Below are 71999 nucleotides of genomic sequence, written 5' to 3'. Positions count from 1 at the left end.
ATAAAATTGACAGACCACTGGCAAGACTTATCCAAAAGAATAGAGAAAGGACCCACATTAATAAAATTATGAATGAAAAAGGAGAGGTCACAACGAACGCCAATGAAATTGGAAGAATTATTAGAAACTTCTATCAACAGCTATATGCCAATAAATTAAGCAATCTGGAAGAGATGGAGGCCTTCCTGGAAACCTATAAACTACCAAGACTGAAACAGGAAGAAATAGATTTCTTAAATAGGCCAATTAACTATGAAGAAATTGAGTCAGTGATAAACAACCTTCCAAATAATAAAACTCCAGGCCCAGACGGTTTTCCTGGGGAATTCTACCAAACATTCAAAGAAGAAATAATACCTATTCTCCTAAAGCTATTTCAAAAAATAGAAACAGAAGGAAAGCTACCAAACTCATTCTATGAGGCTAATATTACCTTGATCCCCAAACCAGGCAAAGACCCCCTCAAAAAGGAGAATTACAGACCGATTTCTCTAATGAATATGGATGCCAAAATCCTCAACAAGATCCTTGCCAACAGAATCCAACTATACATTAAAAGGATTATCCATCATGACCAAGTGGGATTCATTCCTGGGATGTGGGGGTGGTACAACATTCACAAATCTATCAGTGTCTTAGATTTTATCCAGAAACAAAAATTCAGAAATCATATGATTCTCTCAATAGATGCAGAAAAAGCATTTGACAAAATACAGCATCCTTTCCTGATTAAAACCCTTCAGAGTGTAGGAATAGATGGTACATTTCTCAATCTCATAAAAGCCATCTATGAAAAGCCTACTGCAAGCATTATTCTCAATGGGGAAAAGCTGGAAGCCTTTCCCTTAAGATCAGGAACACGACAAGGATGCCCACTCTCGCCACTATTATTCAACATAGTACTAGAAGTCCTTGCAACAGCAATCAGAAGACAAAAAGGGATCAAAGGTATCCAAATCGGCAAAGAAGAAGTCAAACTGTCTCTCTTTGCAGATGACATGATACTCTATATGGAAAACCCAAAGGAATCCACTCCCAAACTATTAGAAGTTATAGAACAATTCAGTAAGGTGGCAGGATACAAAATCAATGCCCAGAAATCAGTTGCATTTCTATACACGAATAACAAGACTGAAGAAAGAGAAATCAGGGAATCCATCCCATTTGCAATAGCACCAAAAACCATACATTACCTTGGAATTAACTTAACCAGAGACGTAAAGGACCTATATTCTAGAAACTATAATCACTCNCCTATATCCTAGAAACTATAGATCACTTTTGAAAGATATTGAGGAAGACATAAAAAGATGGAAAAATATTCCATGCTCATGGATTGGAAGAATTAACATAGTTAAAATGTCCATACTACCCAGAGCAATCTACACTTTCAATGCTATCCCGATCAAAATACCGAGGACATTTTTCAAAGAACTGGAACAAATAGTCCTTAAATTTGTATGGAACCAGAAAAGGCCCCGAATCTCCAAGGAACTGTTGGAAAAGGCAAAACAGAGCTGGGGCATCACAATGCCGGATTTCGAGCTGTACTACAAAGCTGTGATCACAAATACAGCATGGTACTGGCACAAAAACAAACACGTAGACCAATGGAACAGAATAGGGAACCCAGAAATGGACCCTCGGCTCTTTGGGCAACTAATCTTTCATAAAGTAGGAAAAAACATCCAGTGGAAAAAAGNAAAAAACATCCGGTGGAAAAAAGACAGTCTCTTCAATAAATGGTGCTGGGAAAATTGGACAGCTACATGCAAAAGAATGAAACTTGACCACTCTCTCACACCATACACAAAAATAAACTCCAAATGGATGAAAGACCTCAATGTGAGACAGGAATCCATCAAAATTCTAGAGGAGAACATAGGCAACAACTTCTATGACATCGGCCAGAGCAACCTTTTTCACGACACATCTCCAAAGGCAATAGAAACAAAAGATAAAATGAACATGTGGGACGACATCAAGATAAAAAGCTTCTGCACAGCCAAGGAAACAATCAAAAAAACTAAGAGGCAGCCCACAGAATGGGAGAATATATTTGCAAANACAGATAAAGGACTGGTATCCAAGATCTACAAAGAACTTCTGTCTCAAACTCAATACGCGAGAAACAAATAAATCATAAAATGGGCAGAAGATATGAACAGACACCTTTCCAATGAAGACATACAAATGGCCAACAGACACATGAAAAAATGTTCAAAATCATTAGCCATCAGGGAAATTCAAATCAAAACCACACTGAGATACCACCTTACGCCAGTTAGAATGGCAAAAATTAACAAGGCAGGAAACAGCAATTGCTGGAGAGGATGTGGAGAAAGGGGATCCCTCCTATATTGTTGGTGGGAATGGAATTTGGTACAGCCACTCTGGAAAACAGTGTGGAGGTCCCTTAAAAAGTTAAAAATTGAGCTACCCTATGATCCAGCCATTGCACTACTGGGTATTTACCCCAAAGATACAGACGTAGTGAAGAGAAGGGCCATATGCACCCCAATGTTCATAGCAGCATTGTCCACAATAGCNAGGCAAGAAACAACAATTGTTGGAGAGGATGTGGAGAAAGGGGATCCCTCCTACATTGTTGGTGGGAATGCAAGTTGGTACAGCCACTCTGGAAAACAGTGTGGAGGTCCCTTAAAAAGTTAAAAATTGAGCTACCCTATGATCCAGCCATTGCACTACTGGGTGTTTACCCCAAAGATACAGACGTAGGGAAGAGAAGGGCCATATGCACCCCAATGTTCATAGCAGCATTGCTAAATCTAAATCGTGGAAGGAACCGAGATACCCTTCAACAGATGACTGGATTAAGAAGCTGTGGTCCATATATACAATGGAATATTACTCAGCTATCAGAAAGAAAAAATTCTCAACATTTGCTGCAACATGGATGGCACTGGAGGAGATAATGCTAAGTGAAATAAGTCAAGCAGAGAAAGACAATTACCATATGGTTTCTCTCATCTACGGAACATAAGAACTAGGAAGATCGGTAGGGGAAGAAAAGGATAAAGAAAGGGGGGTAATCAGAAGGGGGAATGAAGCATGAGAGACTATGGACTCTGGGAAACACACTGAGGGCTTCAGAGGGGAGGGGGGTGGGGGAATGGGATAGACTGGTGATGGGTAGTAAGGAGTGCATGTATTGCATGGTGCACTGGGTGTTATACGCAACTAATGAATCATCGAACTTTGCATCAGAAACCAGGGATGTACTGTATGGTGACTAACATAATATAGTAAAAAAAAGATTAAAAAAAAGAGTTACTTAAATATTTTGGATACTCGATCCTTATCAGATATATAATTTGCAAATATCTTCTTCCATTCTGTGGGTTGCATTTTTACTTTCTTGATGGTGTCCTTTGAAGCACAAAAGTTTTAATTTTGATGAGCACAATTTGTATTTTTTCCTTGTTTTTTTGTTGCTTGTCATATCCATGAAACCATTGCCTAATCCAAAGCCATGAAGATTTACACTTATGTAAATCTTAAACTTTTATAGTTTAGCTCTTACATTTAGGTCTATGATATAGTTTGTTTAAATTTTGAAGATAGAGTAAGGTAGGGGTCCAATTTCATTCCTTTGTATGTGCTTATCCATTGCTAAAAAGACTATACTTTCCCCTTTCAATTGTCTTGGCCCCTAAAGTTGATTTTTTTTTTTTTTAAGATAAGAACCAAAAAGGGGCGCCTGGGTGGCTCAGTTGGTTGAGCGTCAGCCTTCAGCTTGGGTCATCACATACCTTAATCCAGAGGTCAGAAAGTTTCCAGTAACACCCACAAGTCAGGAAACCACTGCCAAAGTCACAAATTCCTTGTATCTGCTTAAAAGCAGTGGAATGCAGAGTCTTGTCAACCCTCGAGAAAGCTCACATCTGCTTAAGCCTGCACACCACAGGCTTAAGGAAAAACATCTTGGCAGAGGAAGAACATCTTTCGCTCTCCTGAGGTTTCCCAAAGCATGGTGAGTGTATTTTATTAGCAAAATATAGATTAAACACAGGACCCTGGAGGCAAGGGAATCTGGAAAATATGGTTTCAAGACCCGTATAATAGAAGGTGGTGGGAATGAATGCTGGTCATCACTGAGTAATAAATATACAGCTTATCAACCAGTCATGGACAAATACTGCATGATTCCACTTTTTAAAAAATATTTTATTTACTTGAGAGAAAGAGTGAGAGAGAGAGCACTAGCAGGGGGAGAGTCAGAGGCAAAGGGAGAATCAGGCTTCTGCTGAGTGGAGACCACGACATGGGGCTCGATCCCAGGACCCTGGGATCATGACCTGAGCTGAAGGCAGATGCTTAACCAACTGAGTCTCCAGGTACCCCTGCATGATTCCACTTATATGAGGTTCTAAAGCAGTCAAACCATAGAGACAGAAAGCAGAATGGTGATTGCCAGCGGCTAGAAAGGGGGAAATGAGGAGTTGCTATTGAATGGGTGTAGTTTCAGTTATGCAAGATGAAAACACTTTGGACAGCTGCCGTACAACAATGTGCATATAGCTAACAACACTATACTGCAGTTAAAATTCATGAAGATGGTAAATGTCATGTTTGTTTGTGTTTTTACGTTCTGTCTTATTGAGAAATCTTTCAAAGGGTTATTTTGCCCTCTCTCTATTCTACTACCAAAATAATATCACATAACCCCTGTTGCAGTCTTACGATATTTCTTATTCTTCTATTTATTCCCAAATGTCCAGGGAGATGTGGATCCACCCTATTTTTTTTTTTTTTTGTCATGGAGTGGGCATCAACTAACAGATTTTCCCTCACTTAAAATCTGCTTCAAAGGGGTGAACTCTTTGGACCCTTTTTATAACCTCGCCTGGGACAAAACAAAGGGTAATGATGGCAATTATTTATAATGTTATTTCATTTGAAGCGACTTCATGTGCAACATTAAAAGTAAATTGGCATAATCGTCTCAAGAAGGTGCAAGTATTACATATTTGCAACAATGCAAAGCTTAATTTTCTGAGAAAGTTGCACACATATCTTACTTATAAAGAACAATTAACCGTCATCACTTTTTAAGATTGCTTTTGTTGTGGTAAAATATAGCATAGAAGTGACCATTCTTGAGGGGGATGGGCAAGATTGCGGAGGAGTGGGGGACTCCTTTCAACTGGTCCCCTGAATTTAGCTGGGTATCTACCAAGCCGGTCTGAACACCCGTGAAATCCGCCTGAGATGTAGGATCCTAAGTCGGGACCTATACGGGGGCAGAGGATCATTGGTCAGGAGGTAGGACAGCGTTGTGATGGTGTGGGCAGATACGGGGGGACAAACAGAAGGGGTGGGGAGCCACCAGAAGCTAGCCGCTGGAAAGTAACGTAATACCCAGTGAAGAAGCGTCCTGTACCTGAGGACCAGGGATAGCTTGCAGAGCGGTGGCGGCGGGTCGGGAAGGGACTGATCCCAGCCTCAAACACAATCCAGCAACTTAAGGGGCAAACGCCAGGTCGGGTGCAGCCGCTTGTGAGGACCCGTTCTCTGGGGCCCCGGGGCGGGGGGGGAGCGGGCTGGCCGGCTTCTGCCACCTTGGCCTGCGCCCCCCTAGACGGGGATCCGTCTCGGGTTTTGGAGGCACAGGGGGCAGAGGTAAGCGGCGGGCCTGAGTCGACCGCTGAAAGGATCGCTGGGGGCACGCACCGCCTGTGGGAGGCTGTGGTTTTCAGCTGCGCTTACAGAAGGGCAGTCTGTGTGTTCTGGAGGGTTCAGAGAAGAGCAGACTGTGGCTTCTCTCCTTCGGGGCGGAGGTCTGGGAGTGGACATTTTCCTTCACTCTGACCCTCCGAAAAGGTGAGAAAAGCAGCCAGAGAACAAAAGTCTAAAAAACAGGTTTCCACGGGGCCCAGCCCCTTCATAGGGGCCAGGACAACTCTGCCCCAGCAGGGTTGCCAGAAAAACAGTGCGGCAGGCCCCTCCCCCAGAAGACAAGCTGGAAGAATAAGAGGACAACCCGAAAGTCCCCATAGAACTGTAAAATCCCAATACCAGGTAAAAATAGTATATTGAGCTCCTGGCGTTGCCTCACTGCCTGTGTATTTCTTAGATACAACTTTTTTTTTTTTTATTCTTTCTCATGTTTCTTCTGGTTTTTTAAAAAAACTTATTTCAACTAGATGTTTAGTACAACATATTCCATAGTAACTTTTTAACCTGTACTTTTTCACACCTGTATTTTTGCCTTTTTATTTATATATAGATACAGATATAAGCTTCAATGTAGCCCTTTTTCCCCCTACTCAATACTACCTTTATATATCTATACCAGTTTTAATTTCTCTGTAACTTTGGCAAGTAATGTTCTCTAACAAAGAGAACAAAATATACCCAGCAAGAACTGAAACACCTTACCCCACCCACATTGAGAGATTATAGCCCCCCTTCTTTCACCCCCCCTTTTGTAACTTTATAAATCTTATTCTTGGGGTTCATTTTGGCTGAGTTTTTTTTGGTGGTGGCTTCTGATTGCTCCGCACTTTCCTTGGATGCACCGTGCCTGGATTGTGGTTGATATTTTTGACTCTGTACGTTCCCTCAACTACCCCTCAACAGAATGACTAGGAGGAGGAACTGCCAACAAAGAAAAGAACCAGAGACAATGGCCTCTCCCACAGACCTAATGGATATGGATATAACCAAGATGCCAGAAACAGACTTCAGGATAACAATTATGAAGACAGTAGCTAGACTTAATGACAACATAGAATCCCTAGGGCAGAAATGGGAGCTAATCAGGCCAAACTTAAAAATGACATGAATGAGCTGCAGTCTAAACCAGATACTCTAACAGCTAGGGTAGATGAGGCAGAAGAAAGAATTAGTGATCTAGAAGATAAACTAATAGAAAGGAACAGGAGGAGGCTTGGAACAAACAGCTGAAAATCCATGAAAACAGACTTGGAGCATGAAATGTTCCAATGTCAGAATAATTGGGATTGCTGAGGGGGTGGAGAGAGAGAGAGAATTAGAAGATATATCTGAGCAAACTGTAGCTGAGAACTTCCCTAATTTGGGGAATGAAACAAGCATTCATGTCCTAGAGGCAAAGAGGACCCCTCCCAAGAGCAAGGAGAACAGATAAACGCCCTGGCATGTAATAGTAAAACTTGCAAATCTTAGAACCAAGGAAGCCATCCTAAGGGCAGTTAGGGGGAAGAGATTCCTTATGTACAGAGGGAGAAACATCAGACCTGTCCACAATGATCTGGCAAGGCAGAAAGGGCTGGCAAGTCATATTCAGGGAACTAAATGAGAAGAACATGCAGCCAAGAATACTTTATCCAGCAAGGCTGTCATTCAGAACGGATGGAGAGAGAAAGAGCTTCCAGGACCCACAGAAACTGAAAGAATATGTGACCACCAAGCCAACCCTGCAAGAAATACTAAGGGGGATTCTATAAAAGAAGAAAGACCCCAAGAGTAATATGGACCAGAAATTTACAGAGACAGGGGCGCCTGGGTGGCTCAGTCGTTAAGCGTTTGCCTTCGGCTCAGGGCATGATCCCAGAGTTCTGGGATCGAGCCCCACATCAGGCTCTTCCACTGGGAGCCTGCTTCTTCCTCTCCCACTCCCCCTGCTTGTGTTCCCTCTGTCGCTGGCTGTCTCTCTCTCTGTCAAATAAATAAAATCTTTAAAAAAAAAAAAGAAATTTACAGAGACGATCCATAGAAACAGGGACTGTACAGACAATAGGATGGCAATAAACACGTACCTTTCAGTAGTAACCCTCAACGTGAATGGCCTAAACGCTCCCATGAAATGGCACAGGGTTGCAGATTGGATACAAAGACAGGACCCATCCATATGCTGTCTACAAGAGACTCATTTTGAATGTAAAGACACCTCTAGACTGAAAGTGAGGGGATAGAGAACCATTTTTCATGCCAATGGACCTCAAAAGAAAGGTGGGGTAGAAATTCTTATATCAGAAAAATTAGAATTTAAACCAAAGTCTGTGATAACAGATCCAGAGTGACACTATATCATTCTTAAAGGGTCTATCCAACAAGAAAATCTAACAATTGTAAATATCTATGCCCCAACATGGGAGCAGCCCACTACATAAGCCAGCTGTTAACCAAAATAAAGAATCCGATCGACAATAATACATTAATAGTAGGAGATGTTAACACTCCACTCTCAGCACTGGACAGACCGTCTAAACAGAAGATCAGCAAAGAAAGAACTCTGAATGATACATTGTGCCAGATGGACTTTGTAGATATATACAGAACAGTCCACCTTTGGGGCGCCTGGGTGGCTCAGTCATTAAGCGTCTGCCTTCGGCTCAGGTCCCCTTATCGGTCTCCCTGCTCCGCGGGAAGCCTGCTTCTCCCTCTCACACTCCCCTTGCTTGTGTTCCCTCTCTTGCTGTCTCTTTCGTCAAATAAATAAATAAAATCTTGGGAAAAAAAGGGCAGTCCACCTTAAAACAACAGAATACTCATTCTTCTTGAATGCACATGGACCCTTCTTCAAAACAGACCACATACTGGGTCACAAATCAGGTCTCAGACAATACCAAAAGATTGAGATTATTCCCTGCATGGTATCAGACCACAATGCCTTGAAACTGGAACTCAATCACAAGAAAAAAATTGGAAGGAATTCAAACATTTGGAAGTTAAAGAGCATCCTGCTAAAGAATGAATGGGTCAATCAGGAAATTAAAGAAGAACTTAAACAATTCATGGAAACCAATAAGAACAAAAACACATCAGTTCAAAACCTATGGGATACTGCAAAGGTGGTCCTAAGGGGCAAATACATTGCCATCCAAGCCTCTCTCAAAAAATTAGAAAAACCCCAAAGGCACATGCTAACTCTACACCTAAAGAAGCTAGAGAAAGAACAGCAAATAAAGCCTAAACAAGCAGGAGAAGAGAAATAATAAAGATTAGAGCAGAGATCAATGAAATAGAAACCAAAAGAACAGTAGCACAGAGCAATGAAATTAGAAGCTGTTTCTTTAAAAAAACAAAAACCAAAAAACCAAAACTGGTTCTTTGAAAGAATTAATAAGATCGATAAACTCCTGGCCAAACTTATCCAAAAGAAAAGAGAAAGGACCCAAATTAATAAAATCATGAATGAAAGGGGAGAGATCACGACTAACACTAAGGAAACAGAAACAGTTATTAGAAATTATTACCAATAACCATATACCAACAAATTAAGCAACCTGGAAGAAATGGATGCCTTCCTGGAAACTTTCAAATGACCAAGACTGAAACAGGAAGAAATAGACAATCTGAATAGACCAAGTGCCAGTAAGAAAACTGAAGCAGTAATAAAAAACCTCCCAAAAAACAAGAAGTCCAGGGCCAGATGGCTTCCCAGGCAAATTCTACCAAACATTTAAAGAAGAAATAATACCTATTCTACTGAAGCTGTTCCAAAAAATAGAAACAGAAGGAAAACTTCCAAACTCCTACTATGAGGCCAGCATTACCCTGATCCCAAAGCCAGGCAGAGACCACATCAAAAAGGAGAACTACAGACCAATATCCCTGATGAACATGGATGCCAAAATACTCAACAAGATCCCAGCTAATAGGTCCAACAGTACATTAAAAAGATTATTCACCAGCACCAAGTGGGTTTTATTCCTGGGATGCAAAGGTGGTTCAACATTCTCAAATCAATCAATGTGGTAGAGCACATCAATAAAAGAAAAGACAAGAACCGTATGATCCTCTCAATTGATGCAGAAAAAGCATTTGACAAAATACAACATCCATTCCTGATTAAAACTCTTCAGAGTATAAGGATAGAGAGAATATTCCTCAATATCATAAAAACCATCTATGAAAAGCCCACAGCGAAAATCATTATCAATGGGGAAAAGCTGAGAGCTTTTCCCTTAAGATCAGAAACACGACAGGGATGCCCACTCTCACCACTATTGTTCAACATAGTACTAGAAGTCCTAGCCTCAGCAATCAGACAACAAAAAGAAATAAAAGGTATTCAAATTGGCAAAGAAGAAGTCAAACTTTCCCTCTTTGCAGATGACATGATACTTTATGTGGAAAACCCAAAAGGCTCTACCCCCAAATTACGAGAACTCATATAGCAATTCAGCAATGTGGCAGGATATAAAATCAATACACAGAAATCAGTTGCTTTTCTATACACTAACAATGTGACTGTAGAAAGAGAAATTAAGAAATCAATTCCATTCACAATAGCAGCAAAAGCCATAAGATACCTAGGAATAAACCTAACTAAAGAGGTAAAGATCTATGCTCTAGAAACTGCAGACCACTTATGAAAGAAATTGAGGAAGACACAAAAAGATGGAAAAATATTCCATGCTCATGGATTGGAAGAATAAACATTGTTAAAATGTCTATCCTGCCCAGAGCAATTTACACTTTCAATGCCACCCCTATTGAAATACCATTGGCATTTTTCAAAGAGCTAGAACAAAAAATCCTAAAATTTGTATGGAACCAGAAAAGACCTCGAATTGCCAAGGGAATGACGAAAAAGAAAAACAAAGCTGGGGCATCACGTTACCTGACTTCAAGATATATTACAAAGCTGTGATCACCAAGACACCATGGTACTGGCACAAAAACAAACACATAGACCAATGGAACAGAATAGAGACTCCAGAAATGCACCTTCAACTCTATGATCAACTAATCTTTGACAAAGCAAGAAAAAATATCCAAAGGAAAACAGACAGTCTCTTCAGTAAGTGGTGGTGGGAAAATTGGTCAGCTACATACAGGACAATGAAATTGGACCATTCCCTTACACGGCACACAAAGATAAACTCAAAATGGATGAAAGACCTCAATGTGAGACAGGAATCCATCAAAATCCTAGAGGAGAGCATAGGCAGCAAACTCTACGACATCGGCCACAGCAACATTTTTCATGACACATCTCCAAAAGCAAGAGAAACAAAAGATAAAATGAACTTGTCGGACTTCATCAAGATAAAAAGTTTCTGCACAGCCAAGGAAAGTCAAAAAAACTAAGAGGCAGCCCACGGAATGGGAGAATATATTCGCAAAGGACACTACAGATAAAAGACTGGTATCCAAGATCTACAAAGAACTTCTCAAACTCAATACACAAGAAACAAATAAACAAATCATAAAATGGGCAGAAGATATGAACAGACACTTTTCCAATGAAGACATACAAATGGCTGACACATGAAAAAATGTTCAAAATCATTAGCCATCAGGGAAATTCAAATCAAAACCACACTGAGATACCACCTTACGCCAGTTAGAATGGCAAAGATGATTGACAAGGCAAGAAACAATTGTTGGAGAGGATGTGGAGAAAGGGGATCCCTCCTACATTGTTGGTGGGAATGCAAGTTGGTACAGCCACTCTGGAAAACAGTGTGGAGGTCCCTTAAAAAGTTAAAAATTGAACTACCCTATGACCCAGCCATTGCACTACTGGGTGTTTACCCCAAAGATACAGACGTAGTGAAGAGAAGGGCCATATGCACCCCAATGTTCATAGCAGCATTGTCCACAATAGCTAAATCATGGAAGGAGCCGAGATGCCCTTCAACAGATGACTGGATTAAGAAGGTGTGGTCCACATATACAATGGAATACTACTCAGCTATCAAAAGAACGAATTCTCAACATTTGCTGCAACATGGATGGCACTGGAGGAGATAATGCTAAGTGAAATAAGTCAAGCAGAGAAAGACAATTACCATATGGTTTCTCTCATCTATGGAACATAAGAACTAGGAAGATCGGTAGGAGAAGAAAGGGATAAGGGGGGTAATCAGAAGGGGGGAATGAAGCATGAGAGATTAGGGATCTGAGAAACAAACTGAGGGCTTCAGAGGGGAGGGGGGTGGGGGAAAGGGATACGCTGGTGATGGGTAGTAAGGAGGGGACGTATTGCATGGTGCACTGGGTGTTATACGCAACTAATGAATCATGGAACTTTACATCAAAAACCAGGGATGTACTGTATGGTGACTAACATAATAAAAAAATATTTTTAAAAAATTTTATTTAAAAAAAAATTAAAAAATTTTTTTATTTTTATTTTTTAAAAGATTTTATTTATTTATTTGAGAGAGAGTGTGAGAGAGAGCATGAGAGGGGAAAGGGCCGCTGAGCTGGCAGACTGACATGGGACTCGATCCTGGGACTCCGGAATTATGACCCAAGCTGAAGGCAGTCGCTCAACCAACTGAGCCACCTAGGCACCCTGAAGAAGATACTTCTGATATTAAAAGCCAGCCACAGTATAAATCAAGATAACTAAATTATTAAATAGTAAAGCTCTTACAAAGAGATATGGAAATAGTCTCATTCTATATTATTCTATTTGATGGTTTCCCTGGCTGCAGGCTGCCACAAAGATTTTCCTCTCACAGTATTAGCCATTCCAACGGCTTCTGAAACAAAAGTTTCTGATTTCCCCCAGTGAGTACTGCCTCTAAATACAAACAAGAAAACAACTATAATTGAAAAAGGAATGTTTCATGGTCGTAATTTCTCACTTGTGGAAACATTTTTGAGTTTGACTATTTTATTCCCTCTGATAGGAACTCACAAGTTAACAATTAATATCTGAATTGTTGTGACTACAGTGTATGGTCCTAAACCCAAGGATAGATTCAAATAATCTTCAAGAGACTGGGGGCAAAATATTCAGTACTCAGCATCCAGTAAAAATGACCTGTAAAACTGTCTTCATATCTAGACTTTCTGCAACTGAAAACGAATGGTGAAGAGAGAGATAAGCTCTCAGAAATCAGTTAGAGGCCTACGGGTATCTAAGCTTGGGGTAACTCCTCGAGTTCAGCAAGTGGAACTCGGAGGCTCTTCCTGGTGCACAGCACAGTCACACCTCCCTGTCTGTGTTCCCTCTCACAACCCCCCACTGGCTGGCATACAGTTTAACAGCTACAGTTTTTTAAGAAGGCCTTTTTCAGCAGGAAGAAGATTCATCATATCATTTGTATAAGAGGTGGGAGCACCTAGTTAGGCCCACTGAGGTACTGTGTATAGAAATGTTACATAATTGATTCAGTCCGCTTGGTTACCTCATTTTTCCCCCTGGCAACTTTCCATTCTTCAGGTACTATAGTTTATTTTTTAAAAAAGATTTATTTACCCATTTGAGAGAGAGAGAGAGGAAGAGAGCACACATGCACACCCATGCACACGAGTAGGGGGAAGGACAGCAGGCGATGGAAAGGGAAGGAGAACCTCCAGCAGACTTCCTGCTGAGTACAGAGCCAAAACCAAGAGCTGGACACCTAACCGACTGAGCTACCCAGACACCCCCTAATGTACTAAGTTTAGAAAATCAGAAACAAAAGAAATTAAGGCATGCTAGGAACAAACTCAGTATTAAGAAAAGCCAGCAAAAACACAATTCCAGAAAAATACAGGTCTGGGACTATTTAAAAGAGGGGAAATTATTATGATAATCCTAACTTATCAAGGAAAACCCAAAATGTCTTAATATAGTCTAAGAAAGTACAAAAGTATATGACTCATTTAATACTTTGACCAAAATAAATAAAATAAATGTCAGTTCTTTTTGAAATAAACTTCAGTCATCTGGAATATTTATTTTACAGGATATGTTCTCTTCTCTGGGAATGCCAGAAAATTAGGAGGCCTGTAATAAAATAAGAGCTCCCCAATCTTCACCAAGGGAAAGAATAACACAGGCTTATATGGAAAAAACATGATTTTGAATTTCCCACCAATTTTATAAACCATAAAGCATCCTGAGACGTAAAACATGCATATCACTTGACAGTACTGTTGCATGGCTGCTTGTTAAATCTGATGTGCTGATTTAAAGTTATCTGAAACTTAGGAACGAATCTCGTCACATTAAATATAAATATTCCAGGGTTTACTCTAGAAATCTGGATTATTTTGACAATACCCCCCAAAAATCCTATTAGAGCAAACACTAAGAAACTATGATCAAAACTTTGTAAAGTGTATAATAAGATTATATAATTAGGACAATTTGGGACAAGATTCATGTTTGATAAAAGAGAACAGTACTTTTCTCTGTTCACATTGTACCACACATTTTTTTTTAACCTTTAACTATTTGAAATGTCTGCAAAAGGCAAAATGCTCCAATAACGAATGGTGATACATACACAATAAAACATACAATCATAAAAAAGATCTGAAAATTTAAAAACAGGTACAACCTTGACTTTAGATTACCAACAGTCTTTTTGTATCAGTGAAATCACCTATGGCTTTTTGTAGTGGGTTAGCTAAAACTTCTACTTCCCCAGGTTACCAGTCCTTTCACCACAGCTCAAAAGCACAGGGCTTCACCGTAACATTTATTACTACGGTTTCAATTCTATTTTGGGAGTGAAACTTCTGCAAGTCTAACATTACTGACTAATGCCATACTTATTTTATATCACATTATTAAAACGAGTCATGCACTTCAGGAGCTGAAGTGCATAGTATAATTTCATTTCAAGAACACCCACAAACTAAAATAGATATTTAAAATCTTTATTATTTCATCATCAAAAGTTTTCTTTCCATAGAAGAATGGCAATGCAGGATCAGTGCATATTCTATGGAAAATTCATACCTCAAATAACTAGCCTAGATATCAGAGACAGCACTATGTCGAGCTAGTGTGCAAGATGAAAGACACAATGCTGCCAACGCAATCAGTATACAGAAAGAATATGCAGCTGTTAGAAAAAGAGTCTATGGCTAAGTGAATAAAACAGTAGCAGTGCGCTGCACTGATATTCTAGAACAGAAAATGGGGAAGGGCCAGAGGATGTACTTCCTGCAAAAAAAAAAAAAAAAAAAAAATCAAGTAGCTCACAGGCACTGAGCTCCCAACCGTCTGGCCAGCTACTTCACGCATACCTGTACCTTCCTCTTTAGGTCTCCATCATTGTAACACTGCACGTCGTGTCCAGCCTACTGTCTAAGTGGGAAGGCCACGTGCAGATCTTTCATTCTGCTTCCCATCTCACAGCTGAAGTCACAACTTGGGTTTGACAATAAAACCTGTGGCCTTTACGTTATCTTTAGTAAAAAGCTGGACAAACCCAATATCTGTTCCCATTTTCTTGAGAAATAAACTTTATAAAACAACAAAAGGTAGCTGTCATGATCACTCAGTTTTGTCTGAAGGCAAAATAATTTTCCTGTAAGTATACTGAATAAACACACAAATATCCTCAACGACAGACTGTCAGACCAACTTGAACATTTTCATTAACTAGCTCTAGAAAAAGGTACTGATAATTGTTGAGATGCAAATGACCACTACGATTGGATCATGCCTGGTCACCGGGAATTGTTTGGTCAGGTTTGTGTTTGAAGCTGGTATACAACTGGATTTGGGTATTTTGCATTAATTCACACAATAAATGCCATTTTTAAAAGGAAACAGCGTATCTATCATGATGAAAAAAAAAATCAAAAAAGTTGAGAGGTATACAGGAAACTTGTCTTAAGTATTTTTAAATTACATATGATATAACCTTAGAGAATAAGAACTACAATTACCATGGTCTAAATCTTAAATTGTTAATGCATCGCTTCTTTGCAAGACTAACAAGTCACTTGTGAATCATGTCAAGGCCTTGCGGGGCAGGGGGCGCTCGGCATGTATGGCATAGCGATTACTTTCCAGGTGAGATAAACACCTCTAATTTAAAGTGTTATTAAACTATATTTGAAAAGTTACTTTACTTAATATATACAATGTATAAAATAAGTTAAAAGGAGGAAGTAGGGAAAGGTTTTCTGGTGTAGATGATGCAAACATACAACTTTCCCTCATCAGTAGTAGTTTCACGTATGTCCATTTCAACAATGGTAAAATATGAAAGACTGATAGAAGATCAAACGTTTCACTTATGGATAGAAAGAGGATTCAAAAAGTGGAATTTCAAAGTCGTTTCTTCCCACAATGCAACTCACTCTACTTTAACTATAATAAACATAAATAGAAACCATCTCCAAAATCTGGTTTTACACGCTTACCTTTAACAATAAATTCTTCTAACAACTGAGAAGAAAAGCACTCCTTTGCAGCAATTCCATAAAATAATTTTCAATTCACAAAACACCTGCTTCCTGGCAAAATCAGCAACACTTACGGAGGACACGGGCATTAATACTTGGCCCCTCTGAGGTATAAATGCAGCTATATTTGCGCTGAGTATACAGTCTATAAGGTATGCCAACAGTCTGCATGTCTGCATAAAATTGGGAGTGATGTCATCCTGACTGATTGAAAACTTTTTTGAACTTTTTGCAATGGAGGTTAAATAATTTTAAGACAAAAGATGTCCTTTAGCCCAGTAATAGCCAGCAGAAATCTAATTTCTAACCAATGCAGATGGTTATTACATTTTAAAAATGCTTAACATTGTATACTGATTAAAAAAAATAACTAAACAGGGACACATAAATATTTAAATTCAGCAGGACACCACAAAAAGCATACTAGAGATAAGTGTGAAATCAGTCAGGCTTTTCCAAAAGAGAAAATCCTTTTAATCCTTCAGCAAGTCTCTGTGAAAATAATATGCTTACAATAAAAGTGAGAAGGGAGCACCTAGAATACCCCCAAGAGGCTTGCTGTACCACTCAGCATTCCTGCCCCAGCTCCTGTGTGCGTGGATGGCCAACAAATGACAAGAAGTCCACTTGACAATAGTTCAGCAGTTCCTTTCACCACTGCTGCCAGCTGAAGTCATCATTACTTCCAAAGACCAAGAAAAAGCCCAGTATAGTTGCAAAGATGACTGTGTTTCCTGTGAGAACAAGTGCACAAGCTCCCCACTCAATCTAGGGAAATACAATAAACACGTAGTTAACAGACACATGAAAAACAAAGAGAATGAAAAGCAAATTAAGACTCTAGGTGTAAGCAAATCACAATCTAAAACAAATACGGTTTGTAAAGTAACTTTCACTCTCCTGAACACTTGATGGTCTTTCTATATTCCTGTTTTTAATTTGCTTCCTTTAAAAAGACGGGAAGTCACGAAGATGATAATTATTCCACAGCTAGACTTCTGGACTCTGAGGAGGCAGCACAGACTTCCACAACTTTCTGTTTATAAAGAAATTTGCTCCAACTCTCCTTCAGTGAATCTAAAATTGTAGCTAGAGAGCAAATTAAAGTATCAAAGACGAAAACACACTCATGTATGTTCTTTTAAAGGGGTAGGGGGAATAATTGCCCTCTCCATATGGGAGGGTGAAGGGTGGCCAGCCCTGGCTCTTGACCTCCTCAGAGACAAAGGAGTGAATCTGACTGGTGAGTCTGGGAATAAGACAAGTATAATGAGTCCAACGCCCCCTCTCCTCTTCCACACTTTCCCACCTGCAAAGAACACAAGGTCTCCTCAGGCCTGTGGCCTGTGGTTGGTGGCCTGTGGCTGGTAAACACTGGGTGAGTTGATGCGCCCAGTTCTGAGAGTGAAGTACTGGTGAGTCAACAGCTGTTGCAGATCCCAGCCATGCTCTCCAATATCATTTTTATCAGTTAACAACAACAAAAGTAAGATTATCTCTATCCTCTAGGATCTTACGTCCCTCATCTTTTTTCATGTCACTTAACAAAATCTTATTCCTGAGACAATTTTAACACAGTCTAATGTAAAATCATTAATAGAAGAATATATTCACTTACCAGATGTGCTCTGGCAAATACGATAGGGAGCCCAAAAGCTGAGACAACAATGCCTGTTGTAAGAAATATGGCAAGTTCCTTACAAGCGTTACTCATAGCATCTGTATCATCCACTAATCTTCTCGCTATGCAGTATGGAATAGGTGAAAGGATGTAAAAAAACAGAACAAAGAGAGGCCAGTATTGGCTAGAAAAAAAAAAACAACAAGTTAATGTAGTTTTTGCTATCTATTTCCTACAAAATAATATATGCTTTTTAAAAATAAGGACCAAAGAAATATTGCAAGGTACAAAACATGATAGTTTAAAAATAACCAATAACCTGAACACTCAAAAGAGAAACACTTAGAGTCACAGTATTTCTAAAGTCAATTATGACACACTGATTAAATATTTCTTAAAAGAAAATGCTTTATAAATCAAAGCAGTTGGAATCAAGGTCCAAAATTAAAAATATTTTTTATTTTAGGTTATAAATAAAGAGGCATATGGAAATTAGAAATAGTAACACAGTAATTTTTAAAATTCAAGATTCATGCCCTTGACTCCTAATGAATTACAGACTTCTTAAGAGTAAGGTGGAACATCCCCAAACTCTCGTTAGGCCACCGTGAACTCCCCAAATACTGAAGTCAAAATGTAGAAAATGAACTGAAAGTAATACTGAAAACTTTCAGTCAGAATATAGAAAATAGATGGCTTTCAGTGTACAGTCTAGCTATTGTATTGTGCCAATGTCATTTCCTGGTTGGATACTACAATCAGAGTTATGTAAGACAGGGCCACCGGGGGAAGGAAGCCGGTGTGAAGGGTACAAGGGACCTCTCTGTACTGCTTTTGCGGCTTCTTGATAGTACGTAATCATTTCAACATAAAAAGTTAAAAAACTTCAAAAGCACAAAAAGTGAAAACTCTAAGCTGCCCATATCTCCCCCTGCTTTCTCTTTCCACTCTCCCAATGATCTTCTTGTGGATCCTTCTATATTTCCATACAGATAAATTTTAACAGCATGAATCGTTGCACTTTTCCATTTAACAATGTGTCTTGAACACCTTGAAAATTAGCACTTACAGCTCCTCCTCATTCTTTTTAAGACTACCCACTACTTCCACTGATGGACATACCAGAGTTTAACCATTTCTCCTCTGACAGGCCTTTAGGATGCGTCCAGGTTTTTGTTTGTTTGTTTTTATAAACAAGGCTGCTGTGAATATCTATACTCTCCCCTCACTACACATATCTTGGGAAACATCTGCCAGTAGATTTATGAGACATTCTACATGAAAGGACTAGTTAAGGAATATATACATCTCGAAAGCTACAAGCAAACTGGCCTCCAAGATGACTGCCCAGAGCTATTCCTCCACCCCACTGCACAGGACAGTGCCTGTCTGCCCATAGCTTTTATCTCTGCCAGAGGGTTTCATTTAATTGAGAGGCTGAGTATAATTTCATGTGCTGATTAGTAATTTGCAGTTCCTTTTTCATATTTGTTGTGTATCTTTCTATTTAGTTGTCTGTATTTTTCTTACTAATCTATCCTCTTAATTTTTAAAAGTTTTCTATCCTGTGGAAAGTAATTGCGTGACTTTTTTTTCTGTAGTCAACTGTCTCTTGATTCTGCTTCTGGCACTTTTTGATGAAAAGACATTTAACATTTTCTTGTGTTTAATTTTATCCATAGGCACTCAAAACTGAGTGGTAGTGCAATAGCCAAAAGTGTTTTTTGCACTTTAAAAAAAGGTTTGTCCTTGGTAAATGAATTGAAGCTTTCATTAAAAATTTTTTTAAAGCTTTACAAGTAGAAAAATTTTACCCTTAAATACTCAAAAAGACAAAAACTTTACATACTTGTATATTGGAAGGGCACATCCAAGCATCAAAAACATCAGCCCAATTGCTCCTCCAAAGGACAAACTAATCAAAGCTGCAAAGTAAACAGAGTCAAATACAAATATTAATTAAACTAAATATTATTTTTATTAATATTAGTATTAGCAGTCTGAACATTACCTATGACCCCAGAAGCAAAAAACAAAACACAAAAAACAAATGCATTAAAAGTGAGTTGTCTTCAAGAGTGTAAGTTATCAATAGCCTCAAAATAAGTTTTTTGTGTCCTCTTCAAGGCAAAATAAGGCAACACTGATTTTCAAAGCCCTGACCCATCGTGAGCGGAACACCACATTCCCTCCCTATGGGCTCCATTTCTAATGAGTATCCTAGCCGGCCAGATCAATGCTTTTCCAGTCATCAGTGTTATATTTACTTCACAGATCATTACAGTTTGAAAAGCAGGATGTGGAGAAACTCTGCATTCTCAGCTTTACTGGAATCTTATCCTATGGGAAACTCTCTCATGATCAGCTCCTGCTTCTTGCACATACACCCCCAATGTGCTCAAAACTGGTAAGAAAAGAGGTTGAAGGACATCTGGAGTTAATAATTTTAATCAACTAATTTTGATATAGATCTTTGAATAGTTTACAAAGCTATAGTTGAGTTTCCTCCCCTAATCTTCTACATATTGGGAAATGTGCAGGATAATAGATATAAATCCTTCTTTGGTATCACTATTTTATGATATTATCACAAGTAATTGATGCATTCTACAGGTGAAACATAGTTTCTAAAGTTATACACACACATATACAAAGCATTATATTTTATGAAGTGTTTTCACATATATTAGTGAGTAGAAACAACTTTCTTCAAGAGGCATAGTTAATCAATGGCCTAGAATTAAGCAAAGATATAAATGATTGATTTATTTGAGTTCTATATAACCTGTATTTCTATGACTGCATTGGCTAAGAGAATAACTTAGGTGTTTTTTGTTTTAAATGATGCAGTCCATTAACCTCAAGAGAAATATTAAAATTCAGAAGAGTTGTAGAAGGTCTAAAAGTTATCGAGAGAAAAGCTAACACATACAAACCAAAATTAACAGTAAAGGGGTTAAATGCTGCCCAGTACTACTGATAGACTTCTCTGGATTAAAACCGTCATAATCAAGGACACTCATTCACGTGGTAGGTTGGCAAATTTGGTTTTCACTCAGATCACTGATGTAGGTCATGTCAACCCTAAAAACATTTATTTAGTCCTTAATGCCATTATATTTTCAGTTACAGAAAAAAGAAAGAAAAAGAATTTCACTTTTATTTTATAGCAGATAACTTCAAGTTTACAATGGAATGCAATGTAAACTGTAAGGAAAATACTGAGTTTACCATCTGTTTTGTTCATAGGCCTTCAAAATCTGGCCCTGCTTATTACTCTCCTGACACACTCTCACCAGCCTATTACCCCTTGCTCTCTGCACTTCAGTTACACCGGCCTTTCCTTTCCTGGAAATCGGCAGGCTCCCTCTCCCACATGGCCCTTGTACATGCTGTCCCTTCTACCTTTTTCACTCATTCATTTCATTCAAGAAATATTTATTCAAGAAATATTTACTGGGAACCAAATACATAACAGGTGTTAGAGATATGTTAATAAACCAGACAAGGCCCTTCCACATGGATGAAGTTTGCATTCTTGTTCCATTCCCTTCCTCTTTGTTCCAAGTGAATTCCATGTCCTTCAGATCTCAGCTCAATCATTTCTTCCTCATTGAAGTTTTTTCAAACCTCCTGCTAGACCAATTCCCCCTTTTACATTAATTCATTCACCAAATATCTATTGAGCACTTAATACACATCACACACTGTTCTTGATACTGGAGATAAACCAATGGAAAAAAAAATCAAAGCTCTTGCTCTCATGAGGCTTATAGTCTAGCAGGAGAACAAAATGATAAAAAACAACAACAACAAAACACAAAGTTGGCAAATGAATGCTAAGTATTATGAAAAAAATCAGGTAGAGTAAGAGGATGGGAGTGTTATTCTAGACAGAGTGGCCTGGGAAGGCATTTCTGATGAAGTGACTGAGCAGAGATTTATATAAAATGAAGGAGTGAATCATGTGGATACCTGAGGGGAGCATTCCAGACAGACAGCCATGCATGTGCAGAGCGCCCCCCCGCCCCCGCACTGTATACATCCCCTTTGCTCAGTTATCACAGCTGTTAATTTTATAATGATTTGTAACTGCTTTTCTTTTTTTTTTTTTTTAAGATTTTATTTATTTATTTCAGAGAGAGGGAGAGAGACTGTGTACAAAGGGGGGTAGGAGCAGAGGGAGAGGGACACGCAGACTCTGTGCTGAGCCCAATGTAGGGCTCAATTCCATGACCCTGAGATCAGGACCTGAAGTGAAATCAAGAGTCAGATGATTAGCCGACTGAGCCACCCAGGGGCCCCTCTATCTGTTTTTCCTTATGAGCTGTCTGGTCCACCACAGCAAGGAAAGTTTTTCTGTTGTTGATGCTCACACCCCAGCTCTTAACACTGAATAATAAATATTTGTAGAATGAGTAAAAAGAACCCAAGGGGAACAAAGAAAGGGACAGAAGGGAAAGGAGGGGAAGATCATGCCAAAGTAGCAGAGTAAAAACAGCACATAAATGAAAGTGAGGAGACAATGGGTCTCTAGCCCCTACTAGCCACTTAACTAGCTGTCTACATAATCATATCTGAGTGTCACTTCTTTCTTCTATAAAATGAGAAATGGATTAGAACTAAAAGGCAGGGGCGCCTGGGTGGCACAGCGGTTAAGCGTCTGCCTTCGGCTCAGGGCGTGATCCCGGCGTTGTGGGATCGAGCCCCACGTCAGGCTCCTCTGCTATGAGCCTGCTTCTTCCTCTCCCACTCCCCCTGCTTGTGCTCCCTCTCTTGCTGGCCGTCTCTATCTCTGTCAAATAAATAAAATCTTTAAAAAAAAAAAAAAAGAACTAAAAGGCAAATAATTCTCTTAACACTAAAGATACTTGTTATAAGACATGCTGAAGAAGTAAAAAGCCATTTCCACTTAAAAATTTTTTTAATGTAACTGCATAATTAACATACAGTGTTACATTAGTTTCAGGGAACCATCTCCACTTTTTGAATATAGTTGCAAAACAGCTAAATTCACCACTATAAATACATTATAGTAACAACTTATTTATTCAGAAGCCATTTATCCAGAACATAGTTTAGAATCCTGAAGGAAACAAGGGTCACTAAAGAGCAAAACAGATGTCACAAAGCCCATACACTAAAGCTACCATTCTTTATAAACAGACCCTTAGGCTCTTATTCAGTCGTTATTTATTCATTTTTGTGATACAACTGCTGTACGTGAATTTCAGTAGAATAAAAAAAAAAATCAGAGTCACCTATGTTCATTTATACATATTTTTTCAATAGCAATTCATGTAGCCAGAAAAAAAATTGAGAACTTTCCCTATCCAGAAATGATCATTGTTACCTGTAACTTGTAACATAAAATTTTGTTAAGTTTGAAGACCTTGCTTCCCACATTGAAACAAATGAGAAATAGGGAGGTAGAACTGCACATAAGCAAGATATGCCCTCTGACAAGAAAAAGGAGACTGAAAAAAACCTTAAATCAGACAGAAAAATCTCAAAAAGCATACCCGTTTGTGGTAATCTTGGCCAAAAGGCAAGTAGCTTTAGGGCTCAATGGTCTCTGCGGGTAACTCTTTCATGACAGAGAACATGTTCTTATGTTCTTATCCAAAAAGAAAGTCTAAATTCTTTGAGTACACTCTTAGAAAGTTAATAAAAGAAGATCTCTTTTTTAAAAGATTAAAAATAAAAACAAAGTAAGATTTAAGTATCAAAAAATAATTTTATGTAACATCTCACCGCTAATCATACTGGATTAACCTCAATGGGGTTAAATATATTGCTCAAAAGTGTTCTCTAAACTTGTAAAGTTTCTCCAGTCTTATGAAATCAGCAACTAGGCTGATTTATATACACATTTCATCATTTGTGTATAAATGGTTGTCCCAGATGACACATGAACAAGGCAAGAATTTATACCATAACTGAATGATGAAACATTTGGAGGGCAAAACTTAGATGAGTCTGGTTTCTACTCCCAAAGCCTCTAGGGTAGGGATGGAACAGCCCAATTACCTAAACTTTGTACAGACAGGGAACTGATTCTGTGACTACAAAGAACTTAACGTGGCAGGGATCAGTTTCCTAACCTGGGAGTTATCAGAAAAATCTAATATATAAGGAAATAATAGGCAAATGGCTTAAAAATTAAGTAATGGTCTCCAATTATAGCAACAGGCCAACCAAAGAAAATGTCCTGATAAACAGTCTGATAAGAATCAGAAAATTTTATTGAAACCAAAAGTGTAAGTACAATTCCATCTGAGATACTTTCACCTGGTTAATATTTTCCTAAATTTGGAGAAGGAAATTAGTTTTTTTTTAAGAGGGAGATTTCCGTTGATGACACTGAAGAAATGGGGAAGGACTGGGAAACTGGCAACATCCTTAAAAACCACAGCATTCTACCCTGACTTTCCATAAAGGATTTAAGAAGTCTATCACAGTTCAAAAAACAATTGGAAATGATCTTTGTTCCTTATCTAATAACAAAGTTTTACAACAGAAACGAAATGTTTTCAGACATTAAACCAGAAACATTAAAAATGTGACTCTGGAAAAGAAGCTCAATAAAAGTTGTCCTAAGGGAAATAAATTACACAAGAAACCCCACTGCTATCAAAGTTCTTCACCTCAGTTTGCCTGTCCCTTCTACAAAGCCGCAGGTCAGGAAATCAATGCAATTCGTGGTCAAAAAGTTGAAAACGCTGTCAACGGTGTTTCCTTCTAATCACACTAACAAAACTACCACGCAATTTGAAAAAAACGCAACCTTCCTTATTTCTAAAGAAAAGAGGTGAATAAACGAGTAATTTTTCATTTAAGTTTTAACCCTATTTTATTTCTTTAAACCCAACTAAAAGCCTCAACGTGCAACTGTGGAGAACAGGAGCACTCGGGGTCGCTTACAGGGTCTCACCCTATCCGACAAACGCCTCAAATCAAAACTCATCAGTTTTTGAAGCCTGTAAAGCTTCGAGGACAGGTCCTAAGGGTGGATGTGATGGCCAAGGTTTCAGAAAGAACCGTCCCTAAGTCCTTCCAGGGCGCTCCGGAGGGACTCGGTTCTGCTCAGCACCCGAAGATCGCACTTGTGGGTTTAAGAGGGAAATGACACTGATTTTCCGTAACTGGCATCTCTAGGGGCCACGAGCCCCTCAAAACCACTCTCCGCTCGCCTCTCTCTCGGATGCAAACTCCTGCAAAATGTGTGTGATGGCCCGAGGCGCTGCGAGACTCTCGCAGACCTAGGACCACTTCATTCTTTGAACGGGGGCCGATAGGTGGGAGAGAGGCTGCGGAGATCAGTAGAAAGTAGGGGCTGACGGAGAAGCCGCCGACCCCGCCGGCCCTTCCCGGAGGGCGCCGCGCCCAGCTCCGCTCCCAGGCAGCGAGGGCGGAGGCGGGGGTCGAGGGGCGGGCGGCGGCCGCCAGCTCAGGGACCTCCGGGGCGCGCGCCAGGGCCCGGGAGGCGGCGTGCGGGGGGCCGTGAAGGACCCCCTCCCCCTCTCTCGGGCGGCCACCCAGCCCTCCGGCGCCCGGCGCCCCAGGCCCACCTTTGATGCCGGCCATGGCGGTGACGTCGCTCCTGGCTCCGGGACCCGAGGCGGCGGCGGCGGCGGCGGCCGGGAGACCGGAGAAGCACGGCAGCGGCGGCCAGACAACACCCGGAAGTGCGCGACGCAGCACTTCCGCCGGCGACTCGCGCTCGCGCGGGGGTACGGGGGTCGCGCTGGGCTGGGGGCGGTGGAGCCGACCCCTTTCTTCCCTGCGGTGGTGCCTGCGCAGGCTTGGCGTTCCCGCCTGGGTTGCGTTCCCGCCTGGGTTCCGTTCCCATTTTCCCCTCAGGCTCGGGGAAGCTCCACTCCCAACCCCCCTTCGCGGATCCTGCAACCTTCCACATTCATGGAGGATAAGGGAGCGCGAGTAGCCGCCGTCCTTTGGGAGGCATGCTGTGATGTCTTTGGAGGATGGTATTACGTTCTTTAAAGCGCACCCTTTGCTCTCTCCTCCCCAGCCTTGTAGTAGAACTCAGGCCAGTTAGGTCGTTGGCACTTGGATCCTTGGTTTCCGACACAACTAGGGTTCTGGTGAGCCCCACCTCCAGAGATAAGGAGCAGCGGGACCTAGTAAATACAAATACACATTTTAATACAGATCCGACCTCTTGGGAGTCTGTGAAAAATCAATGTTTATTTGTTGTTTTTTGTTTTTAGTAGTAGCAGGGCTAGGGAAATAGAAAGGAGAAAGCAGAGGTACGAATACATTTAAGTCATCCTTCAAAGGTATTCAACATTTACTATGTTTGGGGAACAGGGCTAGGAGCTGAGGTGAGCAAGACTAGGTGCGGTTTCTGCCCTGAAGGAGCTTGCAGTTTGGTAAGACACAGGCACACATACACACAAATGTAAAATTGTAGCATTGCTAGGAAGATGGGTAGATAGTCCTCGACAGCCTTTGATTTAGATCAAGAGATCTCCCTGAGGGAGGGACACTGGAGGGATGACCGGGTGTGTAACTAGAAAACAAAAAGGAAAAACCGTTATGGGGAAGAGACATTGTGTTGGGGGTGGAGGAGGGGGAAGCGGTTGGCTGGTGAGCTTGGGAGGCAAACGGCCCCAGGAACTTGGTCCGTTGGAGAGAGGAGAGAAGGTGAGTGGGATCCTGGTTAGGTTAGGACGGCAGAGTCCTATGTTAGATTTTTTCCCCTCCTGAGCAATGAGAATCTTTCGAAGGGTTTTAAAAAGATAGAGGTGGAGGTGCTGGACGTAAGATTTGAAATCTTTTCAGTCACTAGACTAAGATAATCTGGCATGTAAAACTTTGTTGAGTGAATGGTTAGAAGAGATGTTTCCAAAATGCTTTAAAATGAGAGGTACTGAGAGCTAAAGGTATTGTCCTACCCTGCTTTTCTCCACTACTGTCAGGGTTGAATTATAATTTTTTAAAAAACAGATCACTTGAGGCTTAATGCCCCCCAATAAATCCACAGATATTTTGTAGAGGAGTAGAATTTTTTTCTATTCAAGTTAGTGCAAAAAATCCTGGCGTCTTCTGAATCATGAAGAGTTTCCATTTAAGGACTGTAGTAGTGAAAACACAAGGCGCACTTGAACATATGCTATAGAAATGTTGCTGTTTAAGAGTCTGTGAACCACCAGCTCCTTTCTCTAAACTGAAGCAGGTGTATATATTCTCCTCCCCAACCATCTTGAAAGGAGTAGGTGAATTTCTTGGAGAAGTAAATGGTTCTATGATTCCAAATAGTCACCACTAACATCTTTCTTGTTTTGTTCCATAGTATTCATCTTTGAAAGCAAGATGGTTGAGAGAACACAATAGAGATAGCTGATCAGTGGTGGTGGTATTGGTGGTGGTGAAAGTGATAGGTTCTTATCTCATAGACTCATAGCTTGGCTTCTGAGGGAAAGATCACATTTTAGGAAGACTTTTGGGGCTTCCACAAGTCCTGAGTTAAGTGCTTGTGCCCTAATTTCCTCTTGTGAATACAAATGGGTTGAGCATTGCTCATATTCATATTTGAAACATTAACATGCAACTGGGATTGTTTTTCAGGTTAGAAGGATCTATGTTCTTTTGTTTCCATGGTCACAGAATCCTATGAGGTTATGCTCCTTTGACTTTTCCATGAGATCCACAGTGTTACTAGCAAGAAAACACTCACCACCCTGAGTACTAATTTTGGTCTACAGGTGTTGTCTGGAGGCACTTGAGACCTTAAAAACAGTGTTTCCAAATGTATTTCAACTACCTACGACAGAATTCTTTGGGATGCTTCCTAAAAATACAAATTCCTGGGTCCCACTCCAGACCCAGAAGTTCTGAATCAGAACCTTTGTGAGCAGAGCCCAGGAATCTGAAATTTTATCAAGCACCCTGAAGACTTCCTATGCAAACGAAAGCTTGAAAATTATTGTCTGAAAAAGGTAGAATGTCAGGAATTTCCTTCATTAGTTTACTAAGTGACTCCTAAACATTGTTAAATCCTTTAAACGTTCTCTATTCTTACAAAATAGTTAATTAGTGTTACCTTACATAGCTTCAAAACTTATTCAGATAGCTTCTTACCCTCCAAAGTTAACTCGCAAAGATGGGGATGGGGGTGAGGAAGAAAGCTGTTGTTTATTGAGCAGCTGGTATGTTTTGGTGCTTTAAACATCTGTTTTCATCCTCTCCACAACTCTAAGTTTGGAATTACTAACTCTTACAGATCTAGTCAGAGAAACTTCAGGGAAGCTTTTAGTTTTAGTTTAAAAAAAAGTTATTATGGAAAGATTAAATATATAAAAAGGAGTCATGAATTCCCATGTACTGTCAACTGCCTTCAAAACTTAACACATGTTCAATGTTGTTTTGTCTATACTTCCCATCATCCTCTTTCCCCTACCTCCCATATTATTTTTCTCCAAATTATTTTGAAGGAAATTCAAGACATAATTTCATCTCTAATATTTTAGTGTGTTTCTAAAAGAGCCATTAAAAATAACATAACCATAGTACATTTAGGAAACCTAAAAAATAATTCTTTAACATAAAAAATTTAGTCAGCATTCAAATTTCCAATTGTCTCATAAATGTCATGTATTTTCCAGCTTATTTGAATCAGGAACCAAATCACGTCCACACATTCCTACTGATGTGTCTCAAAGGCGATTAAAGAAGCTGTGTCTTATTATTTAGATCTCAGCTTAAATGGTAGCTTCTCAGAACCCTTCCTGGATTTACCATTTACTACAGCACTTCACTTTATATTATGCTGTTTTCTTCTTATTTTTTGAAAATTGAAGTATAGGGGCACCTGGGTGGCTCAGTCAGTTAAGCGACCCACTCTTGGTTTTGGCTCAGGTCATGATCTCAGGGTCCTTGGATAGAGCCCTGCGTGGGCTCTCCCTCTGCTTCTCCCCACCCCCCCACCACCATCGCAGGCTCTCTTTCTCATAAGTAAATGAAATCTTTAAAAATTGAAACATAATTAACATACAGTGTTGTATTAGTTTCAGACATATAACATATTGATTCAACAATTCTATACATTAGTCAGTGCTCACCATGATAAGTGTAGTGACTCCCTGCCACCAAACATTATTACAATATTATTGACTATATTCCCTATGCTGTACTTTTCATCTCTGTGACATATTTATTTTATAGCTGGAAACCTCTTAATCCCTTTTATTTCACCCATCCCCCGTCACCTCCCCTCTGGCAACCATCAGTGTGTTCTCTGTATTTAAGAATCTGGTTGTGTGTGTGTGTGTGTGTGTGTGTATTACTCTGTTTTGTTCTTGAATGTGCTTATTATTTATCTGAACTATATTATTTGTTGGCTGTCTCTCCCACCAGGATGTAAGTTAGTATAGCCTTCAGTGTTTTATTCACCACTAAAACTGTACATGCCAAATGATGTGATCTCAAATAATAGCAATTCTCTTGTTAAGGTAATTAATGACCTCTACATTGCAAAATCCAAAGGTGGCTTTTGGATTCAACCTTTCAACAACAGTGGACACAGCTGACCATTCTTTCTCTCAACTACCATACAACTTCCTTCCTGGCTTTTCTCATACCTCGCCAGAGGTTACTTTTCAGACTCTTTCTAGGATCTTCTTCTGCCAGAATTCAAAATATAGTGTTCTCTTAGTTTAGTCATGGGCCTCCTTCTATGCCAATATCTAAATTCTCTTCCTATGCATTGTACCTTTTTTTGTGGCATTAAATACCACCTTCATTTTGATAACATAACTACCAAGTTTACCTTAGCTTTGAAATGTAGACTTGTATATCCAAGTGTCTATTCGACATGTCTATCTGGAGGCTTAAGAGTCACAGCAAACTTAACACGTTGAGAACAGAATTTTCTATTATCTTTCTTCCAGTCTTGCTTGGTCATTCCAAGCCCCCACTGCTCAGCTTCCTCTTGTTCTGCTCTTCCCCTAATTTACTTTGGTTTAATTATATTGGACTTGTTTGCCTCTCCCACCCCCTGAATTTTGTTTTATTCACTACTGTATCCCCGGTGCCTAGAACAGTGCCTGGCGGGTACTGTTAGGTACTGGTGGGTGCTCAATATATAAAGTTGTTGGCTGAATTGATGAATGACTGCTCCCAGAAACACATGGCTAGGGTATGTGCAGCCACTGTTCCCCAAGCTGTGAAGGATCTTCCCCTGACTTTTGTATGGCTTGTTCTTTCTCATTCAGGTCTTAAAGTTCAAAACCAGTTCCTTGGCAAGGAAATGCCTCCCCAAAGTTGCCTCCCAGTCTCTTTTGTTACATCCTGTTTTACTTTCATCAATGCATTTATCACTGCCTATTATCTTTGTTTACTGATTATTTAATGTTGCTTTTCTTATCCCACTTCAGTGTAAGGTCCACAAGTACTGGGAATTTGTCTGTATCTTCCATGTCTAAAACAGTGCCTGGCACGTATCAGGCATTCAACCTGCATTTGTTGAACGAATGAATGAGAGGAATCCTGGGCCGTCAGACCTCAAAGATAATGCTCCTGCACTCTTAGAACTGTTTTCTCTGACTGGTTCTTTAGGAGGTAGTTTCTTCTGATATTTTGTAAGTTTTTACTGCCTCCACGTACAAGGAGATATGTAAAGGTTCTGAACTTCTGAATCCAGACAACATATTATTCCCTTGCTACCTTTCAGCCGAATCTTAGCAAACAACAGTGGAACACGAATAATGTGACAGGCTCTATGTTAGGTGCTGACGACACATAGTTTTATAACAAACAGTAACTTCCCTCAGGAAGGTTATGGAGGTTTCAGAAATACATAACCTAACTACGTTTCTTAGATTTTACGTTGGTTTCAATCTCTCTCGCCCTTGCACCTTCGCTCGGAATCTTTATGAGCCCCAGACCAAATGCAACAGGGTTGCGTCATTTCGGTCCCACCCCCAGCACCCGGCGCCCCGCTCAAGGATCCGTCCCCAGCGGAAGCGTCCTGCCCTTGGCTCCACCCCCAGCCGCTCTAAGCCCCAGGGGCGGGGCTTGCAGCGTCCACTAGTGTTCTCCCGTGCTTCGCAGGGGCATTGACGTAACGCTCGCGCTCGGACCTCCTCTGCAGCTCTGCGGACAGACTTCTCTTGGCCACGGCTCGAGCTCCTGGCGTTGCGGTGTTGCGGCGCGCGGACCGACTTCCGCAACAGGGTTCCGGCCCTCTGGCGCCTGGCAGCCGCCGGCTCCCTTCACCCAGAGCCATGGCCGCCCCGGGTGGGTCGGAAGCTGCTGGACGCTGCCCCCTTCTCAGCTTCCTTTTGCTTCTGCTGATCGCGGGCCCTGCCCTTGGCTGGAAAGACCCTGGTGAGTGCTGTCGTCGTCCGGCCCTTTCAGCTAGCGCTCAGAGGCCCAGCGGGCGACAGTTCCGTTCGCCTCCGCTTGGGCCTTTAGCCCTGATTTCTCATTTCCATCTTCTTCCTTATTCACCTGCACCCTACCTGTCCCTTTTGATCTTCCCAGACGTCCTACGGGACAAGTGGGGACTGTTAGGGAGTCGGTGGGGCGGGACGATTCTGTATTCTTACGGTCCCCTTTCTCCCTTCCCTGGACTCCCAGAATTTGCCTTTTCCTTTCTCGGACTACAATCCTCATCCCTAAGAATAGCTGGAAAGCTCGACTCTCACCTGCTCCTCTTGCTTTGTTGTCATGACTGTCTGATGTCATCTTCGCTGCCTGTTGTCATGGCTGCCTGTTGCTGTGGCTGACAGTTGCCACAGCACCTGCAGTCTGTGAGTCACCCTTAGTGGATAGGGATGTAAACCCTTCAGGTAGGTTAGCAGAGTCGTGGACTGTACTACTTATCTGAGTAGAACCCATGCTTCTTATTCTGACCACTACAGTGAAGTTCATCTCATTACGTCAGCTTTTCTCGTCGTTTTTCACCGTACGCTAGAATTTAGAAAACATTTTATTATTTTTTTGTGTGTGATGGTACATAATAAGTGACTTCTGGAGAAAAGATTTTATTGCTATCTTATTAGAACTTTCTAAAGAATTTTTATGGGAAAATAACGTTCCGTATAATTAATATATGTATATATACACAAACATACAGGTTTCCATTTATTGATGCATGTTGTTAAATTGGAATGACAGAAAAAATGACTTTTAAATAGTTAAAATATTTTTTGTTTGGAGAATGAAGATGTTAAGGCATGAAAAGTATCAATATTGCATTTGTGACTTGGGTGATAGGAAATGCCCATGTTTCTTAAGCAACAGATTTACTGTAATATTTTATTCCTAAATGCTGAAATGAGGGAGAAGGTGCTGTTTGCAAATACTTGACTCTGAGTAACTCATTTGGTGTGGATGTTTTATTAGTAATAAAAGCCAGGTTGGATTTAAATGTCCATTTATTTATGTATTCCTAGAAGGTTGTATATAAAGAGGATGCTTTGATCAGATTTGTAGTTTATTTTTTTATTTTTATTTTTTAATGATTTTTTTATTATATTATGTTAGTCACCATACAGTACATCCCCGGTTTCCGATGTAAAGTTCGATGATTCATTAGTTGCGTATAACACCCAGTGCACCATGCAATACGTGCCCTACTTACCACCCATCACCAATCTACCCCATTTCCCCCACCCCCTCCCTTCTGAAGCCCTCAGTTTGTTTCTCAGAGTCCACAGTCTCTCATGCTTCATTCCCCCTTCTGATTACCCCCCCTTTCTTTATCCTTTTCTTCCCCTACCGATCTTCCTAGTTCTTATGTTCCATAGATGAGAGAAATCATATGATAATTGTCTTTCTCTGCTTGACTTATTTCACTTAGCATTATCTCCTCCAGTGCCGTCCATGTTGCAGCAAATGTTGAGAATTCGTTCTTTCTGATAGCTGAGTAATATTCCATTGTATATATGGACCACAGCTTCTTAATCCAGTCATCTGTTGAAGGGCATCTCGGCTCCTTCCATGATTTGGCTATTGTGGACAATGCAGCTATGAACATTGGGGTGCATATGGCCCTTCTCTTTACTACGTCTGTATCTTTGGGGTAAACACCCAGTAGTGCAATGGCTGGGTCATAGGGTAGTTCAATTTTTAACTTTTTAAGGGACCTCCACACTGTTTTCCAGAGTGGCTGTACCAACTTGCATTCCCACCAACAATGTAGGAGGGATCCCCTTTCTCCACATCCTCTCCAACAATTGTTGTTTCTTGCCTTGTCTATCTTTGCCATTCTAACTGGCGTAAGGTGGTATCTCAGTGTGGTTTTGATTTGAATTTCCCTGATGGCTAATGATTTTGAACATTTTTTCATGTGTCTGTTAGCCATTTGTATGTCTTCATTGGAAAAGTGTCTGTTCATATCTTCTGCCCATTTTATGATTTGTTTATTTGTTTCTCGTGTATTGAGTTTGAGAAGTTCTTTGTAGATCTTGGATACCAGTCCTTTATCTGTGGTGTCCTTTGCAAATATATTCTCCCATTCCGTGGGCTGTCTCTTAGTTTTTTTGACTGTTTCCTTGGCTGTGCAGAAGCTCTTTATCCTGATAAAGTCCCATAAGTTCATTTTATCTTTTATTTCTCTTGCCTTTGGAGATGTGTCGTGAAAAAGGTTGCTCTGGCCGATGTCATAGAAGTTGTTGCCTATGTTCTCCTCTAGAATTTTGATGGATTCCTGTCTCACATTGAGGTCTTTCATCCATTTGGAGTTTATTTTTGTGTATGGTGTGAGAGAGTGGTCAAGTTTCATTCTTTTGCATGTAGCTGTCCAATTTTCCCAGCACCATTTATTGAAGAGACTGTCTTTTTTCCACCGGATGTTTTTTCCTGCTTTATCAAAGATTAGTTGCCCAAAGAGCCGAGGGTCCATTTCTGGGTTCTCTATTCTGTTCCATTGGTCGATGTGTCTGTTTTTGTGCCAGTACCATGCTGTCTTTGTGATCACAGCTTTGTAGTACAGCTCGAAATCCGGCATTGTGATGCCCCCAGCTTTGTTTTTCCTTTTCAACAGTTCCTTGGAGATTCGGGGCCTTTTCTGGTTCCATACAAATTTAAGGACTATTTGTTCCAGTTCTTTGAAAAATGTCCTCGGTATTTTGATCGGGATAGCATTGAAAGTGTAGATTGCTCTGGGTAGTATGGACATTTTAACTATGTTAATTCTTCCAATCCATGAGCATGGAATATTTTTCCATCTTTTTATGTCTTCCTCAATATCTTTCAAAAGTGATCTATAGTTTCTAGCATATAGGTCCTTTACGTCTCTGGTTAAGTTAATTCCAAGGTAACGCATGGTTTTTGGTGTTATTGTAAATGGGATGGATTCCCTAATTTCTCTTTCTTCAGTCTCGTTATTCGTGTATAGAAATGCAACTGATTTCTGGGCATTGATTTTGTATCCTGCCACCTTACTGAATTGTTCTATAACTTCTAATAGTTTGGGAGTGGATTCCTTTGGGTTTTCCATATAGAGTATCATGTCATCTGCAAAGAGAGACAGTTTGACTTCTTCTTTGCCGATTTGGATACCTTTGATCCCTTTTTGTCTTCTGATTGCTGTTGCAAGGACTTCTAGTACTATGTTGAATAATAGTGGCGAGAGTGGGCATCCTTGTCGTGTTCCTGATCTTAAGGGAAAGGCTTCCAGCTTTTCCCCATTGAGAATAATGCTTGCAGTAGGCTTTTCATAGATGGCTTTTATGAGATTGAGAAATGTACCCTCTATTCCTACACTCTGAAGGGTTTNGTCTATTCGTGAGAATGTTCCATGGGCATTAGAATCGAATGAGTATTCTTTGGTTCTGGGGTGTAGTGTTCTATATATATCTATGAGGTCCAACTCGTCGAGTATGGCATTCAAAGCCTTTGATTCTTTGCTTAGTTTTTGCCAGGGTGTTCTGTCTATTTCTGATAGTGGGGTGTTGAGGTCCCCTACTATTACTGTGTTCTTATCTATATGTCTCTTTATTTTGGTTAAGAGTTGGCTTGTGTATCTTGCTGCTCCCCTGTTGGGGGCATATATATTTATAATTGCCATCTCCACTTGTTAGATACATCCTTTAAGAATAATATAGTGCCCTTCTGTGTCTCTAACTATAGTCTTTAGTTTAAAATCCANTGTATCTCTCTCTATGGCCTCTAGTTTAAAATCCAGTCTATCTGATATGAGAATTGCTACTCCAGCTTTCTTTTGAGGTCCATTTGCGTGGAAGATGGTACTCCATCCCCTTACTCTAACTCTGAATGTATCTTTGGGTTCAAAATGAGTCTCTAGTAGACAGCAAATGGATGGGTCATTTCTTTTTATCCAATCTGCAACCCTGTGGCGTTTTATGGGAGTATTCAAGCCATTCAGGTTGAGACTGAATACGGAGAGATATGATTTTAATGATGCCATGTTGCCAGTAAAGTCTTTGTATCGGTTGTGACTTTCTGTTCTGTATCACTCTTGGGGCCTTTTTACCTTTATAGAGCCCCCCTTAATATCTCCTGTAGGGCTGGTTTCGTGGTTACGAAATTGGTTAATGATTGGCGATTTTGGAACGTCTTTATTTCTCCATCAATTCTGAATGACAGCTTTGCTGGATAAAGGATCCTTGGCTGCATGTTTTTCTCTGAAAGAGCTTTAAAAATGCCCCCCCAAGCCTTTCTCTCATTCCAGGTCTCTGTAGACAGGTCTGACGTAATCCTGATACCTTTGCCTTGGTACGTGAGAAATTTCTTTGCCCTGGCCGCTTTCAATACTGTATCCTTGGATCNTATCTCCTGTAGGGCTGGTTTCATGGTTACGAAATTGGTCAATGACTGGAGATTCTGGAAGGTTTTTATTTCTCCATCAATTCTGAATGACAGCCTTGCTGGATAAAGGATCCTTGGCTGCATGTTTTTCTCTGAAAGAGCTTTAAAAATGCCCCCCCAAGCCTTTCTCTCATTCCAGGTCTCTGTAGACAGGTCTGACGTAATCCTGATACCTTTGCCTTGGTACGTGAGAAATTTCTTTGCCCTGGCCGCTTTCAATACTGTATCCTTGGATCTAATATTTGCGAATTGCACTATGACATGCCGTGGCGTAGGTTTGTCCTGGTTGAGCTTGGATGGGGTCCTCTCTGCCTCTTGGACACGAATGCTTGTTTCCCTTGCTAGATTAGGGAAGTTTTCAGCTACAATTTGTTCAAATATCTCTTCTAGACCTCTGTTTTTCTCCACCCCTTCAGGGATGCCGATGANAATGCCGATGATTCTGCCATTGGATCGTTTCATTGAGTAAGTAATCTCCCGTAACCTACATTCGTGGGCGTGCATTTTTTTAAGTCCAGATTCTGTTTTCGCTTTTTCTTCTACTAACCCATCCTCCAGTTTGCTAATACGTTCCTCTGCCTCGGTGACCCTGGCTGTCAGAGCCTCTAGTTTTGACTGCATTTGGCTCATAGAGTTTTTAATTTCTGTCAGATTCGCTCTCATTTCTGCCCTTAGGGATTCTATATTCTCAGCAACGCTTTCTCTGATGCTTTTTTCAAGTTTACTCATCATCTTGACCATTGTTGCTCTGAATTCCATTTCTGATAATTGGGATACATCCATATGTATTAATTCTGTGGCCGAGGCCAATTCTGTGGCAGAGGCCACAGACTCATTGTCTTTTCTTTGCTGGGGGGGCTTCTCCTCGTCATTCTGATGAGGAGAGATTGTGGGGTTGTCTAGAGCCCAAATTATTGGCCGGTACCCAGGCCGTGCGCCCTTGTTTTATAGGGATCTTAGGGATTTGGGCTTCTTCTTTAAAGATTTTATTTATTTATGTGGGAGAGAGCCAGACAGCGAGAGAGGGAACACAAGCAGGGGAGTGGGAGAGGAAGAAGCAGGCTCCCAGCGGAGGAGCCCGATGAGGGACTCCTTTCCGGAACGCCGGGATCACGCCCAGAGCCCAAGACCGGTGCTTAATGACTGCGCCACCCAGGCGCCCCGGGTTGTGGGCTTCTTGATTTTTGAGCCTGCCTTCTGGGGGAGGGGCCTGCCGGGCCGATACTCAGGGAACCCTGTTTGGGTAGAGTCTCCGTGTCCCCTGCGAGGGGGGATGGGGATGGGCACGCTGTGAGGCCGGTATTTCTAGGCTTTTGTTCTCTGGCGGCTTTCCCTGGTGGTTTGCTGTGCCTCTTCTGAGTCAGAGCAGCGGCCGAAATTCAGCCTCTGTCTCAGAACAGAGGGATCGCGGACCGTTCTCCACTGATGTTTTGGCCACTTTAACTCTGTTTCTGTTGGTGCTGGCGTCCTGGGATGTGCGCCCCACACCTGGCATCCCAGCCGTCACTTCCAGGGCCGGCGGGTCTCTGTCCTTTGTGTTTCTAACGCCACCAGCTGCCTCCCCCCCTCCCCTGCCGTGCTCCCGGAGCTCCCGGTCTCAGTCTGGATCCAGTGAGCACATCGGGATTCCGGAGTTCCGTGAGATGCCTGGTGGTGCGTGCTCCCGGCTCACGGTCTCAGTCTGCTCTCTCGCGGGTGCCGGTCCACCAGTCCGCCCGCTCCCCTGTGCAGGTGGCTACCGCTTCCTGGCACCCGAACGCGGCGACTCCCTCCCCCTTCCGTTTATCTCCCGATACCTGTGCGCGGTTTCACGGCTCCCCGCTTCGTACCTCAACACTCAGCACTGGAGATGTTCATTTGTAGAGATCCAGATGTATCTTCCTGCGTCTCAGGCTGATTCTGTGGATGTTCAGGCTGGTCTGGTACCTATCCAGCTTGACTCAGGGGACCGGCTGAAAAAGGGGTCCCCTACTCCTCCGCCATCTTAACTCCCTCCCTGGGTTTACTAATGCTTCAAATGAACATGTAGTTCTTGGAATTCTGTTCTCTGCTCCTGCTTCCCTTTGGCGTGGCACAGCTGGACCATAACCTACAGGTTTCCCACTTCTGCTGCAAACACCTGGGAGGGCATCTCCACGCCCCGCGCCCCTCCTAGCCTCAGCGGAGTCCTGCCTCGCTCCAGATTTGTAATTTATAAACTGGATTGAAACATTAGTTGAACCGTCAATTCTTTTTTTTTTTTGTGAAGATTTATTTATTCGAGAGAGAGAGAGAGAGAGAGTGTGTGTGTGTGTGTGTGTGCGCGCGCTAGGGTGAATGCTTGTGCAGGGGGAGGAGCAGAGGGAGAGAGAGGGAGAGAAATCTCAAGCTGACTCCTGCTGAGCGGGGAGCCCAGCCTGAGGCTCTGTCCCACCACCATGAGATCGTGACCTGAGTGGAAATTAAGAGTCCTCCTATGCTTAACCAACTGAGAGACCCAGGTGACCTGAACCCTCAATTCTTAAGTAAAAAAAAGGAAGTTTACAGATGTAGTCAGGGGAATTAAAAAAAAAAGGAACCATGTTTTTGAACAAAAAGCACCAAAATATGAGTAAACACAATTGATTTTTATAAATTCTACCTTATCTTAAATTTACTTTGAGGAACTGTTCTGTGAAAGTATTTTATTGGGGTAAGTTTTTTTTTTTTTAAAGATTTTATTTATTTATTCGACAGAGATAGAGACAGCCAGCGAGAGAGGGAACACAAGCAGGGGGAGTGGGAGAGGAAGAAGCAGGTTCCTAGCAGAAGAGCCTGACGTGGGGCTCGATCCCATAATGCCGGGATCACACCCTGAGCCGAAGGCAGACGCTTAACCGCTGTGCCACCCAGGCGCCCCTGGGTTAAGTTTTATCAAGCCTTATAATAAAACAGTAATCACTACCTTTTTTTTTTTTTTTTTTTTTTTTTTACTTTGGATGTACTTACTTGTCTTTAGCTAATATAGAACAATAATTTGTCTGGAAAAAATTGTACCAGTTCTGAAGAGATTACCTGACTTTTTAAAATTCTTTATGGAATTATTTTATATTTAAGTCACTTTTCTGGGTGTTGGGAATATAGCAGCGAACAAAACTGAGCATCTTGCCTTCAGAAAGTTTACATCTATTGAGGAGAAATAGACAATACACAAGTTGATAAGTAACATTTCATATTGTGAAAAGTGGTATAGGCATGGGAAGGAAGACAGTGTGTGCAGGCAGAAGCGGGACTTTCAAAATATACATTGGTCAGGGAAGAAGTCACTGTTAAGGTGACATTTGGTCAGAAACCTGAAGGGAGATGAGGGGTAAATGATCTGCTGTGACTTGTATTTTAAAGGCTTATTCTGTCCTGTCTGTGGAGAACAGACTGTACGAGGTCCAGGGAAGCTGGGAGGCCAGTGACGAGGCTGCTGGTACAGTGAGTTCCAAGAGTAGGGATGGTGTGCCCAGGGGAGAAGCAGTGGAATTGGTGAGAGTGATTGGATTCTCAACTGTTTAGAAGGTGGAGCAGACATGATATTTTGATGCGTTAGATGTAGTGGTGAGGGGAGAGGACAAAGGTGATTAAGGTTTTTGGCCTGAGTGACTAGAAGTGTGGAGTTACCATTACCTGAGATACGGAAGATTGTGGAAGTATGTTTGGTTTTGTTCATCTTAAGTTTGAAACCTGTAAGTGGATTTCGATTTGTGAGTCTGGACTTGTGGGACCTCCCTGTGACCCTTGACTGATGAAACTAGTGGAGGATGGGTATGAGCACTTTTTTCTTCGGCCTTGTCTCACTTTGGGCTGCTATAACAAAATACCGTGATTGCTTGGCTTAAACAACAAGCATTTATTTCTCATATTCTGGAGGCCGGGAAGTTCAAGATCAGGGTGCCAGCATGTTTGGTGTCTGGTAAGGACCTTCTTCCTTGTTTACAGGTGAGGATCCTCTTCTTGGTTTGTAGAGACTGTCTTGTTGTTATGTCCTCACATGGCAGAGAAAGAGAAGGCTCTGGTCTTTTCCTCTTAAAGGTCTAATGCTATCATGGGGGCTTCATCCTCAAGTCCTCATCTAAAACTAATTACTTCCCAAAGTCCTTGCCTCCATATATACCGAGATTGGGATTAGGGCTTCAACATAGGAATTTTTAAGGCCACAAAACATAGTGATCTTTAGGAGATGGAGGGAAGAAAGATGCTCTAGGGTTATGGTAATGAAACCCAATGTGTATATAGCTCCTTCAACATTCTCAGTAATACTTATTTTACTTGATCATTTATTATGTGTCAAGTACTCTGCAGGACAATTCTAGTAAATCATATCTAAGCTTCACAACCTAATTTAAGGTTGATAAAGCTTCATGACCGTTTTTAAAGTTGATATTATCTTAATTTTACAAGTGAGGAAACTTCTGTGCAGATTAATTGACTTGGCCAAAGTCATACAGCAAGTTGGTGATAGGAATTTAGTTCAGTGTTCTTTGCATTATCTCAACCCTGCTACAATAATTTCAAGTTATTATTATTCCTGTTATTTAGTTTAATAATACCTTATGACTTTAAACCTTTGAATGTTTTTATTGTTACAGTTTTTTATGTATGAGGTGGTAGTTTGGGGTTAATATAGCATATATATATTTTTAAAAGATTTTATTTATTTATTCGACAGAGATAGAGACAGCCAGTGAGAGAGGGAACACAAGCAGGGGGAGTGGGAGAGGAAGAAGCAGGCTCATAGCAGAGGAGCCTGATGTGGGGCTCGATCCCATAACGCCGGGATCACGCCCTGAGTGGAAGGCAGACGCTTAACCGCTGTGCCACCCAGGCGCCCCAGCATATTTTATTTTAATATAGTTCTTAGAAATTTTAGCCCTTGAGCCCATGTGGAATTAAGTTTTTATATTGCTGTAGGTGTATTTTCTTCTAGCTGCATAGTCAGTTATGATGGTGTCATTTATTAAAGAAGGCACTCTTTTTCTGCGAAATTAAAAAGTCCGTTTTATCTTCTTTTAAATTTTTTTTACTTATTTGGGAGACAGTGTGTGTGCACATGCGCTGGAGCAGGGGGAGGGGCAGAGGGAGAGGGAGAGAGACAATCTCAAGCTGACTCCAGCTGAGCCTGGAGCCCCAACTGGAGCCTGGTGTGGGGCTTGATCCCACCACCCAGAGATCATGACCTGAGCTGAAATTAAGAGTTGGATGCTCATCTGATTCGGCCACCCACATGCCCCAAAAAGTCCACTCTATCCTCTTTTGGATTCCCACATATACCTGGACTTATTTCTGGGCTTTCTTTTGTTTTATAGTTCCCTTGCCTCTTTCTTTCTTTTTCTTTCTTTCTTTCTTTCTTTCTTTCTTTCTTTCTTTCTTTCTTTCTTTTCTTTCTTTCTTTCTTTCTTTCTTTCTTTCTTTCTTTCTTTCTTTCCTTCCTTCCTTCCTTCCTTCCTTCCTTCCTTCCTTCCTTCCTTCCTAAATTCAAGTTAATTAACATATAGTGTATTATTAGCTTCAGGGGTAAAATTTAGTGATTCATCAGTTGCATATAACATCCAGTGCTCATTACATTAAGTGACCTCCTTAATGCCCATCACCCAATTACTCCATCCCCTCTCCTTTGCCTATTTCTGTTCTAATTCCATACGATCTTAATTATAGTCATTTTATGGTAATTTTTATTGTCTGGTAAAGCAATTCTTTTTAAAAAAATTTTTGGCTATTTATAGACAATAGATTTTCCACAAGACCTTTAACATAATTTTTTCCTGGTTCCAAAAATCCCAGTTTGGTTCCAGGTGGGAAGTGCATTACATTTATTTAGGTCTTATTATATATGTATTTTTTAAATATAGATCACATGTTGATCCTAAGTTTATTTCCAGATATTTTATGTATGTATGTAGTTTGGCACTAATTTGAGGTAGGCTTCCTATTTTCATTTTTAATTGGATATTACAGGTATAGAAAAAACTGTTGACCTTTGGTAACTGATAAAACATCTAGCTGTTTTTTTAAATTTTCTTGTTATACCATGGTTGTCTTTTGGGAGGATCTCATGAATTTTGTAGGTCCAGAAACTCGAAATAAAATGTTATTTCTTCTGTTTGTACCAAGTGTGACAAATACTACTGGAGGATTACTCAGAAGCCATTGTCTGCCGCCTTCTCCTTGTCTACCTCTGTGTAAATACTGGGACAGCCAAATACTCATTTTAGTAGAATTACTGGATCCTAAATCATTCTAGTCAGTCTACCAGAGGAAAGATATTTTAAATTTTGGTAAAAAGTTGTCAATCTTTATATATTCCTGTTTTCTTTCAACTCTGTATTAAGGCTGAAATATGTCAATGGAGGGGCACCTGGGTGGCACAGCGGTTAGGCGTCTGCCTTCGGCTCAGGGCGTGATCCCGGCGTTATGGGATCGAGCCCCACATCGGGCTCCTCTGCTGGGAGCCTGTTTCTTCCTCTCCCACTCCCCCTGCTTGTGTTCCCTCTCTTGCTGGCTGTCTCTATCTCTGTCAAATAAATAAATAAAATCTTTAAAAAAAAATATGTCAATGGAATTTTAGGCATCATGACAGGCTCTCACTAAATCCTTCAATATGCCCCTCCCCCCTTTTAAAAAGGAACTTTTCCCCACAAGGTAAAAATAACATGACCCCTGACAAAATTAATCTTAATTTCTTAATATCAACTAATTACCCATTCCATATTCAGATATCACAGTTGTGCCTGAAACGTCTAAAATAGTTGGTTCAAAACCAGACCCAGTCCAGGTCTGTGCATCCCATCAGATTGTATTCTCCCTTAAGGCTTCTTAAATGTAGAACAAACAGTCCTTTTTTTGTGCTACGGCTTTGCTGAAGGGATTGGGCCCATTGTCCTTTAGAGTATCCTACCTTCTGGGTTCTGTTTTCTCATGGTGTTTTTGCTTGCTTTTTTTCTTCCTTGTTTTTCTTGGAGACTGGATGTTAAGTCCAAAGGATTGATAAAATTTATGTTAAATACTTTTGGGGATTACATCATAGTAGACAGTGTAATATCAATTTGTTCTACCATTATTGATACTAAGATTAACTGGTAGATTAAAAGTGGCTTTATAACCCTTGTGAAGTTACATTTTTCCAGAAAGCACTTGTGTAATGTTACTTGGCACCATGCCAATATCCAGTCTCTTAATGATTTTAAAACTAATGAATCCTTGTCTGAATCAGTTTCTTTGGGCATTATAAAATGATGATCTATTTTTCTAATTCTATCATTTCGTCTGCATTTATTAGCTGTCATTCTTCAGTAAAGTTGAGATTTCCATTATCACCTAAGGCTAATTCAGATTACAGTTCCTGGTAGAAAGTCAGAATAAAAATTTAATTTTTAATCTTTAATTACCAATTTTCAGAGTAAGGAGGTAGGTAGCAGCTTTTAGTGACAAATGAGTTTTTGGCATTCTCTTTGGGTATCATTATGGACTCCGGACTTTCATAGATTGAACATAATTTGATCAATTATAGTCTTTATCTTGCTGGTCTTTTTCTTTTGGTGTCTTAAGAAGAATTCTCCATACCAGGATCATAAACATTCTGTTGTGCTTTCTTCCAGTATTTTTTATTTGTCGTATGTTTTATGGTAAGTTTTTAGCCTTCATGGATTAATTTCTGTACATGGTGTATGATGATCAATTTTTCTAATCCTCTGCCAATATTACACTGCTTATGCCACTGTAGGTTTAATAATTTATTTTGATATCTGTAGTCCAAATTTACTTTCTTTGTTGTTACTGGTTTTCAGCTGTCTTTTCGTTATTGATTTTATATATTATTATATGTTTTACGTTATATTTCTAGTTTTATTGCATTTTGGTGAGATTGTGACTGATAAATCCCAGCTTAGTTGCATTTATTAAGTTCTTTTTTTGGTAAATAATTATAAATATGATCTGTATCTGCTGATATGAGGGAATGTCCACGATGTATAATTAAGTGGAAAAACCACGTGAAGAATAATGTGGACTGTGTATTTCAGTTTTTAAAGCAATAAACTAACAAAACCCAAAACAACTCCTGTGTCTGTGTGGGTAAGCGAGAAAAAGGTACTTATCAGGTCGTTAATTTAGGTTATCACAGAAATGTGAAATTTGAGTAAGAGTGAGATACATATAATATATATAAATATATATAAAGATGAATAAATAAAACATACATGAATAGTTTGAAGAAGAATAAAACGAATATCAATGTAGCCCCATTTAGTTAAAAGAAAGAACGTTAGTAGAATTCTACATGTTCCTTTTTAAGCACATTTCCTTTCCTGGAGGTAGCTACTTAGCTGAATTTTGAATGAATAATTTTTTTACTCCAGTTTTTTGACCCACGTATGTGATAAAGCACTAAAAGTTTTTGAAAAACTGACTAGCTGTTTTCTTAGCACTGCATAAAAAGTTCAGGTTTCCTGAGATTTTTAAGTGCCCGTTCTGGGAAAATCATTGGGGAAAGACAAAAAAATAAGACTCGCCGTAATTAGGGCATCTGTTGAAGACTCTAGTGGTCCAGTATTGAACATCTGGCAGAAATATGGTCAGAGGGGCACCTGGGTGGCTCAGTCGTTAAGCGTCTGCCTTCGGCTCAGGGCGTGATCCCAGGGTCCTGGGATCGAGCCCCACGTCGGGCTCCCTGCTCCCCTGGGAACCTGCTTCTTCTTCTCCTACTCCCCCTGCTTGTGTTCCCTCTCTTGCTGGCTGTCCCTCTGTCAAATAAATAAATAAAATCTTAAAAAAAAATGGTCAGAAGTGGGTTGCTCTTTATCTTTTTTATAAGGTTACCATAGTCTCTCTGTTGTACTCAAGAATAGGATGAAGCCAGAGCCCTTCTGTGGGGTGACATCAGTGTCCTCAGCCGATCCCAGGTAGAAGGACATGGGGGGAAGAGGAGGAACTTCCATCAGCTCAAGGTCAAGACAGACCACATACAGATAAAAACCAAAGCCAGGTTCACCTGGACATTCTTTCCTTAGGTTTAAAAAAAGGTGGTACAGTAGCAGCAGGGAATTTTGCTGGTAGCTGTTTTGAGCAGTACTCTTGCAGTGTGGGCTTGTTACCCTCTGCCTGACCCATGGTTGTCATCCTGCTGTCTTCACTTATCATTCTTCTTGGGATTCCCTTTGTCCCTCTGTATGCCGTTACTGTTTCTTTAGACCTCTGGTTTTTATGTCTTTCTCTTTGCTTTGTTTTTTTCTCTTGGTGAATATCCTTCATTATCTTATTGAGAATTGATACCTGGGAGGTAAATATTTTGAGACCTTTCAGATGTCTGAAAAATCTACCCTCTTGCTTGAGTGACAGTCTGGAATTCTACACCCACTTACTTTTGAAAGTATTTCCTATAACAAGAGTTTTAGTAGGATGACTCTTTTCTATGTTTGACAATGTATTTACTATCTGTTCAACTGTGTTCTTCTTGTTTTAGACAGAATATTGTTGCGGGATGTAAAAGCTCTTACCCTCCACCATGACCGCTACACCACCTCTCGTAGGCTGGATCCGATCCCACAACTGAAATGTGTTGGAGGCACAGCTGGATGTGATTCTTATACCCCAAAAGTCATACAGTGTCAGAACAAAGGTTGGGATGGTTATGATGTACAGGTAATATTCATTATGTTGATGACAGTTGAACTGGAATTTTTATTCAACAGTGTTTATTGGGATATTATTCAGTATTTTTGGGAAAGTCATAGAAAATCTCAAGTTAAATATATAAATATAAATCAGTTATTCATTTTCTGGAAGAACATCCTCCAAAAGAAATGAACTGATTTTAAAGCCTGGAAACATTCATCGTAATTCTCTTCTAAGACATTAGTAAATTTTCGAAACTTTGTACGGATAGAGGATCTCTGATGGTTGTCATTTTACTGTCGTTCCTTAAAGAATACCAACCAACCCTTGAGAGATAATGTTAACATGATCAGGAATCATAGGCTGTTCAGAATATAAAATGGTGTAAACTGTCTGGCAGTTCCTCAAAAGGTTAAGCATAGAGTTACTATAGTTACTACCAGTCATTCCACTGGTATGGAAGAGAATGAAAAATACATGTCCACACAAAAATTTGTACTTAAGTGGTCGTAGCAGCATTATTCATAATAGCCAAAAAGTAGAAACATCCTAAATGTGCATTATTGATGAATGAATAAACAAAATGTGGTATATCCATACAGTGGAATATTATTCCGCCATAAAAAAGAACGAAGAACAGGTAATGCTACAACATGTGTGAAAACATTATGCTAAGTTAAAGAAGCCAGTCACATATTGTGTGATTGCATTTATATGAAATGTCCAGGATAGGGAAATCCGTAGAGACAGATTGGTAGTTGCCTAGGGCTGGGAGATTTGGGAGGAAGTGAGTGACTGCTAATGTTTATGAGATTTCTTTTTGGGGTGATGAAAATAGACTGAAATCGTTTGTGGTGATGGTTTCATAACTGTGAATATACTAAAAACTATTGAAATGGGTGAATGTATGATAGGCGAATCATATTTCAATAAAGCTGTTATAAAAAAATAAAATAGCATATCTGAAATTTGGGAGAGGAAGATAATTGGCCAAAAACTTACAGAAACACAGAAGAACAAATCAGATCTATTTTTGCTTGTGTCTCTTTAATGCTGTTAAAGAAGCACATTACCTATTTTTCTCAAAATATAGTTAGGGAATTTAAACTCAGACTTTTTTAAAAAAGATTTTATTTTATTTATTTGAGAGAGAGGTGGGGGGAGTGGACTTTTTTTTTTAAGATGGAAATTGTTGAGGCTAGCATGAATTTTTTTTGCATTTTTCTAAGTACCTTTAAAAAAAATTTTAAGAGATGGGGCGCCTGGCTGGTTCAGTCGGTGGAACATGCAATTCTTGATTTTGGGGTTGTGAGTTCAGGCCCCATGCTGGGTGTAGAGATTACTTTAAAAAATTTTTTAAAGAGAATTACTTATAGGATTGGACCCTGGAAAGTTAGTCCATGGTGTTATAAAATTTGTGCAAAAAGTTTTTCTCAGAAGGTTATATATCTCTGATGCTATATGTAGTTACAGATACTCATATATGATGCTGATTTTTGAGCCTTAACTTAAAAAAAAAACCCTCTATTTTTATTTATCTTTATTTATTTTAAAATGATTTATTTATTTTAGAGAGAGAAAGAGTAAGCGCATGTGGTCATAGGGGGTGGGTGGTAGGTCAGAGAGAGAGGGAGAGAGAGTCTTAGGTAGATTCTGTGCTGAGTGCAGAGCCTGTGGCGGGGCTCCATCTCATGACCCCGAGATCATGACCTGAGCCGAAACCAACAGCTGGCCGCTTAACTGACTTTGCCACCTCGGTGCCCCCCAAAACCTCTGTTTTTAAAGAAAACATCTTGAACAACAGTGGCAAAAAGTTGACATTTAAAAATTTTGCTTAACGTTTACAATTGTGGAATATTTAATATGTACGAAAGAATTGCTTACATGTATATGTAAGGAATAAGGAATAGTAATAAAACACACCCTCAGGTACCTAGTACCTAGCTTTGAAGTCCCTAGGTTACCTTCCCCCAACACAGAAGTACTCATTCTTTTGAATTTTATCATTCCCTGACTTCATTTTGCAGTTTTATGACAGCTAGATAGCCCAAATAGTACATATTAAATGAAAAAAAATATTTTGATTCTAATAGCCTATTTCTATTTTTCTTCACAGTGGGAGTGTAAGACCGATTTAGATATTGCATATAAATTTGGAAAAACTGTGGTGAGCTGTGAGGGCTATGAATCCTCTGAAGACCAGTATGTACTAAGAGGTTCCTGTGGCTTGGAGTATAACTTAGATTATACAGAACTTGGCCTGAAGAAATTGAGAGAGTCTGGAAAAAACCATGGCTTTAACTCTTTCTCCGATTATTATAACAAGCTATACTCACCAGATTCTAGTGGCATCAGTGGATTGATTACCATCGTAGTACTACTTGCTATTGCTTTTGGAGTTTATAAATTGTTCCTTAGTGATGGTCAAGATTCTCCTCCACCATATTCTGAGTATCCTCCAAATTCCCACCGTTATCAGAGATTCACCAACTCAGCAGGACCCTCTCCCGCAGGCTTTAAGTCTGAATTCACAGGTATGTTTCCCTAATGGCAATAAGTAGGGTAGATGCCAGGTAGTGAATCTTGTGCTGGTTTCTGAAATTGAAAGTGGTGGGATTGGGAAACCAAAGCAGATTTGTCTTCTTGTCTTCTATTTTACTCTTTCAACGTCTTTACCTCTTCTTCTGTGTAAGGGTAATTGTGATTACTATTTTAAGGTGGCATGATTAAATTATAAATCATCTTAATCAGAAAAACTTGATCAGATCTCATACCATACACAAAAATTTATTCATTAAATACTATAGGTCTCAGCATAAAAGGTAAAACAGGTTTCCAGAAAACATAGGAAAATATTTGTCATGATCATGTGATAGGCAAAAATTTCTTAGAATATAGAAAGTTCCAGCCATAAAGAAAAGATGAATACATTTGACTTTATTTAAGAATGTTTAGCCATCAAAAGACAACATTAACAGAGTGGAAAGGCAAGCCACAGACTGGGAGAAAATAGTTGTAAAATGTTATTTCCAACACAGGGTGTGTATCTAGAATATGTATGTGTGCTGCCCAAGTGAGTCCTAGAATATGTAAAGAACTCTCCCACAAACCGGAGGAAAGACCCACAACCCAGTTTTTAAAATGAACAGAGACTCGAACAGCCATTTTATAATAGAAGATATCCAGATGTCCTGTAACAATATGAAAAGGTGCCTAGCATCATTAGTTTTCAGGAAAATGCAAATTAAAACCACACTGAGTTCATTATTAACCACTTTATAACCACCATAACTGCTAACATTAAAAAGGGAGAGTACCAAGCAATGGTAAGGATGTAGTCAACTGCAACTTGATGGTAGGAGTTAAAATAGAAAGCACTGAAAACTATCACTGCCCCCCCATGACCCAGGAGATCCATTCCTCGATAAATACCCAAGAGAAATGATGCATTTGAATGCAAAAAGACACACACACAATATTTTCATAGTTTTATTCATAATAGTCAAAAACTGGAAATAGCATGTACATAAACATAAGAATGGGACAAATTGTGATTTTTTTCATACAATGGAATACTATAGATCGGTTTAAAAAAACAAAACCAAAAACTGATATAATGCAATAATGGGGGTTGACTCTCACAGACGCAGTGACGTGTCAGACCCGGAAGAGTACCTAGTGTATGATTACGCTCATACAAAGTTCAGGAATGGGTAAAACTACAGTACAGTGAGAGAAGTCAGGGTAATGCTTATTTCTGCTGTGGGTGGGTGTCTATTGGGAGTTTTCATGAGAGAGCCTTCTGGGGTGCTAGAAATGTTTTATTGATGTGCGTAGTGGTTACATGCATGGGTACATATGTACAAATTTATTATGTTATCCATGTGAGATTAGCACCCTTTCCTTTATGTATACTATACATTAATTAAAAAAAAAAACCTTCCTCTGAGCAGAAGATACTTTCTTGGTCTCTTTAAGATCTGACTTCCCAATTGATAGAAATATCTGGCTGCTGCCTCCACTTTGACTCCTCCATTAGACACTCAAGTACAAGCTCTTATAGATGTTCATAATACAAAAGGAGGAACTCCCAGGGGGTCGTCTTCCAGTAGCTGATCCTGAGAGAGCAAATGTGACTTTACAGGAGGGAACTACCCCACTTCTAAAATATATCCCTTTTTTTTCATGTCTGTGGTAAAGGTGCTCCTTAGTTAATAAATCAGTATTTTATGAATACACTTTTTAAAAAAGATTTATTTATTTGAGAGAGAGCACGTGGTGGGGTGGGGAGGGACAGAGGGGCAGAGGGAGAGAGAACTTCAAGCAGGGGCACCTGGGTGGCTCAGTCGTTAAGTGTCTGCCTTTGACTTGGGTCATGATCCCAGGGTCCTGGGATCGAGCCCTGCATCGGGCTCCCTGCTTTGCTGGGAGCCTGCTTCTCACTCTCCCACTCCCCCTGCTTCTGTTCTCTCTCTCTCTCTAGCTGTATCTCTCTGTCAAATAAGTAAATAAAATCATAAAAAAAAAAAAAAAAACTGCAAGCAGACTCCCTGCTGAGTGGGGAGCTCGATGTGGGGCTTGATCCCACAACCCTGAGATCATGACCTGGGCCGAAATCAAGAGTTGGACACTCAACCGACTGAACCATACAGGCACCCCTTATCTTTTTTTTTTTTGAAATACACTTTTTTTTTTTTTTTAAAGTTTTTTTTTTTTTTTNGAGAGAGACAGCCAGGGAGAGAGGGAACACAAGCAGGGGAAGTGGGAGAGGAAGAAGCAGGCTCATAGCAGAAGAGCCTGATGTGGGGCTCGATCCCATAATGCTGGGATCACGCCCTGAGCCGAAGGCAGACGCTTAACCGCTGTGCCACCCCAGGCGCCCCTGAAATACACTTTTTGAATACAACTTGTTTAAGAGTCGAGGGCTGAGTATTAGTAATAAACAGGACAAATGAAATAATTGAAATGCCTTGTTATTTTTGGTTTTATTTAAGTAAGGATACATAATAAGTCATTTTTTATTTCTAGGACCACATGATGCCGCTCCTGGTTTTGGCAGTGCTTTCACAGGACAACAAGGATATGACAATTCAGGACCAGGGTTCTGGACTGGCTTGGGAACTGGAGGAATATTAGGATATTTGTTTGGCAGCAATAGGTAGGCTTTGCATTGGTCTCACTTGCCCTTTAATTCCACTTTTCTTTAGAGGCTTCTTTGTTTGGTTTGCAGTTTGACTGGATTTGGTTTTGTTAAGGAAGATAAATTATGGTGACTTTACCCTATTAAATCAGATTCTCTGCTCTATGGGCTTTCATCAGTATTGTGTATGTTGTTTCCTTTCATTGTGTTTCTTCTTCCAATGTCATTCTTTTAGAGATTGTGAGATAGGAAAAAGGCTGTTTACTTAACATCTGAGAAAATGAGAAGACAGGAAAGAACATGGCATTTGAGGAACAGTTAGCAGTCTGGTTTGGTAGGAGAATGATAGAGAAGCAAGGCTGAAAAGGGCTTGGAGCCAGATTTTGGGATGTCTTCATATTATTGGTAGTTTGATTTTAGATTTTGTCTGAGTGCAAATTCTGGGAGAAAGAGTCTCTTCTTCCGGTCACTCTGCCCCCCATGGCAGTGACTATACAATATCAGAAATATAAAATAGTATTTATTTCATGTTATACCAGAACACTGAGGAAAAACACTTGATAAAGGTATTTTTTTCAGAGAGTATAAGAATAGGAGGATATTTAAAAGTCACAAGAAAAATGCCTGATATGCTTTTATGTCTTAATAGAGCAGCAACACCCTTTTCAGACTCATGGTACTACCCGTCTCCTTCGTACTCTAGCACATGGAGTAGCCGTGCTTACTCACCCCTTCGTGGAGCCCCAGGTAGCTATTCGGCATATTCAAGCTCCGAGACAAGAACCAGAACGGCATCGGGTAAGAGTGAAAACATAGAGGGTCCTATTATGTAGCAGTGAAGTACAGAAATAGTTTTGGAAGTTAAGAAAATAGTTATTAACTTTATATTAGCAATCATAATTTTTTTGGCATACCCATCAGAAATATTAATAGCATAATTAACTGAGATTAAAATATAGTTCAGATTCATTCTTTCCTCTTATTTCTAAACATTCTTTAAAAATCAAACAGGGATTTGGTTTAGATTCACTTCTACCACTAACCAGGGTTTTACTTTGAACCTTCCTGAACATCGGTTTCCACGTATGTTTACATCTGTGACCTCTAGGCTTCTTTTAAGCTTACCTAAAATGGAATTTTCTAGGTAGATGTTTGAACTTTTAAAATTCAGTAAAACTCAGTAAATAACTCAGTAAATCCATACTTTAAATAATTGTCAAAAATACGGTGGTCATGTTTATTGCTATTGTTAAGAGGAAATTTTGTAAAAAGCAAAGATATAAAAAATGAGAAAATATTTGTTTTTAAACATCCAGCTGATAGCAGAGGATGGGAGGACATGGGTAATGAAGTAGTAATGGACTGCTGTGATTGGATTCGTCCCCTTCAGCGGGGGGAAGTTATGGAACAGAGGTTAATTCTTGATATTGATAGAAGACTTGTTTAAATATGTTTTGAAGTGTAAGGGTGAATTTCTCATAGTACTGGCGTGAACATCATTTGACACAATCACTTTGAAAGACTCTTTGGCATTACTGACTAAAATTCAGCATAAACATGCTCAAGACCCAGCAGTTCCACTCTCAGATATATAGCAGCAGGAATGCATACACTTGTACACTGAAAGATACGTACAAGAACGTTCATGGCATCTTTATTCCTAATAGCCTTCAACTGGAGAAAAAAAAACCAACCAAAACAACCCTGTATCCAGTAGCAGTGAACGAGATGAATAAATTGAGTTATGGCCATACAGTGGAATGCTGTGCAACAGGGAGAGAGAATAAACAGCTGTATGCAATAATGTGGGTAGATCTACCAAATATAAAAAGAAAAAGAAACCAGACACAAAGGAATACATATAAATATGATTACAGCATTCATATTTTATAAATATACATGTTTAAAAATAAGCAAAGCTAACCTGTGGTGTTAGATGTAAAGTGTAGTGGTTACTTTTTGGGAGGAAAAGGGGATGTAGTGATTGGGAGGATATATAAAAATATAGCTAGTAGGACATAACATAAGAAAACTCATTCTTAGTGGAAACAAAAATTGTAAAAAAAAATAAGTATCAACTAGAAATCTTTGGGACTTATATGAAGAAAATTATTAAACATTACCAAATAACCTAAAGGAAAACCTGAAAAAAAAATGGACTTTCCAAATGGGAACGCTTGTCATCTTGTAAACTGTTAGTGCATTTGCCTGTACGTGGGTGGAGCAGGGTGAAGGGGGGGTGGGCTACGTAACGTTTACCATTGAAAGCTTCAGAGGGGAGGGGGGTGGGGGAATGGGATAGGCTGGTGATGGGTAGTAAGGAGGACACGTATGGTGTCCTGGGTGTTATATGCAAGTGATGAATCATGGAACTTTACATCAAAAACTAGGGATGTACTGTATGGTGACTAACATAATATAATAAAAAATTATTATTAAAAAAAAAAGAAAGAAAGCCTGAAACTTGCCCCTACCGTATTTCTCTTGCCGCTGGAGTTGTGACAGGCAGAAGGGCATGGCTGGCTCCATTGGCCTCTCTGCGTTTTGGCTTAGACTTTGAGTATTGCCCATACCACTTTGGCCCCACCATAGAACACGTGTTCTTTGGTTTCCTGACTATAAGTGATTGGCAAGCAGCATGTCTGTGTCTAGTCAATTTGATGCCTGGGTGACCGGGAGGGCTGTTGCGGGTGGTGAAGCACTCTCTGCATAGCCCCGGTCCCCACTACTTCCCTCCTTCCCTCATGTCGTTTTATTCATTTGTTAACAATAAATGTGTTCCTGTTGTAGTTTTACAAGCAATGCCAGCTCATTTTTAAAAAACAACGTAGGGGCACCTGGGCGGCTCAGTCGTTAAGCGTCTGCCTTCGGCTCAGGGTGTGATCCCAGCGTTCTGGGATCAAGCCCCACGTCAGGCTCCTCCACTAGGAGCCTGCTTCTTCCTCTCCCACTCCCCCTGCTTGTGTTCCCTCTATCGCTGGCTGTCTCTCTCTCTGTCAAATAAATAAATAACATCTTTAAAAAAATAAAATAAAAATTTTACTCTTCTCATTTTAGGATATGGTGGTACCAGAAGACGTTAAGAGAGTAAAAAGTTGAAGTCAAACACTGGATGCAAAATTTCTGATTTTTCATCACTTTCTTTTAAAAAGCTACCTGCTAACACCTGGGGAAGGGGAATATGTAAAAGTTGTGTGGTTTTTTTGGTCCTGTATTGCTTTTTGTGCTCTGTTACTTGAGACTAACAGTTGATTTGTGAGAAAATGCTTCTGTAGAGAATTGTATGTTACTGTAATGTTCAGTTGTGTTTTACAGTTTGAAAGTGATGATTACTGTGGAAAGCTGAAAATATATTAATTTCTAAAACCTATGACATCATTAAGAATGAAGTCTTTGTGAACATTATACGCTGGGTACAGAAAACATCAATCTTAACGTGGCTTTAGTTGATGAGTCATTACCTTATAAAAACGATAATAATCTATTTGGTATTTGTGTGGTGTTTACTGTTCTTCAAACATTTAAACCAAGCTTTGAATCACCAATTATACTTATCTGTATGTTCTGATCACTTTTGAGCTCAGGAGCTTTGAATCCTTCGGTGGTGGTGGGGTTCAGTTAAGTGAGAATGACCTTTTTTTGGAAAAGGTGGAAAATAAGTATCTAGAAAGTTGTTGTGAATGATTTGTGTACTGACAAAGGTATTCATTTCTTAAGAAGTAAAATTTAAATGCTTCAGCAAAGGTGTTTTACTAGCAAAAGCATGCAGTTCCCTGTGGGCTCTCCAGTGTTGTGTAGCAATCTGTTCCAATCTTACATTAAAATGACTGGAAAAATAAAAACAAGGGGTTTCATTCTTATTCTTTCTACCAGCCTTGACACAAATTGGTGTTACTTTTTGGACCCTTTTCCTTTAAGGGATTCATGCAGAAGCTCTGTCTCCCTAATTTCCCGTGGTAGTCTTGCCTTAGCTACCAGTCCCTCGGTAATTGCCTTCAAAAAAGTAATTCAGAAATGGCACGGAAGGAAGCCTCTGCTAAAACATGACTTACAAACAACAAACAAACAAACAAGAAAGAAATCTCCAAGCCTCTGAACTCTCAAAGATTGCATCATCTGTCTTAGTTAAGCTTTGCAACCTGAGAGTCTCATTTTTGCCTTTTGTGAATCATTTAAAAGCAAACCTTTGTTTATTCTTTAAAATGTGATTTAGGGACTAGTTGAAGCAATATTGTGAACACAACTGCTCTTTCATCAGTAAAACTTGGTAGAAATCTTAATTTATGTCACAGAGGAAACAGTTTTTATGTTGCACTAAATCCTTACCCCATTTCTCCTTAGTAAAAGGAGATGGAATAAAAGAAAATCCGTTTATTGCCTTTCCCCCCATTTGCTTATAGTGTTTTGGGTTTGAATTTACTTTTTACTGTAGGAGTCGATAATCTTGAACTGAGTATGTTTTACTTGAAGAGCAATGTAAAAAAAATTGTTAATTTAAAACTGCTGTGGATTGTGCCCGCAATAGCGATCTGCATATAAAATTTGCTGTTCTTTTTTTAATGAAGGGATTTTTTTTTTAAATTGAAGTATAGTTACCACACAATGTTAACATTAGTTTCAGGTCCGATTTCTATTTTTTGGACGCATTATTTGAGGTCATTGGAATTTTAAGAAAATAATGAATGAATGTAGAGTTGACTAAATCGGTGGCTTTAGATTGCTTTCAGGAGCACTAGGGGTGTTCTTTGAGGCTCTTTGAAATTCTGCCTGGAGGGAAGGAAGGGAAAAAAACTGGGCGCATAAGGCTCAAAGATCCTCTGCCCCCAACCTCCACTAGGGTGTTCCTCCTCTATTGTTGTGTGTTTACATTTCCTTGTTATTTGTAGAAAAGATTCTGAGGTCTCACCTTCAAAATCTAAGACTCAGAATGAAAGACAGTACAACTGGGTCTCATTAGTGTGCTGATGGCCCCCGATAAGGGGATAGCACCAAGGGAAAGTAGGTCCTGAAGTTGGGAGCTTGGTGGACCTGGTTGGGTGGGCATGAAAAGGAGAAAGGAAAGGTGAGAGGGGGCTTTATAGTTGTACTCACATGAGGGTTCAGCAGAACTTCAGATGTTAGGGTGGGATTGCTGGTAATTGAACCAGTTAGGTGTGTTTCTGTAGTTTCATGAATGCTTCTCTCTGAAGCTCCTTGATCTCTTGCATTCTGACCCCTTGTCCTCCAAGGCTGGCTTAAGTTTATCTACTGTTTTTCCATGACACCTTGTACACACTTTTATTATTGTACTTAGTATATTTCGCTGTAACTACTTCTTAAGTGTAGATCTTTCTTACAACTCTGAGCTCTTTAGGGAAGGAGGCCAAATATTACTTCTTCCTGCCCGTTGCAGCTAGGGCATAGTCCTGTGACTAATTCTGTCAATATTTTTGTCAGATGTTCCCTCTAGGTCTATGGAGACAATGGCGCAAAGACCTCAGGATAGTTAAGAGATTATTCCCAGGAGTGATAGAGTAGTCAAAAGATTTAGTGGAGGTATTGGTGAGTGTCTGGTGGTCCTTCCTAGAGAGACACATTAACTGGTTGGTTGCTGTGGTATGTGCTGGCTGGGTTGTGTGCTGCCTGGATACCCATGCCTGAAAACCTGCCACTTCTAAGCCTGGTTTTCCAGCCTTCCCTTTGGTTCTTTGAGCTAATTAATACAAATATTAATAAATTCCTTTTCTGCCCAATTTAGTAGAGTCATTTTCTGTTCTTTGTTACTAAGAACCTTTTATGTATGATGAACTTCCAAAGATTCTTTAATTGTAAGCAACAGATACTGGCTAATTGTAATAAAACATGTGGTTCACTCCTAACCCCTGTTCCTCCCTGTTAATTTGTTCTCTAAACAGTGGTTCTCAACCTTGAAGGAGCATCCGAATCACTAGAGTGGTTTAAATACAGATTGCTTGGCCCTACCCTCAGAGTTTCTGATTTAGCAGGTATAATGGTCAGTTTTATGTGTCACCTTGGTTAGGTTATAATTATTAAACACTCTTAAGGATATTGCTGTGAAGATATTTCATAGATGTGATTAATATGTACAATCACTTGATTTTAACTAAAGGAGATTATCCTTGGGGATCTGGGTGGGCCTGTTCCAATCAGTTGAAAGGCCTTGGGAGCAGACCTAAGATTTCCTGGAAGAAGGATTCTGCCTGTGGATAGCAGCTTCACTCAAAAAATGGCATGTGCCCTTCCTAATGGTTTGCCCTATGGACTTTGGACTTGCTTAACTAGCCCTTACAATTATGTAAGTCAGTTCCTTCCAATAAATCTCTTCATATACATCTGCTACTGGTTCTGTTTCTCTGATTGAACCCTGACTGACACAGATCGTTGTTCAGAAGTGATTCTAAAGAAATAGAATTTTAAGGATGAGTTTTTAATATTGGTTCTGGGTTTTCTGGATTATTTTTTCTAATCTGATTAAATTGAAAGACACTAATGACTGTTTCCAGCGGTAAAGAGGACACTGGTAGTCCGTGGTGTTTTGTGGCAATAGAGGTACACAAAATACCACATTTTGATAGCATATGAATGCAGCAGCCACTGGCCGAAGACTTATGTTAAGGATATAATAGGAAAACATGTTTGTGGCCTTGGGGGCTTCAGTGTAAATGTCGAGAGTCAAGCGGCCGGGAACGCCCAGCCTGCCCACCGGTTGGGAATGCCCAACTGTTTTGGGGCAGAACACTGCTGAAACCCGATTGCTTTTAACAATAGCCCGCAGGGTCCCTAGAAACATGTTTAAGAATAGGCCCCAGGCGCCTGGGTGGCACAGCGGTTGGGCGTCTGCCTTCGGCTCAGGGCGTGATCCTGGCGTTATGGGATCGAGCCCCACATCAGGCTCCTCCGCTATGAGCCTGCTTCTTCCTCTCCCACTCCCCCTGCTTGTGTTCCCTCTCTCACTGGCTGTCTCTGTCTCTGTCAAATAAATAAATAAAATCTTTAAAAAAAAAAAGAATAGGCCCCACTTGCTAAATGTTACATCACCTGATCCCCTGACCTTTCCCGTGATGCACCACTATCCCGTGACCTTCCCCGTGATGCACTACTATTCACTAGAATGTAATACGGATCACTCCCTTGATCGATCATGATTGTGATTGCTTTTGATTGTTGCCAATAAATACGCGAGGTTGCAGCTCTTGGGGCGATCGTCCCTTGCACCCACGCTCTCCTCCGCAAGCTAACCTGTCTGTGCCTCATCCTTCTCCCCAGTCGACGAATCAAGGGTGCTCGATCCTGTGACCCTGAGATTATGACCTGAGCCAAAATCAAGTCAGATGATTGAGCCATCTAGGTGCCCCCAATGGATATCTTCTTTATCCATTCGTCAATGGATATTTGGGCTCTGCATAGTTTGGCTATTATTGATAATGCTGCTATAAAGATTGGGGTGCGTGTACCCCATTGACCTTAGTACATTTTAGTCAAATGAGTGTAATGGGACTGGCTGGTTTCCCCTAACTGAGCGGGACAAAGTAGAAAAAGAAAAGTATGAGTTCAGTGCTTCAAATTCCCACCTGAAGTTTCACATTAATGACCTGAAAGCTTTTTATATTTTCTCTGAAAGAAACCCTTACCTCCTTAACCACAGGACTGAGACTTCTGAAAAGCAAACCCAGAGTCTCATCCCACAAGTGGCTCAATTACAACACAAATGAATTTTCAACCTCAAGCAGTGTCTACTGTTAAAGTGAGGGCATTGAGTGGGAAAGAATGGGGGCCTAAAAAGTGGAATGTGGACATATGGGAAGATCCCAGTAAAGTTCGGGCCATCGAACCCCTAAGTTCTGCTGCGTCTTTCTTGCCAGGAGAAGTAGTCCTTCCACTCCCGTCTGAGAATGTTAATCCTACTTTGCCTGAAACACCTGTTATGGTCTCTCTAGCGGTGCTCCTTGTGGGCATTACTGATTCTCCTCACCACCCTATTTTGCTGCTTCAACTGTATGTAGACTCATGTCCCAGCAGATACCAAAGTATAATCCACGAGGTGCATTGCATACCAAAAGAACTGCACAATTTTTCAAATCTATACAGATAGAAATCTGGGGACTATGTGGGAATGGATCTTAAGGGTGTAGGATAATTGTGCAAAAATATGAAGTTGAATCAGGCTAAATTTATTGATATGGGCCCACTAAACAAATTCTGGATTCAGTGTCCTAGTCCAAGGGATTTGAAAGGGCTCTTACAGTTTGGTTAGTTGGCTGAACGTGGACTCAAAATTGGCCCACACTGAAGTCAAAATGCCACAACTGCCTTGGTAGGTATATTGCAGGCGAAGGGATCCAAAGGCTTAATGGGATTAGAATGTTAGGATGGATTTATCATGTAAGACCTATTCACCCACTCTGGGAAAGTCCAGAGGAAGACAACTTTCAGAATTTTACTTTCAGAAATAAATTTGGGTATGGCCCCCAGCATCCTTGAGCTTTGTGGTTGGTCTTTATAGGTCAGAAAATACAGTGGGGACTGCTTCCATCAAACTGGGATCCCTAAATGCAGTGAGGTTAATGTGATCCCGGGGTAACTGGGCCAAGTGATGATACCTGGTTGCCAAAGACAACATGGCCTGGTTACCGGAATGAATGGCAGAGTCAGAGTAACAGAGTTAGTTAACGCACGGAGACTTAGGGCATTAGCGTTGTTTATGCTGTACATAGAAAAGAAATAGCTGGGCAGTCTACTAAATTCTTGCTTGATCTGTGTAAGTGAAGAGTTCTAGGCTGAGTGAACAAAGCCTAACTCTACCTCACTGCCAAAATTTGTATCGTTAATCTTTTCCCCAACCTTCCCCCCAAAGGACCTATGGCTATTTACTAGGGAGACTGCACTGTGGGAAGGGAAATAATCAGGTATTTTGGGGATTACTGGACACTATCTCTGAGTTGACACTAATTCTAGGAGGTCCAAAATGCTACTGTGGTCCACCAGCCAGCGCAGGTGATTAATGGAGTTTTAGCTTAGATTTCTCAGTGAGTCCAGTGGGTCCCCAAGTGTACCCTGTGACCATTTCCCCAACTCTGGAATGCGTAGTTGGAACAGACATACTCAGTAGCTGGCAGAATCTCCACACTGGTTCCCTGACCTGTGGCTGTGGAATGTTATGGTAAGAAAGACCCAAATGGAAGTTACAGTACTGCCTCTACCTAAAAAGTAGAAAACCAATGGTGGCTGCAATATAGACACTGGATTAAAGGGCCTGAGGGGGTGTTGTTGGGACCCTAGTGGGAAGGAAAGACATCTAAGTTAGAAATAGTAGTGTCTAGGAATAAAGTGGAAATGGGGAAATGAAATGGAGGGACACAGAAAGCTCCTAGAAAAATGTGTTTAACATGTGTTACGATCTGAATTGTGTTTCCCCAAATTTCAAGTTGAAACCCTAACCCTCAGTACCTTAATTGGAAATGGTGTTGTTGCAGGTGTAATTAGTTAAATTAAGATGAGGTTATAGTGGATTAGGTGAGCCCCTATTCTGACTTGTGTCATCATAAGAAGGAGAAATGTGGACACAGAGTCACGCACACAGGGAGACTCCAGTGAAGACTGGAGTCTTGCTGCCATAAGCCAAGGAACACCAGAGATTGCCAGCAAAGTACTGGAAGTGAGGAGGGAGGCCTGAGAATGATTCTTCCCTAGTGCCTTTGGAGGGGGCTCGGCTCTGCCAACACATTGATCTCAGGCTCGTAGCCTTTAGAACTGTGAAACAAATTCCTATTCTTCAAGGAAAAAAAAAAAGTAAACCAAAGAAATATGGCATTTCTGGAGGGACTGCAGAGATTAGTACCACCATCAAGAAATTGAAGGATATAGGTCTGGTGATTCCTACCACGTTCGCATTCTACGTGCTTATTTGGCCAGTGCAGAAAAGAGATGGCTCTTGGAGAATAATAGTGAATTACCATACTTATAATTAGGTGGTGACTCCAATTGCAACTGCTGTTCCAGATGTGGTTTCATTACTTGAGTACATTGATACATTTCCTGGTACCGGATATGCAGCCCTTGATCTGGCAAACACTTTTCCTTGATACCTTGATAGTGACCACCAGAAGCAGTTTGCAAGGCCAGTAATACGCTTGCACTGTCCTACCTCAGAGGTATATAACACTCCAGCCCCATGTCATAATTTAGTCTGCAGGATCCTTGATCACTTTTTCCCTCCATAAGATATCACATTAGTCCATGACAATGATGATGATATTATGCTGATTGGACCTGGTAAGTAAGAAGTAGCAACTATTCTAGATGTTTTAGTATGAGGTGTATGTCAGAGGGTGGGAAATAAATCTGACAGTGAAGTATCTGGGGGTCTACTGGTGAGGAAAGCTGCTGGTTGGTCTCCTTCATTTGATTGTTGGCCCTATGAGGGCAGGAATTTTTTTGGAGCGGTTGTTTTTTTCCTGTGTCGTTATGGCTCTATCTTCAGTGCCTAGAATAGTAGATAGGGTCCCAGCAAGAAATAGATGGGTTTAAAAGAGGGACTATTTACAAAGGTGTGGACAGATGTAAGGAAACCACAAGAATGGTATCATACAACAGGGCAAGTAACAATTGGGCAGTTGCACCTATAGGCCTGAAGAACTATTGAGTAAGGAGTGCAAAGAGGTGCAGTGCCCCTCGTCATCAGTGAGTAGAAGCAACCCAATTTTTCACTGGTAGTTTGGATGAATTACCCAAGTCGACAGAGTGATCCTTTCCTTTGCCTGTTTGTGCACCTTCTCAGATTTGCTTTCCTGTCCTCTTCTTTCACTTGGTTCGTCTCTCACCCAAGGTCACTCTGCTTTGAGACAAATGAAACAATACTGCTAGGCATGGGATATAGCTTCCTGAGTGGCTGTGAGGGGCCAATTCATGGAACTCAGAAGTTCAGAGAATTAGCTCAGTGGTGGATGGTCCTTTCTGAACAGACAACAACAGCAACAAATGCAATCTTTTGGTCCCATATAAATGCTCCCAAAAGAGGAACCTGAGCAGTGGAGTCTCCTACATGACATTTTTTATGGCTATTACTCAGCCTCTTTCTTCAGCAAGCCCTCCTCTTGCTCAAATGGTTCATGCACAAAGTGGTGGGGGAGATGAAGATTATGTATAGACTTAGCAACAGAAGCTTTTGCTCACCAGAATTCATCTGGCTACAGTCACTGCTGAGTGCCCAGCCTCCAAAAGCAAAGATCAACCAACCCTGAGCTCTAGATATGGTACCATTTCCTGGGGGGACCCGCCAGCCACCTGGTGGCATCTTGATTACATTAGACCACCTCTGTCATGGTTTGTCATTGGAACAGACATTTACTCTAGGCTTGGATTTGCCTTTGCCACCCACAATGCTTTCTGGAAAAAACACAATATGTGGGCTTACAGAATGCTGTATCAAGCATCACAGTCGTCCACACTGCATTGTTTCTAAGGAACTCATTTTATAGTGAATAAAGTACAACAACAGAACTATAGCCACATGATTTATAGAGGCCTCTGTCCTCTCCTGGATCCAGAAGCAGCACATCATGATTTTGTTAGCTCTATGATGCCTTCAGGAAAATGTCTTTTCATATTTTGTTCAGTATTGCTATTTTCCCTGTGTGATAACATTGGTCCAAGTCATCTATTGCTTAATTACTTGAAAGTGGAATTCCCCTACTTTACATATTTGAAGGTAGCTCTATCTTTGACCAAGATAAACATCCCAAACACATTCAATTATTTCTTAGTTTACCTAGTTTTTAGGTTCCCCCACCATGTGGTCATCATTCTAGGTTTGATAATATTTATCTTTTTTCCCCACCACCATCTTTTCTAGTTTTCTTATGGTACCAAAGGAGAAAAGACAGTTTTTCTCCTTAACTTAAAACATTCACTATTATAAATATTTGTTAAACTAAATTATTTAAAGTTATATTTATTTAGGTTAAATTATACAGTTAAATTAATTTGCAATGAATAGTTTTAGGCTATAATCATAACATAAATAGATTATAATCATAACATAATTTAGGTTATAATCATGACATATTCCATAATTAAGAAATAAAAGTAATACAAAATCTTTGTGAAAAATTCAGTTCAGAAGGATATAAAGAGAAAAGCAAAAGAAGTCTGTATCTGCCCAATTCCACACAGCTCTTCCTCTGCTCCCCTCAAAGTGGCCGCCTTACCCAGAGGTCTCTCTGTTAACAGCATTTTGGTTATTGTTCTAGAAATGACACATGACATCAAGAATTTTTTTCTCTAAAGACTAGATCTGTTTTCTTTTAACAGCTGCATAGTGTTCCATCAGGTGGATATAGCATAATTTAACCTGCCCATTCCTTTATTTTTGAACGTCTATCATGTTCCAAAATTTTTCCTATTTTCAACAATGGAATACTGAACATATAGAGATATCTTTAACATATATGTTTATGTTGTGATCACTCTGCAAAGATAGGATGGACCCCCCCCCCCAAATGATAGAATCACTCCTTATTGGAGTTTAGATTGTAATATATATATATTTATACATATACATATGTGTGTGTGTGTTTAGATTTGTAAGACATATTTCTAGAGTGATACTATCCATGCTTAAATGTGGCACCCAGCCTGAATTTAGGAATTGGATATAAGAAAGCTGCTATTTAGATATAGCCTTCCATCTTTCTTCATGGGTGGGTAAAGTGAGTCACTCGGAAGCAGATATTTGTTCTAAGATTCTCTTTGTGGCTTTTCTTAAGTAAATAAATACAGGGTAAGTAGGTAAGCCATTGCTCTTGAGGAAGTATATAATAGGACTTTAAAAAATGGCTTGATGAAGGTTACTTCTTTTAATATTTTTTAATACGTAGAGATCAAAGGTTGCTTAAGAGGAATTAATTTTCTTGGAGACCAAGGTGACTATTAGAAAAGAATGTAGCCATATTTTTCACCCTATTTTTTGGAGTTCCTCATGAATCATACTGTCTGGATCATTAGAGAGAGCTCTTACTGTGGTAAAGAATGAGTTTAGACTGGGGATTCTGGCTTATTATGAAATTCTAAATGGTCTTGGGGGAAATTGGGTCCTGAATTGACTTGTGGCTATGTCTGGAACAGGAGTTGCCCCAGATCTTACTTACACCAAATGAGTGTGCTTTGGAAAGAACGGCTGAAGGTGCAGGTCTAAACCAGAGACCTGGAACCTGGGAAATCTAGGAGGAAGGGTGCCACTGTGGCCTCCAAAGGAATAGGGACTAAAAAGAGCAGTGGGAAAGAATACATCAGAATGGGTGGTTTTCAGAATGTGGCACTAAGGATGGTACCTGACAGTCTGGTCAGCTGGTGGATGGATCAGATTCTCCAGATTGCTCTCCAGAAGGCATTTATGAAATTATGTTCAGCCACTCTGGGCAATGTCCTTGGGATTCTTGAGTAAGTGGGGGTTGGCGGTGGGGGAGGAAGTGAGTCCCTCAAAAGGTATTATGCCTCCAGGTAATCTAAAATATTGGAGGGGCTCCTGGCTGGCTCGGTAGAGCATGCGACTCTTGATCTTGGAGTTGTGAGTTTGAGCCCCACATCAGGCATAGAGATTACTTAAAAACCAATCTAAAATATTGGGATTCCGGCCCGGTTTAATTAGGAAAAATAAGAGATGCAATCATATTTGTTCCTCAAGTGGATTAAATAAATCATGGTGGTTATACCCATACAAAGTTAAGTGGATATGCTACATCCTTAATGTGAATGAACATTTTATTATTGCAGACTTTCTAGCAGCTACAGCTCTCTAGTACTTCATATTCAGCTTATGAGCAGGTTAAGAAAAAAATGCCACTCTGTTTCACGTGAACTGCCCTCAAGAAATCTGTCACCATTTTGCACTTTAGCAATTGACTAAAAAAACAAAAACCAAAAGACTAAATTCAGGAATTTCCAGTTACACTCATTAAGCCTCATAATCGTTCTTTATGGAAGACAAGAAAAGATTTGTATGGTTGTTACCACTCTAAACTACTTTGTATACCCATAATAGTCCTGTACTTTAACTAATGGGTTTCAGGATTCTCGCTTTCTTGAAAATTATGGATAACTTTGCAAAGTAATGCCAGATTTTATCTTCCCTGATATAGATGTGCTCATGGTATTTCCTAATGAAGAGCTGTTATAAAGTAACATGTCATGGCACAAAGAGGGCCCATAATTTCAAAACGTGTATTTCTCACTGGCATTGGTTGACAGTCTGGCTTTTTCTACGTTCATTTTTTTTTCTTTCATCACTAGAGGGCAATAATGCTCCACTAATCAAAGTGGAACAGGTGGTGAAATCTCTCTTTTTTTAAAATTTTAATATTTAGCGGGTTGTCTGTGCTGCTGCAGACCTGCTAGATAGATTATTTCCTCCCAGACTGTTACCAGAATATAAGGGTTGCCTACATTACAGTGGTTTTTCACACGCGGTGTCTCTGACATACTGCTAGAACCGATGTGGTCTGCTGTCACAGGTCTCACGTTTTCAGTCATAGAGGACTTAACTCTCTTCTCTGTGTAAAAATATATCCAGATTCTGATGGCTTCTCATCTTTTTCACCCTTGCCACTCAGGTTCAAGCTACCATTGTCTGTCACCTCAGGGATGTCTATGCTAACTGCTCGCGTCAGTTAGGCTAGCATGTTCTGCAGTAACAAACAATCCCCACATGTCGTTTGCTTAATCAACACACAGCTCACATCGAGTGTCTTACACAGGTTGGCAGGGCTTCTGCTCATCACAGTTCCTCAGGCATTCTGGCTGATGGGAGCTTCCATTTGGCATGTTCTTCTGCAATTGCTGCAGCAGAGGGAAAGGCATGTGGGGCATCATGCACTATTCTTAAAGCTTCTGTCTAGGAATAACACATGCCACATTTCTGCTCTTCATTAGCTAAAACGAGTCACGTGGCTATACCTAATGTGTATGTGGCAGGGGAATACAATCCTAGCATGCATCTGGAAATGGAAAACTAGATATATTTGGTGATCAATAATAATGAAGCCAAATTACTCTATTTAAAATTTCTAAGTCCCTATTTTTGCCCTGGGACTTTGCATCTTCCTTACTCTGTTGCATTTTCCCCCCCAGAGAATGTATTATTTTCTAATTTATTAATTAACTTACCTTATTATTTTTTCTATTGTATATTTTCTATTTTTGTCTGTATTCTAGACTATATCCACATTACTTAGAACAGCGATGGTCTTATAGTAGGCATTCACATTTTTCTTCTTAGTTAACTAGAAGTTATGCATTCAATTTCTCTTACATTTAACTTGCATCTTGATTTCAGAAAGTCTGAAATTGGGGCCCTGGCTGGCTTAGTCAGAAGAGCATATATGACTCTTGATCTCAGGGTTGTGAGTTCGAGCTGTATGCTGGGTGTATAGATTACTTAAATAAATAAAACTTAAAAAATAGTTGGAAATTAATTAATAAAATCAAACTTCTCCAGAACTATTTATGTAAAAAAACTTTAATCTTAAATTATTCCCAGTAATATGTTATACTTAGTATTCCAGTTCTACAATGTTTTGTTCCCCTGCAAATTTATTACTTTTTAATATTGTTTTATATGGTAGATTAGTCAAGTTTCTCCAGAGAAACTGAACCAGTAGGAGAGAGATATATGTGTGTGTGTGTACATACACACACATATAAATGTAAATATATGATATATATGTAAATACATGATACATATGTAAATATATATAGGATACACATGTAAGTATAAATATATATGTAAACATATATATACACACATAAATATATGTATATATGTGTGTATTTATCTATATTTATAATCTTTCACTATTGCATATGTTTTGAGGACACAGATTTCTCATAGTTTCCAGTTTTGGGGGCTTAAGCATTTTTTTTCCTGCTTGAAAATTTGAGGACTTGAGGAATTGGCTCCTTATGAAGAACTGGCTCACACAATTATGAGGAATTGGCCCACACAATTATGGACGCTGAGGAGTCCCGAGGTCTGTCTGCAAGCTGGAGACCCAGGGAAGCCATTTGTGTAATTCAGTCTGAATCTGAAGGCCTGACAGCCAAGGGAGCAGATGGTTTAGCTCTCAGTCTGAGGGCTGGAAAAGATGAGATGAGAAGTCCCAACTCATCCAAGCAGGCAGGAAGCAAAAGGGGGGCAAATTCTCTTTTCTTTGCTTCTGTTCTATTCAGGCCTTGAGTGGATTGGGTGGTTGGGTGGTGTCCACCACATTGCGGAAGGTAGTCTACGTTCAAATGACAATCTCATCCAGAAACACCCTCACAGACACACCCAGAAACAATGATTGGCACCCCATGGCCAGTCAAGCTGATACATAAAATTGAGCATCCTAAATGGTCAATGCTGTTTAGATTTATCCACATTTGACCACATTTTGCATTTTTTCTAGTTTCTTTTCCTTTTTTCTAAATTATATCCCTTGGAATTCATTTCAGTCAAAGTTTGGCAGAGGTCAACTCTCTCATTCTTTGTTTGCCTTAAAATGTCTTTTATTTGCCCTCATTTTTTATTGATAGTTCGGCTTCTCTCTCTGTATTGAATTCTAGGGGACAATGATTTTTTTTCACTTTGGGAATATTCTATGCTTTTGTTCTACTGTTGTTGAGAAGTCTGCTCTTCCTCATTCCTTTGTAGGTAATCTATTCTTTTTCTTGGTGTTTAAAACATTTTTTTGTCTTGGTGTTTTGCAGTTTACTATAATGTGAGGAAGTATTAAGATTTATTTCCGTATTAATTGTTTGGTACTTTTTTGTGGTTCCTGAGTCTGAGGATTCATGTGTTTCATTAATTCTAGAAAATTCTCAGCCATGTGTCTCTGAATATTATCTCACATCTCTCTATTTTTTCTGGAGTTCCTATTAGACATATGTTTATCTTCTCATTTTATCCCGTGTCTCTTAAACTCTAATATTTTCCGTCTTCTATCTCTGTTACATTTTGAGTAATTTTCTTAGTTCTGTTTCCTTCTTTATCTATGTCTAATCTGCTGCCTAATTTGACTAATGGGTTTTTAGTTTCAGCGATTACATTTTTATTTCTAGAAGTTTTTTCCATAGTCTTATTTTCTTGTATGTTTTAATTCCTTTCTGAAATGTCATTAATCATTTTATAGTCTTCATTTGATCAATTATTTAAGTATATGAAGTTCTGAGGGCCTGATTTCTCTCCACCTGAACTTTATTACATACTTGTTACATACATACATACATACACACCTATTACATACTTGTCCATCTTGGGAGCTATTTATGCATTAATTTTGACTTGAGAGTTCCTGGACTCTTGTGTAGAGTCCCATACCCATTAAGGAGTCACTTCCCACTTTCTGAGTGAAACTCCTTTTGTCCTCCCTACTTAGAATCTAGGCCAAAAGAGACAAGCTTCCACACCATCTCCTTAGGATGGTAGAAAGAGATTTTCTAGTCCACTTTTAAGGGAGCGAGAGAAGGCAGGACCCCCATTTCAACTCCCTATTTAAGACCTTTTGCTTTGTCACCAAGTGCACATTAAAACCCAATTCTCTAGATTAGTCAGAGTGGAAATAAAGCCCACCAATCCAGATTAGCTGCCACATCAGCTCAATCATATACTGCTCTGGTTTTTAGTAACCTCTTCCTTTCTGGCCTTTGGGAATTTCTATTACTTTCCTATGAGCTTAGCTATGCATTCAGAAGGATGTTTCATCTGGCCTTCCCCTGTGTTAATGGTGGGAGGTGTTTTCAGAATATTAAAGACTTAATATAATAACTCCTACTAATGAAACTAGAAATTTTCAGTGTTCTATATAATCTGTCAAAGGACTTTATGCCGTTCATCGCAGACTAATTTACATCAAAAGCACACATACAGATGCATGGTGCATGACACACATGTGCTTGTGCACGTGCTCTCTCTTTCTCTCTGTCTTCTATTTTCTGGTCTCTTAACCTCACGGAGAGCTCAGTAGATTCTTAATTATAAGCAATACCGCATAACTGAGCTTATCAAATCTGCAAATCGGAACTTAAGTCTGGTGCAAGTGATAGATTCACCATTAGCATTTATGTGTCACTTTATCCTTTAGAGGGTCTAAGTGAAAAAGAAGTTTGAATGGCTAGCAAAGTATATGGAACTAGTGGGAGCTCTTTACTTTATTTCCCCATTTATCAATAGAAACTTTGCAGGAAGACTGTGAGGTTGTTAATACCTGCACAGTCAGAAAGCCTATGTTGGAATCTAGCCTTTGCCAGTCTCTGACACTGAGCAACTCACTTGATCTCTTTATGCTTCAGTCTTAACCTCTGTGTAATGAGAGTGTTCAAACGTCATAAGCACTGAATGAGTGAGTATATATATCGGCACAGTGCTTGGCATATAGAAAGATCTCAAAAATATGTTGGCTATTAAACAATTATTATTATCATTATTTATCTTTATGCTTGAAAAACCTCAACTGCCTCCAAAAAACCCTCTGAGGGCCTGTGCATTAGGCTGAACTACGTGAAATTGCCATGATTTTAGGTCAAAAATCATCAAAGAGCGGTAATTTCACACAGTTCGTTTCAGAGTATGCATACTAATTTGAAGTTGTTGGAGAAACGTCAGAAGGAAGGCATTTTAATAACAGAAATACAGATGAGGTCTCATTCTCTGGGGACATTCCTAAAAGTCCCCAGGTGTTGAATTGTGCCCATCTGAATTCCCCATTGGCTGGGCATTTTTTCAATTAAAAAAAAATTTTTAGTTACTCAATTTTAACTTTGCCTAATTTAGTTAAAGTTTTACCGGAAAGTTGCAGGAAAGTTATACGTTTCAGTGTATTGAACTGGCCCTATGTATCTGAAAAAAAAAAATCCCATTTTGGAAGTGATCATTAAGAATAGCAGCCAGCCGGCTTGTTAGTTAGTTGGCCGGGCACCTCGTTAGCGAGCTCCTAAGGTGTCCCGCTGAGTGATTAGGAGAAAGAATTGAGACCGAATTTACATACTTCTAGATCTGATCTTCTTGTTAACTGTGGATAGTTGATTAGTAACTGTGGAGAAAATAAAGGTCCTGTTGGGTGGCCCACAGGGAGTAATGCATAATTAGAAGCAGCATCCCTTGCCAAACGGAGAGCTGATGCTGTAGGGTTGATGAATAACCTCCTGACACTGGGAGTTGGAATTTAGCCTAATTTCTGTCACTTTCTCCTGTAGTTTGACTGTGTGATTCACTGACAAAAAAAGCGGCTCCGTGGAGGTAAACCCACCCACACCACAGCCTCTCAAATGCTGTCTGCCTCTTTTTAAATTCATTCCTCTCTCAGAGGTCCCCAATTAGGTAACCTCTCCGACTCAGTTTTTATGATTAAGGTAAATTAGAAAATTAGTGACAATTAAATCAGCTATGGGAGAGGCTTGAAATATATGGCCTGTCAAGACATAGTTATTACGTTCTGTAGCACTTAATACGATCTCAAGACTGGCTCATCTAGCTTTTTGGCTGGCAGGGTTTAGTTTCTGTTCCTAGCCCAACACTGAGTGGTGGCTGAATGCTGACTCAAAGCACAAAGGGGGCATTACCACATCTCAAGTCTGTCAGAACTTTTAGATGACAATTTCTCTGAAATTCTTCCTAAAAAAACTATATAAGTCATCCGTGATCATGTTTGTAATAAAAATAAACAAAAGAGAAAAAATGAAACCAGATCACCCATGATCACTCAGAAATAGCCATATTAACACCTGGGTATAGAGTAAGTGGAGTGAATGGAGAGAAGATTCAGTCCAGGGCAGATATGGAGAAATAGGCATTTCATCAAGGGAAAGGCACTTCCTTTGTGTAATAGAAGGAAAAAGAAGATAATAGTTGCAAATGGAGGATTGGTGGTTGAAACAGGAGACTTGGCATGGTGGGTTGTCTTTTTCATGAAGTCTGAGGAATGATCACCAGCTGAGGGCAGAAGGCAAGGAGGAAGTTAGAGTTTTATTGGAGTGGAAAGGTATGAAATAGTAATGGAAAACAGGAGAGGGCTTTAGTAGAGAAAATCAGGAGGATTTTTGGCATGGTTGGGTAAATCTGAAGTTGGTCATTATGAATTTGATTTGTTACCATTCTGCCTAGTTGGGTGTTTTTCTCCAGCAGTAACTAATGTTTCAGGCTGAGGCACAAAGAAGGTAGGTGATATTGGATCCATGTACAGTTAGGGGTTTAATTTGGAAGGAGAAAGTCAAGGAATTGAAGGTATTTGCAAGAGAGCAAATGCAGTTTTAGACACCGAAACTGAAGCTGGATGAGGAGGGATGTGCTGGATACACGACAGAAGTGTCAATGTATTGGGGACATTGAAGACAACTGGGATGACAAAAACTTGAGAAAGTGATGTGAAAAGAAAGGTTATGATAGGAGATTGAGATTTTTAAATTAGTACCTTTTCCTTCTTCCCTCCCTTCTTTTCCTGAGAAACTCAGTGGAAGAAGTCATATCTTAAGCTGGAGTGACTGGAAAAGCTCAAATGAGGTGGGACTTGAGTTGGCCATTGGAAAAATTCGGATGGGCAAAGAGGCTGAAAGTTACATGGAGCTGTAATTTTGGTGAATTTCACAAAATGGAAATTCACAACTCTTCTCTTGCCTTGCAATGAATAGCTTTCCTCAGTCATTGCTGATGCTGTTTAATTAAAGACGAACTAGTATGTTAAGTCAGGGAGGCTCTCGTGTGTGTGTGTGTGTGTGTGTGTGTGTGTGTGTGTGTGTGTGTGTGTAGGCTCTCAACATTTTAATTCCATGACTTTATTTTGTCATTTTTATCAGGTGTTATGCCTTTAGGGGCCTAAGTCATCCTAGGCAAATCTTAAAGAATGATTGAAAAATTACAAATTCCTACTGGCTAAGTTTTAAGACAAGAAAGTTCCTGCTGGCTGATGAGCACATTCTTCCCAGTAAGAGTCTGTTTACCTGTCTTCTCTCTCACTACCTCTACGTACAAAGGTATCTGATATCTGAGCATCTATTTATGTTCTGTACTATTTTTTGAGAGCTTACTATATTCTAGGGCCCCTGACATGTTCCTTACTTTCATTAGCTCACTGAAGGCTCCTAACAGCTCGATGAGGTGGGCATTATTATTACTAACCCCATTTTTTTACTTAGGAAACTCAGACTTAGAGAGGTTAAGTTTTTTGCCCTCATTCACCTACTTGGTGGAGCTGGGCTTCATGTCTGGTCTATGGACTAACCATAGCTTCAATAGCTTAATACTATGGTACACAAACACACACACACACACACACACACACACACACTCTTTAAAAATTGAGGTAAAATTTTATAACATAAATTCACCATTTTAATCATTTTCAAGTATACAGTGGCTTTGAGTATATCTACAAGGTGTTGCAACCATCACTAAGATCTAATTCTGAACATTTTTATCACTCCAGAAAAACCCTCCATACCCATTAAGGAGTCACTTCCCACTTTCCCTTCCCACCAGCCTCCGGCAGCCACTAATTGGCTTTCTGTCTGTGGATTTCCCTGTTCTGGACATTTCATATAAATGGAATCATGTAATATGTTCTCTTTTATTTCTGGCTTCTTTCACTAGTTTTCAAGGCTTATCATGTTGTAGCATGCATCAGTACTTCATACTTTTTTTTTTTTAATTTTATTTTATTATATTGTGTTAATCACCATACAGTACATCCCCAGATTCCG

The 71999-nt window shown here is 40.0% G+C and overlaps 2 protein-coding genes across 2 annotated transcripts; one reads left to right on the top strand and one right to left on the bottom strand.

The window, feature by feature from the left end:
* Positions 1-13594: 13594 nt before the first annotated feature.
* Positions 13595-25629, bottom strand: LEPROTL1 (leptin receptor overlapping transcript like 1). Its single transcript, XM_034647612.1, has 4 exons — positions 25294-25629; positions 19572-19647; positions 17720-17906; positions 13595-16869 (listed from the first exon to the last, which is right to left on the bottom strand). Exons 1-4 carry the CDS (start codon positions 25307-25309, stop codon positions 16753-16755), a joined length of 396 nt encoding a protein of 131 aa, XP_034503503.1. The 5' UTR covers positions 25310-25629; the 3' UTR covers positions 13595-16752.
* Positions 25630-30800: 5171 nt separating this feature from the next.
* SARAF (store-operated calcium entry associated regulatory factor) lies at positions 30801-56608 on the top strand. Its single transcript, XM_002920820.4, has 6 exons — positions 30801-31072; positions 44985-45163; positions 47253-47670; positions 50165-50294; positions 50926-51074; positions 53334-56608. The coding sequence occupies exons 1-6, from the start codon at positions 30970-30972 to the stop codon at positions 53357-53359; spliced, it is 1005 nt and encodes a 334-aa protein (XP_002920866.1). The 5' UTR covers positions 30801-30969; the 3' UTR covers positions 53360-56608.
* Positions 56609-71999: the final 15391 nt, after the last annotated feature.

Source organism: Ailuropoda melanoleuca, chromosome 18, assembly GCF_002007445.2.
Source record: "Ailuropoda melanoleuca isolate Jingjing chromosome 18, ASM200744v2, whole genome shotgun sequence".
Classification (NCBI taxonomy): Eukaryota; Metazoa; Chordata; class Mammalia; order Carnivora; family Ursidae; genus Ailuropoda; species Ailuropoda melanoleuca.
Note: the sequence above shows the minus strand (reverse complement) of the source record. Positions and strands in the feature narration are given on the sequence as shown.

Coding starts and splice junctions, on each gene's coding strand:
- LEPROTL1 (XM_034647612.1), bottom strand. Junction 17,907..19,571: donor TGTGCCCTTCCAATATACAA/GTATGTAAAGTT, acceptor TTTTTTTTCTAG/CCAATACTGGCCTCTCTTTG. Junction 16,870..17,719: donor TATTTGCCAGAGCACATCTG/GTAAGTGAATAT, acceptor GTATTTCCCTAG/ATTGAGTGGGGAGCTTGTGC.
- SARAF (XM_002920820.4), top strand. CDS start 30,970: ATGGCCGCCCCGGGTGGGTCGGAAGCTGCTGGACGCTGCCCCCTTCTC. Junction 45,164..47,252: donor GGGATGGTTATGATGTACAG/GTAATATTCATT, acceptor TTTTCTTCACAG/TGGGAGTGTAAGACCGATTT. Junction 47,671..50,164: donor CTTTAAGTCTGAATTCACAG/GTATGTTTCCCT, acceptor TTTTATTTCTAG/GACCACATGATGCCGCTCCT.